Genomic DNA, 61,457 nt, shown 5'->3' on the forward strand with positions numbered 1-61,457 from the left:
CTTCTCAGCCGCCCCCCGCGCTCTCCCGGCCCCGGGGAGTTGTTCAGGTACGGGCCCTGTTGCCGAACGAGGGGCCGCCCTCCGCCTGGAACTGCAGCTCGGGTCTGGCTCCTGGGCAGCTCCTGCCCGTTCTGTGTGTGCACCCGCCGGCAGCCGGTCCCCGTGCCCTCCCGTAGGTGGTAGCAGCAGCTGAGCTTCTTCACCGTCCTCACTTTGCTGTGGAAAAGGTCTCTTGTAAGAGATAGTGGTTCCTGGGAAGCTCTCTGGTGTGGAAAAAGCACTCTTGAAAAACCAAACCCAAAAACCAGCAGAGCCAAAGAAGTGCCACGGAACAGCAGTTTGCACCTGGCACAGGCACCTGTGAGCAGCGAGGTGCCTGTGAAGGGCACGTGTGGCATGGGGCAGCTCTGTCAGGACTTCTCCTTGTGCATTTTGCAAAGTTTTCTGCTTATATACGAAGTGGGATAAAGTAACAGTGTTTCATTCTCCTGATAACTTTTAAGAAGTAGTTGAGGTAGTTGGTGCTTTGTTACTGTGAAGTTGTTGGATGCGTACACACTGGTCCCTGTAATCCAGATGTTAGGCCTCCTCATGGCTAAGTGCTGCCAGAACACTTGCTGCTGTAAGGAGAACCTGAGGTGCCATCCAAAAAACTCAAGTGCAGATCCAAAAAGTGACCCAGTATTCCCACTTGCATAACCACCAAAGTTGTGTGGTTGCTCTAGAACAGAGCTGTGAACTTCTACACATGGATAGGGAGGGTATTACCAGAGGAACCCTGATGGTGTGCCTTTGCTGTCTCAAGTGCTGGTGTTCGTAACGCAAAGGCCCGCTTTGTTCCTGGAATGGTGCAAATGTACTTTCCTGTTCTCTTCCTACAGCTGTAGGTTATTCATGTGCCAGGAGAGAGTACAGGGAATGTGTTCTCCCAGGGCGAGGTCTCTTTACTTGTGGGATATTATTCACCCCGCTCTCAAGGCTACAAATAATAGTGGAAAGGGGCAGAACGGGAAATCTACGACACAGATCAGTACAAGTAGGTCGTTCAGTTATATCCCTGCTATGCTGTATAATTTTTCTGAGATAACTCTTTTAATAAGTTTATTTAGTCTGGGTTTGAATCACTTGTTTTGCTGTTTTTTCCACACTGGAGCCTACTTTGTCATTCCGCTCCTGTGATGGATTGAAAACTTTCCAGCCAGTGTTACCTTCTGGCTAGTTGATGCCCTGTGCTTGCACAAACATCAACACTGGCTTTCACTTACAGAACTTCTTTTCCTTGCTTGGTGTTTGCCCTCTTGATGTATTTTTTGGGCAGCAGTTTTGTCATTTCACAATTGATCTTTGTCAGCTAAGGACAACTGGTTCTTTTAGTAGTGTTTTGTATGATAGGCTGACCAGTCTTCTGATCATTGTAGGGATGGGTGCTGCTCTTCCACTTTGAATTTGCATTGATTGGGGTCCAAAATGAATTAAGCATTCCAGATGGAGTCTCACTGCTGCCTTAGGTGATGCCAGAGAAAAAGTCCAACATTCATCCTGTATGTCTTAATATTAGTCTCCACACAACTGCACTGCAGTTATGCTGACATTTATTAACACACTTACCACCCACCTTCCTCTCAGCCGGCTTTGAAGATCAGTCCCACCCAGTCAAAGCAAAAACTGTTGCTGATACATAGCAGGTGCATCTCATCTACTACTATGGTCCCACAAACAGGTTTTTCTATATCTTTTTGTTCATCTCTGAGGACTTCTGTATCTTAATTGGAAAAATTTCGTGAGAACATTCTGACTTATTGTGTCATTAAAATATTAAAAGGCATGGATCCCAGGCTATATAGAGCCTACATTTGTAATAGTAAGCCTCAGCTTGATGCCTCACAGTTTTGCATGTTACTGTTTCTGTCCTTTGGCCAGTTCTGTACAGCTTTAGGATGTATGTACAAACTCCCATCTTCTGCATCATAAGTAATAATTTCTCATATGACACCATGTCCAGAAAACAGGCTTTAAAGAAAATGTCAGGTTTTGCTTTATTGATCTGTTTTTATGAAACATGCACTGCTGGGCTTTTTTCCTAGTCGTGTTTTCCTCCATATCTTTATTCTTTCACATATTTAAATATTCGGATGAATGCAGTTGTAATTTTTCAGATATCTTTTTCTGCCGTACATGGGCCTTGCATTTGTCATTTTTCAGCACTTGGTGCTATCCTTGTTTTCATAACGTAGGTTTTAGTTATGTATAGATCTGGCAAGAAAAATTATGTTTTTTCAGAACCTGGGCTGAATATGATTCAGCCTCCCTGTGGCTCCTTGGTCCAGGTCTTTTGCATATTGATAACTTCTGTTTCTATGATTTAATTCTTTGTCAGTTTGTTTTTTGCTCCCATAGTAAGTATTAAGATCAAGGCAAAATATTCATTTGTGTTTAGGCCATAAATTTGTCACTTTTTACATCTTGGCTGATTTGTACTCTGTCCACTTGTTTTCTCTTTGTTTGCTTTGTTTGTGAGTAAAGTTTTGTCCAAATTTCTGATTCCTTTTACTGTTCTTTTACAGTGCTCTGCGTATTTCTCTACCAGCTTTGAAACCTATCCACATGTATCGAAGTTGTATTCTCTTTATTTTCCTTTCCTTTTGGATATAGATGGGTTTTGTTTCCTTTGGCATAATCAAATTCCAAGATCTTTTCCCATCTGAGTCCACCAGCTCTTTGGTTTATCTCGCTGTTAGTTTTATTTATTTCTGAAATGGAAAACCTTAGTTAAAGACCTTATTTGGTTTATGCTGCCATTAATTGAAATTGAATAATTCATGATTGCGCAGACCGAGATTTCATTATTTGGTTGTTTTGAGGTTAAATTTGGTGCCTACTTTTGCTGCTGGCATTTAGATTGCTCGTGTAACAACAGAATGATATTCACATTATTCTTCATGTCATTGCTACATGGAGAATTCACAAATGTGGCACTGAATGTAGGTAAAGCTTTAAGCACTAAGATGAATTAATAGCATTGTGGATTACTGCCAGGTAAGGAGACTAAAATGGCATCTCTTCACATTGAGAAGATTATTTTTGCAACTCTTAAGTCCAAAATGCCATTCTGTCTGGAAACTTGCGCTCAGCAGAAGTTAATACTGCCCATGGCCCTTCATAGGGAATTCTTGTTTTGACAGTAATCAGCAATTAAAGGGATTTTTCAAGGCCTTGCCTTCTTCATTGGTTACATAAAGCAACTGCAGGTTTAGAACTGCCTGTAACAAACAAATGCAACGGGGGGTTGTGGATCAGTAGAATTCTGATCCTTTCCGTGAGATATGTTCAGTGATTTCTTTATAGCTATTTGTGATGTTCCAGCAGTGGGGCTGGTACAGGTTTTCCATCCTCCTGGGAAGTGCAGCAGAGGACTCCAGGGTAACACTGTTCTAGGCATTTATCATAGTCCTAGTTGGTTGCAAGATCAGTTAATTGCAGCGTTGATATCCCTCCTTAGCTTTCCCATAGATAATACTATTACAGTTTTTTAAATGGTCCCTCATCCTGCTTGAACAGTTTGCAGTCAGATACAAGCTTCAGTTTGTCTCCGAAGTGTTAATGCAGCTCCATGTGTAGCCTATTACAAAATAGATTTAATGAACAGGTATATATATGTCATTCATTTTTGGAGCTGGTTTAAAGTTATATGAACATATAGATTTGGTATTCCAGCACAGGCAGTGAATTGTGCAGTTTGTTTCAAGAGTTGTAGAAGCACAAGTTGCTACGTGTGCTGTCTTGGCCATCTTACTGATCTGTAAGAATTTCTTTTCATTTACAGGATAGTCAGAATGAATGGCACCTCCTGTTTGCGGTTTTGCCCTCTTACATCTTCAAACCTCTCACTTTTCATCTCAATAAATACGCAATTACTGATCGCCTTCTCTAATGTGAAAGGCATGAGACCCCAGCTAGTAATGACTGTAAATTCTACAAAAATGTCGAGATGGAAAGCGAGAACTAAGCGAATATGACTTGCAGTATGTAGTTGTGGGATCTTGCCTTGTATGAATGAAATCTGTCTCTTTTACTCACTCCTATTCACATTTGCAACTGCTTGAGTGTCACACCAGCTGTTTAATGCCTGGCAGTCTCTTTCAGTTGGGATATCTGTTATTCTGGCACTTTTCTTAGAGATGTGAAGCCCTCATTTAGATGGAGAAGAGACCCTGAGGTTTTTTCCTCCTCAGATATTTAAGAGTAGCACTATTTTTTAAACATATACTGTATCTGTAATAATCTATCACACAATAGTTTCTTTCACCTGAGGCTGTTTTACTTCTGTTTATATAGTTTTCTTTTAAATAGAGCTAAAATTTCTCAAGTAAAACATTCATTTGGGAGTTGGAGACTGTAACAAAAGCACTTATTTTAATTCCTGTCACTATCCTCCTTTGTCTTTCTACCTGGCAATTGAAAGTCTGCGCACTTTCTCCAGCAGCCTTATGTTGGAAGAGACTACCTCGTGTTTATTATACCGTGATAAAAAATGAACAGCAGAACTGAAGTGAAAGGTGACAATTCTCTTGCTGGATAATAGAATAAAACTGTATGACTTGGAGAAAATAACAGTTTTGCAATGAGTTATGTACACGCTTGCAGTGAAAAGACACTGTGATGTTCATCAGAGGTTTAAAAACATACCGACTTCTTCTTACGTAAAGAAGAGATGTCCAGAGAAAGTTGAAAAATTAGTGGCTGTATCTGGCAGCCTAATGAGGAGCCTTCCCTGCTTTGAATACCTTCCAAGGTGGCCAAACTTCTCAAATAATACCTTGTGTGGCATGTGTCTGACAGTAGCAGAGCAACAGTTGCTTTTTCTCATTTACGTATTAGAAGGCAAAGTTAATATAATATTTGCAGATAAACTTGCCTTTTTTTGTGGCTGGACAGAGTATGGATATCTAAGCACGTACATTTACCAGCTTCGTTCTGTCTGTAGCTAGGCTAAAATGTGGATGGATTTTTGTGTCTTGGCATCATGCAGACTTCGTTCTTCATGACTCTTCATGTGGAGCCTGATGTGACCCTTGATGATCAACTTTTATATAGTCAGTGCATGATTGAGCTGTATTAACCTGGGGTTGGGATACCAGGTTTCAGTTCTGGTGGAAGACAATGGTGTATGTTTCCTTACAGTAAGAAGAATTTGGTCCTGCTTATTTTAAAATGATGACTATTTTTCCTGGTCAGTCTGTACAAACAGAATTGCTTTAGGAAAGAAATTTTTTTAGTCTAGTGTCTTATAATCCGACTCTCAGAAATCAACCATTTCAGCCTTGACCATTTAATTTTATCTTGAAAACAGCTGTTATTTCTATTACTAAAGTTCAGTCTGTTTAATGAATGTGTTACTTTTACAGATAACGTGCCCTGGAGTGCTGCTGAAAGACAAAGAGGAACTTTATCTCAGTGTCTCTTTACTTGGACAGTACAAAAAAACTCAGTGCCTCCCTGCAGCATTTCCACTCTTCTTTCAAGAAAAACTAGTGTTTGAAAAGGTAAGATAATGTCAAGAGCTAATTCAAGCCAAATAAAACCCATCCCAAACTCCACAAAAACTCGCCGCAAAACCCCTGAGCACAAGTAATCACACTGAGGATGGCAGAGTATTATGACTCCTGCTTCTCTTCAGCACAAAGGAGTTGTGTGCCTGTATTACTCACACGGTGACTCAAGAATTTTGCCTACTAAAGAGTATAATGTATGATGAGACTTTCTGAGTGTTTGTTCGTTCTTCTGTGAACTGTCCTTTTTCAGTGTCTGTTTTCCCAACTTTGAAAGAACTGAGTGGTGTTCTAAAAATGATGGCACGGTGAAGAACAAAGACTACAATATAGGAGAGTCAAGTTAATTTAGTAGAAAGAATAGCAGCTCAAGCCTTTTTGGTGACATCTTTCTCTCTTTGAGCTAGTTTTCTCATGGTTTATCATCAGAATTCCCAGGTTGGTACTCTGGCCTTATAATTTATAGTTGTTTATCACGTATTGTGAGTCCCTACTAGCTTCATTATTAGTACCACAGGGATAATGAAACACAATATCTTGCAGATATGATCTGCCTTTTTGACTACCTATGAATAATAATACTTTGCCCTTTCTAGTTCTTTTTCTTTAAGCATCCCCCAGCACTTTGAAAACCAGACTGAGTAAACATCAGTGATGCTCTGGAGATGTGGATAAGATACAAACACTGGTAATTTCACCAGCTGCTGAAGAGTGAAAAACACCATAGTTGCTGAAAGGGAAACATACCACAAACTACTTCAGAGAAACATACTGAATACTGTTTTCAGTATTCAGTGATTTAGACACCAGGATCTATCTGCTTCCAAAAGAGGTGAACAAGGAAGCTGAGAATAATATTTGTCTTCCTACAAATAACTGTTGATTAAATTTAGATATTTGTGAAGCACCAGTGCTTGGTGTTTAGTAGCTTGAACAACAAAGTGATCTGCACCACTCTGCTGAGACTTTTGTACAGGATTAAGGAGAAGTCTATTACCTGTTGAATATCCAGTGCAACAATCTCCCCTCATTCCTTACCGTGTATTCACATGGGCTTCAGGTGAAAAAAAACCCAAACCCTGAACAAGTGCTCTGTACATGCAAAGTCACTTCCATGAAAATGAAACTTAAAGCATTACTAATACATTAAAGAGTATATCCTTCATCTGTCAGAATTTTAGTACATTCAGCAATTTGTATTTCTCTCTTGAAATTTTCTCAGACAATACTTAGCTCTGTGTGTTCAGTTCTTCACAGTACTTCCTAATTTAAATATGGAGAGGTAGCCCTGAGTGGCTAGAAAGCATATGACAAGAGCTACTAGCTTTCAATTAATTTGATCGTGTGCCAAATGATGATTGATTTCAGTTTCCTTTCTTTTTCTGGTGTGGATAGGACTCTTGGCAACCATCTTGGCAAGGAATAACATTGACTTTTATTTTTTTGCTTCCTTCTCTTTCCCCAGAGGTCCATTTGATGAATTCGGTTGTGTCATTATTACTGTTTATTATATAATTTTCTTTTCCAGGCCTTTGCTGATATAGTTGATCCTGGAGACCTTGTGGAGTTACTGGAACGTAGGTTCTGCTTTTTATGTATACTATGTTGTATGCATTAATGTCATGCATGTATGGGCTCTGAAGACTTTCTGGAGGTTTAAAGTATGTGATATTTTTTCTGTTAGGAGCCTGTTCTCTGAGAAGCTAGGGAGTAAATAAGTAGGACCCTAGCACTAATGGGTTTTCAGAACAGAAGATTTCCTGTCAGTGCAGCAGAAGTTTCTTTGCTGTCTATGGTTACTAGTAACTTACCCAAACCACTGTTATCCTACAAAATACCTCTGGAATTGTATGCTGCGTGCTTTTGAGCAGGAAAAGAGTAAAAAGTCATAATTAATGGAAAATCCAGCTGGTTATCCAGCTAGGTAATAGATTCTTTCATCTGATCATTTATTTGATTAATTTTTGATTAATATAAGCATAAAACTTTGCTTTTTGTAGAATTATTCCTTTAACATTTTAAGAAAATCATACATCTTGCCACATGTGCAGCATAATGAATTGTAGTGAGAATACATTGACCGTGAGCTCAAACTCCAGCAATATACTCCCTCATACTGGGAGTTATCTGGAAAAGTGGCAAAGCTTACATCATCTTCTTTAAAAGAAAGACAGGCTTGGCAGCAGATAGAGCGTAGCAAGTTCTAAGTCAGATTTAGAGTTTTCATTTGTACTCTGCTGATGCCATTGTCTTCATCTGTGGTATTTATGCAAGTGGTTCTTAATTTTCTCTTACTGTTGGTGTAGTGGAAATAGTACAGCTATGTACAGTGCTATGAAGTTTAAATCAGTGAGCTGTTTTTCTTGGGTTTTGACTGGGAATTGCTTTCCATTTTATTATTTGTTTAACTCATGAAGAAACTTTTTTCCTTTCTAGTTGACACAGCAGTACTTGAACTAATACAGCTTGTTCCTCCAGGTATTGTATCAGTCTCTTCATAAATTATGCAGTTTAAGAGGTGAATTTCCATGAGGACATTGCCCATTACAGCACGATCACTTTTTCCAACACACAAACAACGTAGAAAGCTCTTCAACAAATAGTTGTCTGAACATAAAATGTTAATAGATTAAGAAGATCTCATTCTTGAAAGAGAATGATAACTGAATATTGAAATGTACAATATTCAGGCTTAGGAAAGTGATAATATTTTAAAAATGGAAAATAAACTGAAATCATCTAGTGCACACTTACTAACTGCATCACAAATCGCTTGCAAAATGTCTGTCTGTGAAATTTCAGAGTGCATAATCTTGTTCTCAGAATGACACTTTTTTTTCCTTCCATTTTAATGGTGACCATTGGGAAAACTCTTATCCTCACCATAAGTATTATAGGTCTCCTGGGATATGTGGAGATAATAAATAGCAATTTGTCATACTTCTGTTATTGGTTTGTGTGATTATAAAAACCTATTTTAATGAAATTCAAGTGTTCCCATGAATAATGTAAATCTGCATTTTATTGGAAATAAAGTCAAGTTTTAAAGAGGACTCATTTGGAAACTGTGGTATTAAAAGCATTCTCTGTCACTTGTCCTTAGGACTTTCAAGGAAACCATTACTTCTCTCAGGTGTCTCACTAGACTTTGCTTGAAGAAATGTACTGACTGTGGATTTTAGTTGTGGGACGTTAAAGATGTACATAATGAACTTAATTTCAGTGGTCAGAGATAGATGTGATACAGCCCAACATGTGCAGACAAGATGACTGCAATAGCACAATTATTTTTTTTATAATGTGTATTCAAGGTTTTCCCCTAAAGATATTTTTTTTAAGTGGCAAAGCAGCAGAGTGAGAAAATCTTAGGATAATGATTTTGATTTTGCTTGTGTTTCTTTCTTCTTACTGTGCCTGCTGTTACTACTACTATTACTATTCTGTAGTATGGAGTAATAAGGTTTTTCATAAGGGATTGGCTGCCATTAAAAAAATACTGGTTTCTTCTAAGGCATGGAAGGGAAAGAAAGAGGAAAACTACTGAAGAATTGCCTAGGGAAAAGTTCTTATATGTCTATTATAGACCAGTTAACACAATCTCCTTTAATTTTTTTACAGTAACAGTGAAACATTCTTTCAGAGGAGATTCTACACAGTTCTGCTGCTCATTTAACTTGACGAGGTTATTTCCTAGTGTTATAGGAGCTTTAGAGACATGCTGTTAACCTGTAAAGAACAGAATTTATCTTAGTTTCAGTATGGCCTTGTGTGTGGTGTCTATACTATATGGCTTTGTCTGTTGTCCAATTAAAGTATGTATTTTCTTTTTAGTAGGAAAAATTCTAGCTACATATGAAGAAAATACAAGAGATTTCCTGTTCCCTGACCCTAAGCTTACCCGTGGGCACCATGGTTTAGATCGTGAGATTTTAATGAAGAGGTCCTCTTCTTTTACAGTGAGTGAATATCTGTGGATTGTGTTTATGATACAGTGGCTTTCACTGAAGAAACTCCTTGAACTAGTTCAAACGAAAAAGCGGTAACTTCTGACAGATTTTGCCATTTCAGTGTTGAATGTACAAATGCACCTTTGAACTTTGGTGAAGGTATAATCTTTTTTCAAAATGCTTCAAGAAATTATTTAAGGTGAAAAAGTTAATTTCCCCTTGGTCTGCAGTGTGGCACCATGATACGTCTTCCATTCAGTTTATTCTGTGGTGCAGTTGGTAGTTGAAGGGATGCAGGAGAGAGGGAGATATCATGTCAACTGCCCAATTCTCAACAGAAACCATGTAACTCTCCTCCGTCTCTCTTTGTAGCATTTTGATTCAGACTGTTTTTGATAGTGTTTAGGACAATGACAGTACGAATGTATAGTGCTTTACCATCTGACCTGCGGGTCTCCCTGAGGTGTGAGATCACCACTAAAAACAAATAAGGTGTTGGAATTTAGGTCAGTGCTGCATGATTGTGTTTCAGTTCCAAAGCCTGTTTCTTAAGGTCTGTTCAGGCCATTCACACTCATTTAGTAACCTGCCTTTTATACAGTTTCAAAGAAGCTGTGATAAACGACGGCTAATTGGCAGAATGAGTGCAATGAATTAATGTTAATTTTCTGGAGATAAGGGCTGAAGTACATAGCAAATGAAAATGAATTCATCTCACACTGGCCTTTCATAGAGTTTCACTGCTGAATCTTAGGTGTCAGTGCTCTAACTCGAGCAGGCATTTTGAAGATGGTGAGGATGATGTGGAAGATGTGTTTTGGGATTTGTTCTATTTGTCTTATTTTGGTTGGGTTTTATTGGTAGATTGGCAGGACATTTGGGTTGGGAAGGTGGAGGTGGGGACTTGCAGTTCCCCTGTCGTGAGTAGATTAAAAACACATGATAGGAAGAAAATGCTGATTCAAGGTCATTGGCATCTCTTAGCTGACAAAATCTTTCCCCTGCAAGGGCAGCCTGGAAGTTGCCCAGTCACTTGCAATTAGAAGTGCTAATTTGGTGTCTAAAGCTGTGTTACATTGGAATGAATTAAAGCTGTGATTTTTTTGTGGTAAAAAATGCATGGCCCCTGCAAAAATAGCTATTATTTTTTGGCCCCAGCATCTCTTTGCCATTGTTTATCCTATGTGTGTTAGTGGTGGCTCAAGAAAGGGGGTCGGACTGTGTTGCTTTTGTATTACTTACCGAATGGGTACTTTTCTGCTGTTGAGAAAGGATAGGGAGATAGTAATAGATGAGGTGATACTAGCAGAATGATTTCAGATTTTTTGCAAATGCAATATAAGGAATCCTTGTAGAAGCAGAGCAACTGGAGATGTTTGAGAGTTTTTGTCGGACTGAGATTTTTAATACAAAAATTACATACTTTCTAATAAAGAGATGATGCCATAATCTGTGAGCTGAGAGAAGATGTGATCAGTCAGTTGTCCACGTAAGTGAATGATGACACTGTAGTGGCTTTAAAAAGTTGACTGTTGTCAGACAGAAATATACTTCCATGTCCTTGGGAGCAGTGCAAATGAAATCCATCTCTGCGCTGGAACAAGGACTGCAGAAGCATCCGTTGCTCTGATCCATCTCAATTGCACATAGGATGATATTAAAAAAGGACTTTGCCATACTGACCCATTTTTTTGACTAATAAAGAAACTATGTTTGGCATTGGAGGGAGGCTCCAGAAAAGAACTTGTGGTTCTTCTCCTTGCTTGCCCAATGGCGTAGCTGTGAGACGTTTTTTACCTCCAGTAGAAATGCAGTTTCAATGACTCCATCTTCTAGTGTTCCCTGAGCTTTACTGGCACGTAGCTCCTGCTAACTCTGTCAGCACCAAGCCCTGAATGTGAATGCTAAGCAAAAGGGAAAGTGTTAAATAAGGTCCTGAGAACCCTCACATTACTCCTATGCTAGTCAAGCCACGTTTTTCCCACGTGAAAAGTTATTTATGGCTAGCTGAGATGTTGAGTATTTTCTGCTGACAGCTGTGCTTTAGTGGCACTGTGATTCCCAATAAATTTGTCTTTTATTAAAAAAATAAAGGTAGCAACAGCAAGGTTACGGTTGTGGAGTTCAGATAGGCAGTGACAAGCAATGTCTGATTAACACTGCTAATCTGCCAGTTGGAAGGAATCCCAAGTTGAGAGGATCAGAACTCCTCCAGAAATCTGGCACTTGGCTGATAATGTCTCCGGCTAAATGTCTTACGAGGTTTACGAACAAAATACGCGTGCAAGACGTGCCTTGAGTTATCTCTTCTGGTCCAGTGTTGCCCAGCTGAGGCTTTTGCTGGCTCTTCTGTATTTCTCCGCAACCCTTGCCTTTCAGAATATATTTAAGCCTTGACTGGTGGTGACTTCTTACAGACATCCTTATCTCCATTCCCCACCCTTGTGCAGTATTTGCCATGTTACTTAAAACAGTTTCTTTCTAGTTATGCTGTCTTTTGTTAACATACCAATACAAGATCTTCTGTTACATTCATATATACTTTTTAAAGCTACAGACTTGTACTCATATTCCTTAGTCAAAAGCACATATTGGACTTGTTTTCTAACTTGTATTCTTCTAACTACTTTTACAGTTTTTCTGTGATCTAATTAATATTATATCCATATCGCTTCTGTTTAATGACTGGTAGAGAAAGACTGACAAGCCTGCTCAGGGCTGCAGACACCACTAAGTCGGAGACAGAAGAATAGCCCCCAAAAACCTTCTGGCTGGATTTTCTTTTAGGTGTGTTTGGGGTTATATAGGTGTCCTTATGTAATACTGTATTGAATATCCTTTAGCAGTCCCTCGTTTGGGAACTGCAGAAAACATCAGACTCATCTGATTGCTTTTGGGCTGAGTTACTTTTGGCATATCCGTGCCTATATATGTGAGTGCCATCCTGTATTCCCTCTCCAGAAACCATTTCCCTGAAGAAACCATGATTTTATGTTATTTTTCAACTATGAGCATTTAACAATTCTGTAATCATTCTTGTCTCTGTAATAGCAGTAGGTGCTCTGTTGTTGCTTTTTATAGAAGACTTACTAATTCTGATGTGTGTTTTTAAATTGTTGCTAGCACTTGACAATTCATTAGTAATAAAAATGAGTTGATTAAAGACAGTCAGCTTTAAAATCTCTTTTATATGCCATAACTTGACTTGATTGAATCCTGGACTCTGTTAATTGCTGTGACTGAGCTTTCCTGGCACTTTTGTCATTTCATTTCCATAATCTAAGCGGGGGCCAAATCGTATTCCCTTATGGGAAATCAGTGTGTGTTTAGGCAGGTGGCAGAGAATAGTTTGGTTCAGCGGTAGACGTCGCTCATGAAGTTACTGCTAATTCTTAAGAAGGTGGGGAAGAGTTGGAAACATACCAGCTCCTTTTTGTTTTTCAGTGATTTTTTGTGATTTGTGCACAAATGGCCATGTGCACAGATGTGTCAGTCCATGAAAGTGTCATAGAATCATGGAATGTTCAGGGTTGGAAGGGACCTCTAGAGATCATCTAGTCCAACCACCCTGTCACAGCAGGATCCCCAAGGGCAGCCACACAGGAACACATCCAGGTGGGTTTTGAAAGTCTCCAGAGAAGGAGACTCCACAACCTCTCTGGGCAGCCTGTGCCAGGGCTCTGTCACCCTCACAGTAAAGAACTTTCTCCTCATGTTGAGGTGGAACTTCCTGTGTTCTAGCTTAAACCCATTATTCCTTGTTGTGTTGCTGGGCACCACTGAGAAGAGATTGTCCCCTTCCTCTTGACACCTACCCCTCGAATATTTGTATACGTTAATAAGATCCCCTCTCAGCCATCTCCGTTCAAGGTTAAACAGCCCCAGATCTCTCAGTCTCTCTTCATAGAAGAGATGTTCATGTCCCTTAGTCAAAGGTTCAAGTCTTTTAGTGGAAGGTTCTAGGGACACTTGATTTGCTCTTTACTTCTGCAGAGCTGTTGAAGATGCTCATACACGATTCCCTCTTGTTTATAGCCTATATGGCCTTTAGTTCTTTTATGCCTTTTTTTAATTTTGATGTTTTGGGACATAACGCTTGTGTGTGTCATAATCTCTGCCGTTTACACCAGTAAATTTTGTATACGTTGGCCAGTTCTAGCGAGACGTAACAGGAAATAGAGCTCTCAGAGGTACTATGTTTCTAGACATGGCTTCAGTAAAAGAAGAGTTGAACAGAAATTGTTAACCATGTAAAGATGAAGAGATCTGCTGGCCCTCAGTACACATGTGCTGGTTGACCAGGAGGCCCAGCTGTACCCCACTGATTCCAAACTGGGGCTACCCCTCGCCAGCCACATGTGTTAAGAGGGAACTGAGAGGAAGTAGAACATAGTTCTTGAACATGGGAGACAGTTGACAGATATCAGAATTTGCTCTAATGGTTAGAGGACAGAGGGAGTTCTTAATCATACTGTTAAAAATAATAGTTACTTGCAATGCAATTAACTAATTTTCAAAATGTTTTTACAAACAAATTTGCACAATTGAAACTATGTGTAGCTAAGTTTCCAAAGTTACTTTTAATGAAACTTCTTGAACATGACTGGAATTTTTATTGGTGATATACAGCATGGCATGAAAAATCTTTAAAAGTGCTTTTGACAAAGAAATGTATTGAAATAAAAGTCAGACCTTAATTGTTGTACGAAAGCAATATAATCGTCTGTAATTGGATTGTCAGAAATGCAAATGTTAGCATCTTGACATTTACCATTGCTGTTCTGTCTTTTCTAATTATCTTTATTAAAGGCTGAAATTAACAAAGGAAATGGCTGAAAATTAGGAATGGTTTGTTACATTAGGTGACATTTACTTCTTTGATACCCTTTATCTTGAGTTGGAGCTTGATGTTCAATTATTGTCTCTCTTCTAGGGAATTGCACCAAAATTGAGATTTTCTACAAGCTCCCTTATTACGGAAAGTCTGTTAAGCTCAGGAAGGAGTCACATACAGGTTAGAATAATTTAATTGTTTGCAATTTAATCTCTCGATTTAATATTGATAGCCTTGCTTCCATTTTTTGCATCTGCTTCTCACTTCAATCTTTTCTCATTCTTTTGTTGTGGTTAAAGCAGTTGTCATGGGTGCTTGACAACTTGATTAAATTTTTAATCAAGTATAAGTAAAGAGTGGGTTTGGTGCATGACAGTAAATGCTGAGAGTTCCTGGAATCTGAAACAATTATCAGCTGCTCTGTTCTAGGATCAGCTGAAGTGTCAATCCCTGGTGCATTTGTAGGTGGGAAGATGCCTTCTCACTATTTCTTTCTGATGCTTGAAATTAAGGACAGTGAAAGCTAGGTGAAGTCAGAGAAGGTACATTATAAAAACCAAACTAATTAATTTAATTGTTTTCCATAACAATATCTGTAACAGTAATGGAACTTAAGATTTTTGTTGAAAAGACTGTCACCAGTATGGAAATCCTGCTTCTGCAACAAGCAAAGTTAAAGGTGAATTAGCTGAAGAGACTCGGCGGGAAAAAAAGCGCTCTCTGATGTGATTGTTCATTTGGCAGCACTCCCCTCTGGTCCCACAGACTGGACTTTTGGTTGAGTTTCCTGGCACAAGTGGTCACAAAAAGTTTCTCTTATGTCCTCCTTATTGAAAAATGGTGCAGCCTCATTAAAATGAAATGGCTGTCAGGAAGACTTGCGTACAAAGAGAGTTGGGTAACTTTGACCTGTTTGTGGCATTGCTACTTAGTTCACTGAGGAGCTTCTTCCAAATTTAGCAAATGAAATGTATTGAGACGCTTAGATAAAGAATAAAAAAAAAATCAGTGAAAATGGTCATTGCCAGGAAGCTAACTTTTGTCTTCAAGAGAGGCAGTTTGATTTCAGATTTAAAACGTCCTTAAAAATATTTAATATGTTATAAATGGCATATCAAATTTGCATGTGTTGCCACGAAGCCCTAGTTTCATGACTGGTGAAAGCCAGAAGCAGCAACTTCTGGTGAAGTTGAAATTAATCTTTAAGAATTATTAGATCTGGTTTTCTTTGGGCCAGTTCCTTACTCTGGCTCACTCCCAGCTGCACAAGCTCCAGTACAGGTGTGAGAAAGGTGGTGGCATGCATAACGGGCTGCGTGATGCCAGGCTCAAATAATATTGAAGCAAAACAAACACACAACCTCAGGATCATTCATCGCTGGCTGTAGAGGAAAAGGCTTAAAGGCAAGCTGAGCATCTTATTTTGGGTTTCTTTTGCACTGGGGTAGTGCATGCAATATTCAGATTTAAGTATAATGCCATCTTCCTCAAGCTTGAAAAAGTATTTCCAATAGGAAAACAAGCCTTGCTATGCCGTTACTTTTTATTTTCCATAACCTGTGAATTTGGGCCAAATTTGGCCAAGAAGACTGATGAACCATACTGTGGTATTCAAAGGTAAAACATTTGCTGACTAAGTAGCCTGGTAAGAGTTGTGTAATCTAGAGTGCCTTGACCTATAAAGCTTGTGGAATAATTGAATGCTCATTTAATGTCAGGATTTACAAAGGAACAACAATATATTTCAAATAAAGCTTATGCTGGAAGCAGTTTTCTACAACTTGAAATCAGTCACTGAAGAAGTTAATAGTTACGTGGAGGGAGTGTCAGTCCTGACTTCTGGGTGGGTTTTGCTGGTAATAAAACCAAAAACTACAACAGCCCCAGCCTATGTTGTGGGAAGATGACGCTGGTTGTTCCTTCACTTTTCTTTTTTTCTGCTGTATATAGGCATTTTAAGATCCATATGAGACTTTATGGCAATATTTGATAATGGTGGAAGTTTTATAAATTTTAACTACAACATCCATGTTTGGGATGTCAAGTACCAGTTGTACAAATAAAGACCTGCTTTGTCTCTTCATTTGCAACATTATTCACATGACTTGAGAGGCTCTTTGGAGGATGGTCTTTAAAGTTTTGGCGTTTTTTGAGAGGTGGTGTGTGTTTTACTTTTCTTTTAAACTAAACATAGCTTCTTGATCATCACTCTTTAAAGAAGCAGTAAATTCACTATGATATAAATTTCAGAGAATGTAATTACACCTCGTGAAGCTTTAGGCAACTCTAGATGAATATAATTTCTATTAAATAGACTTGTGTTTGAATTTATGTATTTCATTTAAAAGGGTAAGAATTTTAAAAGGTTATTAGAAGTTTTAATAGATGAAAAATTATTCAAATCTGTGTACATCCAATCCAGATAAAATTTGTGTTACAGGAACTTGTGACAAAATTAATTTTTTACAGTCCCCGGACACTAGCTGTGTGAGAAAGCTAATTGGCTAAGAATCACTTAACATCTAACGTGTGTTTTAACCTCTTGTTTTCAGACAAAATGGTAAACGTGGTTTTTTTTAATTGCTTTTTGATTATAGTTCTCTGAGGGGAACTTCAGCTGACATGGTGCCTATTTCTGTTAAAAATATTAATTCCTTGTGTTGCATTATGTTCAGTGATCTTTGTGCTACATGCTGTCAAACCAGATAATTTCTTTTTTTTATTTCAGGGTGATTTGAATGGGGCACATCACTCTACCCCAAATGGGAAATTGCCAACTAAGTTACCAAAGAGAAATACTCTCTCACCTGAGAAAAGCAGGCACAACTTAGCGACAAAGAACTATGAGCAGCCTACGATAGCTTCTAAATCACGTTCTCCGTCTCCGTACACAAAAAGACGAATGTGTGAGCTCTCAGAAGAAGCCAGGCAACGACTGGCCCATTTAAACCTTGGTCCTCATGAATTCAGAAGAGAAACCGATAAACCTCCGTTTGTAGTTAGACGGGTTTGTATTCTCTCCAAAGTGCTTCCAGATTAAGCTCAGATCAAATATTGTTCTTTCACTAACTACTGCTACAAAAATTCATTCAACTCTTAGTTTAGATGAATAATTTTTTCTCTGCTTAGCAGTCTGTCACACAGTGATTTAAATGTAAAATTAACTAAAATAAAATTTCTTTTATCCACGTTAGTAACAGACAAAGATCAAATTCTTTCATGAATATCTTGGTTAAATTCTCTGAGGTCCCATTTCTTTTCTTCCAGCGCACTAGACAGGATAATAGGTGTATAAATTCAGCTTGGAAGTAATTGATATTAGTATTAAAAATTCCCAAATAAGACTTTAAAGAAAGAGTGTCTAATCACATTACAAACACTTCCTCTCTTTCAACTTTTTTTATACTGGCATCCTGTGATCTTTGACACACTTCCTTTGTTCAGATCTACATCTCTAACACTCTTAACTTAGAGTTCATAACCAACTTGACTTCTAGCACCCACAGAAAGATGTTTTGCAAACCATGTGTCAAGAATTGCTCTGAAATTTCTTATTTAAAGAAACTGTGTTTAAATGCTTTAATATGTAGGGGCTAGATTTCCTAGCCTCCTGGAGGATCCATATTCTCTTTTTTTTTTCCGCTCTTGATTTTTCTTACGATTTTGAATGTGTATGATCAGAAATTGGACTCTTCTGATTCTGTGCTGTGACATTATGGTTTGTCTACAATTCTGGACCCTTGTCACAGCCATTGGGATAATTTAGTGTTTAATTAGTTTTCTTCTCACTTTATTTAATTTTTATCTATTTACGTACAAATAAATTAATAATATCTTGTCAAATTTTAGAAATCTTTTCCAAGTTTTATTCTAAGTACAGGTACCTTTTAGAAATTCAGATTAGCCTTAATAAACCATTAATCATTCATCAGCCTACTGTTTATCTCTCTCTCAGATATTTTTCTTTTAACTCTTTAATCAATTCTTCTCTTTTGTGATCTGTAGGTGAAGTTCACAGTTTATACCATCTTCAAACACCAATCATTGATTTTGATTGCTTGGTTATGTTTTTACAGAAAAGGAAAAAGCTTTTCTCTTAACATACCATATCCTGTTGTGGTCTTTCTAGATATAGAATGCTCCTTTTAGGGCATCTTTACTGCTGAGGACTCTTTTGGCCTGGAGATTTTGTGTTACATGAAGATAAAACTTAGATTGTGTTAAATGTAACTTTTTTAATTAGAAGAGATTCGTATCTCGCTCAGTGAGATCTGAGCTGTTTGGAATAAATATGAGATACCAAGAATCATTTAAAAAGGCTGCAGACATTACAGATGAAGGAGAAAATTTGTGCATTTTTTTCTTTGAACAATGGGATTTTCAGAGTTTTCTAGACCTTTCTACCACTGCTTTTGGTTTTGCACAGGAGTGTGAATAATACACATAATTTTAGCAAAGCGTTGTGAAAATGGTTTTAAACAGTATTGAATGAAGAAGTATTTCAGAAAGGACTAGGAGTGATCATATGAAGGAAAACAGAAAAAAGTCGGAACTGATACATCTGATACTGAGCATTTTAAAATTATTTGCTACTCAGGTTGAACAGCCGAGTCCTGCTATTAAACTTCATACCTGGTGTCCTATGCGAGAAAGCGCAGCAGAAGCCTGGACCAAGGTAAACCACGGTCAGTATTTTCTGCTTTGTATCTCGTTAATACTTTTGTTTTCTGCAGCAGTTTAGTGAGGTCATTTTGGTTTGTGGAGTTTTATTTTTATTTATTATAAAGAAGTCAGTGTATAATGGAGAAAAAAAGCAGTTTTTTCTTCCTAGGAATAGGAAGAATACAGAATAAGCTGCAAAAGGTGGTTTTGAATAGTTCTTTACCTTGTGCAACTTGGAACACAGTTGTACATGATATGAAAGTAGAAGTAGAAAATACCAAAGCCCAGGCGAGTGCTGTGTTTCACTCCACTCGTTTTGATGAGTTGGATTGTGAAGCAAATCTGCACCAGTCTGTGGGTGTCTTGATCAGGCTTGGAGTATTGATCATTTTGAAGTTCAAGGGCTCTGTTGCTTCAAAAATGAATACTGTTTTTTTTCCAGCAGTACTTGTGAGTAGTGGTTCACTGACTTCCTGTTATTAATGAGCATCCAGAATGTGTTCCAGTGTCTGCTTTGGCATTCATTGGTATTAGTAAGTGGGGGTTTAATAAAAGGTGTGGGACCAGAAATTCAAGCAAGTAGCCTAAAACTTTGTTTTATTGCACATGTCTGGCAATATGACAATTTTAATGAGTTTCATCAGTATTCGTCTGTGTGCTCTGCCTCATTTTTACTGCACCTCCTCACTAATTGTAAATTGTTACATTGCAAATTATTATGAACTTGTTACTTTACATTTGTTCTTTGTGGTAGCACTGGATGCAGGATTTTAAAGGTTTCACATACCCTTTGGGGTTGTACTAACCAATCTGTAGTAGCTGGGTGATGTAACAGACCTCTTACCATCCGATACCATACTTACAAAATGAGTTGGTGATTTCGCGCCAGTGGTTGGGAGACAGAGATCCACTTCACTGCTGATATCCAGAGGATGGACTGGTCGCCTGCCTGTGTCTTGAGGCTTAACTGTAACTTCTAAAAACACTCAGATTCCTACAAGTAGGAACCTCCATACTGGCTTAGTCCTTTTTTGCTTTTTTACAGGTAGCTAACAGGGGTTTCTCTACCTTGTTGTACAGCACAGAAGTCCTTCTGCGGGCTTGGCTCACAGCGTGAGGGTTGTTCAGTACAGGCTGACACAATCAATTAAGAAGGCCAGACATAGTTTAATGTGAGTCCCTCAGGGATGAGGCGTATGTTGGTGGAACATCCTAGCCTGGTATGCACCTCATAGTTTCCCCATGCCTGTTTCCATGGGCTTCATACTTACGCGTGTGGGTCAGTGGTGAAGGAAGGAATGAAGAGGTGGTAGGAGAAGGGAGGGGTGGTCATAGAGAAGCTTGTTCAGAGAAGATTAGTAAGCTAGTGTAATGTACATTAAAATTTTTGGCAATGGTGGAGCTCGATTTTATGTTGATTTAGGCATTTAATAGCTTAACAAAATGTGCCATTTCTGTCTGTGCAGAAGACAGTGTGTACGCTGATTGATTATTTTAGACATTATGTTCCATTAAATGTGAAGTCATTATTTCAGGTAAAGAAAGTGATTTCCTGAAGCATCTGAGGAGACTGCTTAGAATTTCACAGTGGTAGTAATAATAATAAGTTGCTTTAGTACTGTTTGGGAGGAGAGGTAAGCTATTTTGTTAAAGATTTCATAAAGTTTAGGATATTTGAATTTTCTTTTGATTTTTTTTCTGGGATGCTCCCTTTTTCTTCCTCCAGATCCTTCTCTTCTTGGCAGCTACCGACCCAAGAAAACTGAAGTGAGTACTCTGAAGTGCTATTGTTTACACATTGTTTTTTGGTAAGCTCTGAGTGAAAAGGATTGTCTTGCATATGTGTTTTTGAAACTTTACCCACTGTAGTATCAAAAGCAAGAAAAGAGACATTTTAAATCTGATCTAACCCAGTTTAGGACTGCCAGCAGAATATTTACAAGTAGAAATGTGAGACTTAACACTCTGTAAGATTTGCATGCCTGTAGGTACAGAAGTTGCTTCTCCTTGACATTAAGGCTTGTGACAAGGCTGTAGAAGAGCCTTGAAAGTCAGTTTGCATTTGCCTTCCCAGTCATTGTAAGAGCACACTTCGTTCTGGAACGTATGGAAAGACAGCACTGGTACAAGTGGCAAGCCACTGCTCTGTTATCTAACATCCTTTTTCAGATTTTAGCTGCCCTGCGTGTTAAATGTATCTGAAGATTAACATCAAGGTTCCATTGGTTTTTGGTGGATTTTATTCTTTCCATCTTCATTTATTTGGTTCTGCCTGTGTTCCTGTAGAAATTATGGGTTCAGGGATGTAATTATGTGTGCCCCCTTAGATTTTCTAGTAAGTGGAAAAACTGATGATAACAGGGAGAGGGAAAGAAGGAGAATTACAAGGATAAACTTCAATATATGTTATGTGCACTTTTGTCAGATTCTAAACATTTATTACCAAGGATAGCAGTTTTGTTTACCATGTGAATCTACTATGTTGTGCCACTTCTGGATTGTTCCGTGGCTGTAAATGCAAAACGGTAAAGGAAAGAGAGAATTTCTACTAAATATGTTTTTGTGGGTTTATTTTATTTTTTAATGATGGCTATTTCAAGGTCATGTCATCTCCTGGTTCCCTCTGCACCTCCACCCCCAATGGGAAAGTAGACATTAGGAGCAGTCATTGGAGAGTGCAGATGGCTGAGCTACAGGCTAGTTCATGATGTTCTTGATGCCACCAGTCACTTGTGATTCCCACAAAGTCAGGGCTTAAGAAAATGTATCTTTTTCTTGCCAGAAATAGAAGACAGCTTTGTTTAAGAGCAGTTGGTTCCCAAAGCTGAGGAAAAAAACCTGCAACCTGGAAAGAGCTAATGAGTAACCTCATTATTTGTGGTTGGTTTTGCTGTGGGTTTTGGGCTTTTTTCCCTCAGCTTTGGGAGACAGCTCCTGTAAAAGTCCCCATGCCAGGTAAAAAGGAGTAAACCCCAGAGACTTTTTAGCTCTGTGTTGCAGGTCAAGAGGAACTGCGGAGGGAGTAAATAGTATAGTGAGGAGTGAATAGGAGATGGGCCTGAGTTTTCCCTTGAGGAACAGCAATCTTGGGGAGGAGGGGGAAGAACCCTAAAAGCACCAGACTGAGAAGTCTATGGTTTGTGTTGTTTAGACTCTCAGGAATCATTCTGAATCTCTGAGATTCCTGGGAAGGGTAAGCCTTTAAACTGTGCAGTCAGAAAACGTGATAAAAGAACTGTTCCAGTAGATTTTGCCATAAGATTGGGCGTTAGATACCAACAGAGTCCTCTGACACTTAGGCCGGGGCTCTTTCACTAAAATGAGGGTCCTTGTTATTTCCCAAGCAGACATATATTCCTGCATCTATGTGCAACCTTTAACCTTTTTGGTTTGAAAAATAAAAACATGAAAACTGTACATCTTGATTTTCATAATAAATTTTAGCAAGGTTTGGTGGGTTTTTTGCAGGCAAAACCTACTCATGGAAAAGACTTTGACAGTTCTTATGTTTGCAATAAGGATATGATCTCAGATCCACCCAACAGACAGTCCCATTCCGCTGGTTCATTAGAGCGTTCAGCACCTCCAGCCTTTCAGAAGCATTCTCTAAGTTCTGTGCTAAATCGATCTTCTCTAAGAGAAAGGTAATGACTCGGTTCTGTTTGTGAAATTCTGGAATTACTAACACAAGCAGGCGATAACAGTACTTACATGACTATAGTTTGCTTGTTTTGGAGGTGTGCAGGATGAAAAAGCTGAGAACTATGTTGCTGTTTGACTCTTCCTCAGGTGCTGTATTTAACATCACATCTCTGCTTAGTGAATGCAATCCTACTAACACCAGTAATGAATCTTTGACATCTCTGTTGCTAACCTTCTTTGAAACAGTGAAGGCCCAGATTTCAGACTGCTAATATCCATCTAAAACAAAATACTTGAATAAATAAGTGATCGCTGTTTCAGAGGTGATTACAATCTCGGGAACGTAAATACAGATATTTGTCAAGTAAGCTTTCTAGGAGGTGCTTGGAAACTTTTTTTCCTTCTGATTTCTAACTAGTGTTAGTAAGCATGTACTTGGGGCTATTCTGTAGTCAGATGTGACTAGCGTGTAGAAAACAATTGGGTTAGCTTTAATCTAATCAGTGTATTATTTTTCAATCTTTCTGCTTTATGACACCGTAAGATTTTGTCTTTTGGGCCTGCGCAACAACTGTGTGTCTATTTCTTAGTAGTCTCTACTGACCCCAGTGGGGTTGGTATGGAGACAGTTTCTAATATCCCTTAGTTCAGTGGATTTCAATCCCTGGGTTAATGTTTTGGGCAAGCTTTAGAGTCTCAGTGTCTCATGAGGGTGGGATGGAAGAAATGTCATAAACCAACAGGTTATTTTCATGCTTAAGTCCTTCAGTCCTTCAAGAAGAGTATCCCCTACCTCCTGCTGAGAGAATGTGTACTTGGTTCACAATGCTTCCATATTAAGTTACTGGATGGCTTTCTGGGAGCAGAAAAACTGCCTAAAAAGGTGGGCTTGAATAAGCAAATACGTAAAATAAGCCGGAGAACCTGAGGGTCAAACTGGTGTACTGTCCGAAATGTTGAAGTGTTTACTGAGGCCCAAATTGGAAGTGTGCTTTGGTGGCTGGTTTACACTCATTCCAGGCTGCTTCACTGGTGTTACCATTGGCACCTTGGTTAGTAAGGGCTCACAGGATGTGTTTTATAGCCTACACACAGCCTAATGCTTTTTTTCAAAATAATAAAATTGTCTCCGTTTTTCTTTTTTAAAAAACAGTGACAGGTGGCAGGTGAGATTTGAATTTTTAATACTCATGAAGTTTGTGTTTTAACATCTTCCTCTGCTTGAAAACTTGCTTGTTTGTTGTTCTGTGTAACAGTATTTCTTTAGAGCTGTTACACAGAGATCAGGATGTATCTGGGGTTTGCTGGAAGTTTCCCTGTCATCTTGTCTACCTCCCCACTCTCTTACAATGTTTGTGCATTAGTTACCCATGTTGTAATTGTGACTTCTTTTTCATCCTTTTTTTTCAGATGGAATCCTTTTGGGGAGGGAGAAGTATATTTTAAAATGCATTAAAGTTAAAGCTGACAGGGTCCCCTATATTGATGGCAGGAAGATCTTGTATGTTGTGAGCTGCTGTTACGTGCATAGTAATTTAGTCATCTGCCAGTTAATCTTGAACTTGTCTGCACATTCTTACTTTTTCTCTTTATGAGCCCCTCTCCAGATGTGATTTGTGATCCTGTGAAATTATGTTTTTTCTTCTTGGTAGAACGAATGTTCTCAGCTCTTTAGAGATGGATCATCTCTCACAGTTAAAGATGTAAGCATTTTTTTTTGTCATCAGAAAATTCAAAATGAGAAGGTAAAGGGCATAGTATAAAAAATTTGATCTCTATTTCCTGCTGCTGAGATAACAATGGATTTAGCTGACTGTATGCTGAAAGTTGGAATGACAAACATGGAGCAGAGGTCAGTGTTTGGAAATGCATGTGGACGCTGCTGTTCAGATCATAGAAATACAGAGAAAATCAGTACCACTGAAAGTATATCAGCATTAGTGTACTTGCAAGAATAGTCTTATCTCACAGTATTTGGTGTTTATTTCCTCAATTTTATTTTGAATTACAAAGACAAAGAGTGTTTCATATCCAGGCTATTTTTTTTAATGCTAGTCAACTCGTAGTCAATATGAAACTTGACTCCCTGCCTCAACGTTTAGTTCCCCTTTTTTCCCTTTTTTTTTTTAAAAAAAAGTGTAAAGCGAATGTCTGCCTTCTTGGGAGTATTTCCCAGAGCCCTGCTGTGTAGTTGTTAAGCCACTGCAATAATCTTCAGTGATACAGAAATTGGGGTCTTGCATAAGGTCCTCTGAGCCCTTTTGTGTCCTTTGCAGCAGTTGCCAGTCCCTTTCTGTGAGCCTGCCAGAGAGACCGCAGATCAATCCCTTCCCCTTTTCCACTGAGTTTGAGCCAGAAGCAGAACTGTAAATAGATTTACTGTTGAACAAGGCACTGAAGTTTTGAATATTTATTTTTCATACTTTATTTTTTACGTTTTTTATTATTTAGGTGACTTAAGGGAAGCATTTGCTGCTGCTGCAAGCTGACACTCGGCAGAGTGATGTAGCTGTACAACTCCACTTCCCATTTTTGATCCAAGCTCCTCTGCAGACCCGTGGTACATACACACTCTTTAGTTGCAGCCCATGATGTGTGGCCAGCAGTGTGGCAACGCAGTCGACTTTCCCCTCCGTGGTCTGGCTGTTTGTGCGTAGAGAAGTGTCCTGTTGTGCATAGAAGGGTATCCTGTATGCTTTAAAAAAAAACTACATTCTCTCAGTGCTGCTGCCGGAGAGCAAAATTCAAGTCCAGTCCTTGCTTTCATGATGTTTATACATTCTCATGCCCTTCTAGAAGACGATGTTTTTCTTGGGGACTTAGAAGCTAAGCCTTCCTTGCAGCACTGAAACCTGCAGCAAAGTACCTTTTGTGAAGAAAACGAGAAATAGTGAGACAGATTCTGTAAGGTAATGACAGAAGTCCTCTGAAAGGAGCTATATGCTGGCACAAGAGAAATCCTTTTCTCAAGAGACTACAACAATCATAGTAGTATTTGACCATTGCTGTTGTGTTTAGAGGCAAAGCTACTTCTCATGCATTTGGGATCAAAGGATTTTTTTCCTTATTCTGGAACTGGCAGGCTTTTGCATTGACTTCCAGAGTGAAGTGCAGCTCAATGTATTTTATTTTTTTTAGTATTCTCCTAGTGATACTGCTGATCTTACCTACTATGAAATTTAACAAAAACCTCAGTTCTCTTTGACGTAAGACAGAGGGTAACTGGATCAGATGCCCTTCTGTAATATTCTTCTATAGTTTTACTACCATCTTTTTCTTATACTGTCTTTTTCCAAGTACTAAGGAAATACCATCATGAAGTTAGGTATTATGAAGAGCAGATATAATGATAGATACTAATAATTAGATATTAAAGAAATACTATATCCTCCATGAAGTCCTTGAAAATTCCAGGTATCAGAAACTTTGGCTTCAGTGACCTTGAAATGCATCACAGCAGGATCTTGGGTACCAGTTTGTTGCTTAGCAAAACCCACACACAGGCGGGTTTTAGAGTGATATTTTAGAGTGGCTTGCATCCTAAGACAGGATTTACTTCTGTGAATGTGCATTTAATTTTTGAGAACTTTCTACTACAAAATAGAACACTGAAAAATTTAGCAGACTTCCTAGAGAAGAAAAAAACTTGCTTTAGGGAGAGGCTGCAACTAGGTTTCCTGTCTATTTCTAGCCATTTAAAAGTCATTATTTCTAATTTTTTGGAATTTAGTTTGGTAATAAGGTTGTTATGGAATCATTTTGGTTTATCAGTCTCACCTCTTGGGGGAATTTACTTATTTTGCGTTCTTTATGCTAACTTCCGGAATCGGCACTTGCTCAGTTATTTCATACGATATTCTGCGAAAGTGAGCAGTGCCTAAGCCTTGTTTCCTACTTCTGACCAACATCTGTACTGTTTGTCATCTTCTTCAGTTGATCTTGCTGCAGTGGTAAGTAAATATGAAATTGATTCCTGTCAGAGCTGTTTTGTATAAAAATTAATAAATTCAGAGAAGATAGACGGTGATAGAAAAGCTTCCAAAGAGAATAAGGAGATTCGGCCCATCTATTACATACTCATAATTTAGTACCAGAATGACTTCAGCCTTTTGAGGGCACCTGCTCAGCAAATGTATTGGCCTGCCTGGAAATCCTGGAAGCTGTCAGCCACTCAAGTTTCACTTTTGCCATGAGGATGATGTATCTTACCACAGTTTTAAAGGGTAGATAAGAAATTTAGGAGGGAAAAGAAGGCATTTACTAGTTTAAAAACTCAGGACTTGAATGTATCTCTAGTGCTTCAATGTCTAACAGCTGTAAACAGGGCTTTTGAAAGCAAGAGAAACTATACAGAAAGAATGAGAAATTTCTACTTTTTTTTTCATTTCTTACTGAAGAGGGAGAGCAAATGGTTCCACAGCTAAGCTGTCAGCTTCTGTTTCCAAATATTTAGGCTTCTGTGCTTCCAAATATTCTGGCTTCTTGTCTGTGTGTAATTGTTTCTGCTTCATGGTAGTATCCTGGCACTGTGAAAGCAGCTTCCTTCCTCTGCTTCAGATACTGTGAGAATGTAAGGATTTTTGTGTCGGTATATTTTCATTACAATTCAGGAACCAGTGTATACCAATATAGTCCCTAAAACACTTTTGCTCTGCATCTACACTAAGGTTCACAGCTATCAGCCATTTTAAGAAAATGGCATACCTTACTACGTGGACCAGTAAAACTTCTTTACTTGTGTCCTTTACTAAGCGTCACCCAGCCTTTCTACTGTGCCTCCACAGAGACCAAGTTCATCATACTGACACCACTTCATGTCCTCTTAAATGAGAATAAAGCGAGTTCTGCTTTATAGAACTTACCGTGAATGCTGCATAAATGTCTTCTTGGATATAGAATCATAGAATGGCCTAAGCTGGATTTTTTTTCTATTTCAGATTTAAATATACTTGTTGGGTTTTTTAAGAATCCTGTTCCACATATAAGTCCTTGCAGATTGTGGGGGTTTTCAGGCTATACTTAGCTTTAAGAGTTCTTTCTTCCTCTTCACCCCAACTATGGTAGCGTTTTCTCCAATTGTGAATCTGGTACTACAGGACTTCATTGATTTCTGTCCTCTGGTAGTTTGTCCTTGTGTGTGGTTTTACTCAGCATGAAGTCTGTGTCTTTGAAGCTGATGAATTCTTCATGGAGGCCACGTGGACCGAGTTGTTCCCAAAGCTAGGAGGTGTGATGGTGGGGGAAGGAGTCACGATAGGCATTGCAAATATTCTGCAGTAGGCTTTTCCTTTAATTCTACTGATATGAAATATATTAGTATCTCCTGCTGACATGTGATATTAACATTTTTACTGTGTGCAAGTGGATGATTGGATTGTCTGACATTTGAAAATTCCTATTTATTACAGCTCTCAAGTTCACAAGCTGCTATTTGACTAGAGTACATAGGTGGATGTATCCTGTTTGTATTTCTAATGGAGTATTTCATCCTAATGGATAAAATTATACATGAAAATAATCTTTAGCACAAGATCTAGACTGTCTGCTTGGCTTTTTGTTGTTGTTGTTATCAAGGTAGATGATGTCTGTATGACCTTAAGAAAATCCTTATCTCATAAAAGAAAATAAATGCCTTTAGTCACATTACAAGGGAAAATGGTTCTGTTTCCCTGATCGGACTCGACACAACATCTTTGAAATTAATCTTGAGAAGTTCTTTGATTGATCTGGCTTTTTCTAGGTCACTGAGCTATATTTCCAAAGTGTTTATACAATCTATTGGAATCAATAAACAATTTAAACCAATGTAACTGCAGAATGTTTGCAAGTCCCAGGGAAAATTGAAAGTATGACAAAGAATACAGCTGTAGAAGTTTATTTCGTTTATCAGGACAAACAGTCATTGGAATGAAATGACTTTTCTTTCAACATAGCAATATGGTAGTGACACCTTAATCTCATAAATAAGTAGCTACTCATTTTAAAAACTCGTTATTGGTGATTTTGGGCAAATGGAATCCCTTTATTTATACTCTACAAAGCTGTGCTGTAAAGCCTGTTCTATAAAGCATTTCCAATAGGAGAGTTAGAATACCATAAAAAGGTTTCACTTCAGATTATGGTGGTTATGTTTCAGGCAAGATTTTATTTTATTTTGAATTTTAGTCGGTGTAAGTATTAACGTTATGACTTTAAATGTAGATTTGACTCTATAGTTATTACTAAAACTAGACAGTTACAATACTAGAAAAACTAATTTAAAAGAAGCTGATACTATTTCAAATCACACTTAAGGTTTTGATATTTTGGGGGGGGCGTTTGTTTGGGGTTTTTTTGGTAAATTATGTGGGGTATGTGTGAGTGGTTAACGTTTCTTATACCACAGCGCACACTAGTGGATAGATCAATAAAATCAACTGAAGAAAGAAATTTAATAGTTCTTGAATTAGGTACTTAAATCTTCTTCTTGCAGACATAGCCACGTATTTTCTAAATGAATACAATAGCAAGCTGGGTTTTCTTTTTCTTTCCTGAAAGTAAATACATTTATCTCCAAGGATATTTGTAAATTTAAGATTAATAACAATGATCTGAAATCTTACATAGGAATTTCATAAAATTTATTTCCCAAAGGCAATCTATTCCAACTTAACTTCTCAGTGCCAGCAACCTGGATGCTGGAAGAAGAGCAGCCACTGTATAAATAAGAGAAAATGCCTCGACTTCATGGATCTGTCTTTTCTTTGTCAGGTGGGAAATGACTCACTCCTGCTGCGTCTAGGATGCGGATTTTTAAACATGCGTTTTGGAGGTTCTTTAATATTAGTAAATGTTTGTAAATGCTAATGGGAAGTCATAAGATGATAGTATCACTCCAGCCCTTTTCCTTTACCTCTTTCTTTTTTCAAAACACTGCTAGTAACAGGGCAATGCAGTACATCAAACTCTGCTTGGCTCTGTTAGGGAAACGAATGTTACCGCCTGCTTAAGGGACTTAGACTTTTATTTCTTTAAAGGCAATGCTTTCCTCTCCTAACAGAATTCACAAACCCTTTTACTTTCTTTTAGAAAAAAATATGTGCGATCCTTTAGTGCAACAGATCGTCAAATTCTAGTATGCAAAAATAATTGAGCAGTATGGATTTACCATAGGTGCTATTGGGTTTGAAACTAATTGGAAATGTTCAGGATGCTAATGTGAGTGTTATAGCCAGCTTTGTGAAAGTTCTTGCCTGCGGTGATCCAAAGATAAACAATGTTAAAAGTCATTAGAAATATGGAAAGTACATCCCTCTATAGATTATATGATTCATCTTTCCAATATTGTGTCATTTCTTGGCACATTTCCTGAAGAAAAATAGAAACATTCAGAAATAGACAATTTGATTTAAGGAAACTCATAAATGGGGCTGAAAGTATCAGGGCTGTTTAGAACAGAAAGTGATATTTTGGAAAGGTAAGCAATAAGGAGTGAGTCCAAGTTGATTAGATACAAGAAAATTGAAGAAAGTTACTCAAAAGCAGAGGAGTGCTCACTTTCCACTTATATTTCTGTCTCTTTCTCTGGTAATAGAAGGAATTATCGAAAAGATTGCAAAGAACTCCCTGCCCTGCCTGTGACCTTCAAGGCAGCCTGGCACTTCCCATTTTCGGGATCCTGCTTCCATTAATTTTAGTGTTGCCAAGTTACTTGTTTTAGGTGGAAGCTTTCTACGTGTACCTGATTTGTTCTTTTGGAAGGAGCTGTATAATTCTTTAGCTGTATTGAAATTTCTGGAGATTTGATGAAGGCAAACTAAGCCAGGCATGACCAGATCGGGGATTTCGGAGTGATAGACAGGATAACGCAGGGAATAAGATAAATTGGAAAGAAGAGGGCAGAGGACTTGCAGTCCTAGTCCCACAAACCTATCCAGAGCCCACTGTAGAATCTCAGGGTTCAGAATAATGGTATTTCTCCACTACATCAAATTTGTGAAGCCAGCTATCAAAGCATGTCGCTGTTTCTTGTGCTCCTAATCCGCCCAGCGTATGGCAGCTCAGCACTGCTTCTGGCTGGTGTTCCGTCAGCTCCCATCGCAGTGGGATGACCAGTGCTCCTGTTAGAACGATACCACATTGTGAGGTTTTATTTTCTTGGTGCAAAGTTAGGTTCTCAGAGGTTAGGAGACATTGAAATGAAGATACACAATCTTGATTTGGTGCCCTGTTTCTATCCAATGGGGTGAGCTTGCGCATGTAAATATTTCCTAACTGTTCTCCAATAATTCTGTCCTTATGTTGATTCTTTTTTTTTTTAATAATACATTTTTGAGTGTACTAACGTGGTTGGTGTGTAAGAGATCCTTTTCTTAAAATCTTAGTTGCCTACCTTCACAGTCTGAGAATAACTATTAATATGAAATTTCTGCCAGTTTCTGAACTTGCTGAGAAGTATGAGTTTCAGGGTGTTGAGTGTTTGGGGCTTTTTGTACTGAAGTGGAGAAAATATGCTGCACAACATAAAAGGGTAAAACCTGAAAGTAACTGTTAGGTTTTATGTCACTCACACAAGGAAGCTACTTGGGTTTTAATGTGAAAAAAACCAACTTAAAAATGCAGTTCCATCTTGTGAAATAAAGATTGTGACTTTGCAGTTCTGTAACTCCATAGGCTTTCCAATCTGTGTGCACTGGAGTTATCTTCTTTTTGATGTATTCCATTGAAAAGAATTTCATGTGTGTGATACTTCCTTTAAAAGAAGAAAATGAAACCTGATCACTAGGAATAGAATAACTATATAGCTTTTCTATTCGGTAGGGACAATACAAACATTACAAAAATATTACTCAAGTTACAAAATGATCAACATTTTCTGTGTTTCATATCTTCTGTTGCTGTTGTGGATGCATGCTGTTTATGCACTGCTTTGAAATGTTTCTTTTCTTGTACCCCAGAGGAGAAAAAGAATCAAGTATAAACAATGTATATGTTCCAAACAGAAAGAAGTAATGCATGCTTCTTAATTTTAAAAAAGTAATAATCTGAGTCAAAGGCATGTTTGAGCTTTTCAACAAGAAAATACTTCTTCTGTTTGTTTTTCCTCTTGCAGATTTAGCTGTGGTTGGCCTTCACCAGCAAACGGAGAGGAGATCCATGAAAGAGTGAAAAATATTTTAAGGACACACAGTGCTAGACAGCGCCTAATATTTGTAAGTGTGACTGCAAACTAAGTCCTTTTTTTTCTCCAAGATGGCTGAGAAAGGAGTGTGTGTACAGTTTGGAATTTATTATAATGTTGTCCTGTGAAGCAGTCTTGATTGTAGAAATACAGGTTTGGTATACGAGCTGAACAGTTCCACACTGATTTCCAGTAACCTCATTAAGCATGGCTTTTATGGACAACATGCATAGGTAACCCTCTTGCAGGTTACTGGGGACAATGCAGTTAGTTTTTTTCAATATATTGTTCCTCACTTCCAATTTAAGCAAAAATTATGTTACAGCTCCATCAAACATCAGATGTTAACATGTTGTGCAGCTGCACATCAGCAGCTGCTTGTGTCCAGCTGTTTGTAAAGCTAATAGTATTCTTAAGATATCTGCTTTTTTTCCTTAATTACCTGGCTTTCAATGAACAGAGCTCTTTATCTAATGAAATCATGCACAGTATCAGAATATTTTGTCCTTGAGTCTAATGGCATTTTGAAGTGTGTTTTTAGACAGATAAAATTACTATTGGAATTTTGAGACAGTCAATTTTGGCTCAAGATCTCCTTGGCCAAAGTGTCGTACAAACTGAATAATAAGGTTGTTCGTCTGCAGAGAACTTAGGGTCTTAAATGTAATGTGAGGTAAAAGAAAGGTAAAATAAAAAGATGTAGGCATTAGAGGGAAGTAAGATTAAGATTAGGAGCTCTGATGAAATTATTATTTTTGTCTGACAATCTAGCACACGAATGTTACTATTCAGGGAGACACGAGTCTGCCAAAGTGCAGAAAGGTGCCTTTGCTTCAGCTTCTCCTTTTAGAAGAAGGAGGGTTGACAGAAATCTGCTTTTGAATGTTGCTGCAATTTTAAGTTACTGCTGTCCCGAGCTGTTGACCTTTCCCCTCTGAGGTAGCTTATTGTGTCAGTGGGAAGCGTGATAAAGAGTGAGAGCACCGTGGCCTCACACCTCACACCTCAGCACAGCAGCACAGGCTGGCATGGGAGTAGCGCTGGCTGGGATGGAGTGACTCCACCCAGCACACTGATCCCATGGCAGAGGGCTGGGGCAGAAGTGGAAGTTTTTGTCTCCATCTACTGCTGCACAATGTGCTGAAGAGCATCTGTCTCAGCTCTGCAGTCTTGATTTGTTAAGTTATTTATTGATTTGTTTGTTTGTTTACTTCCACAAATTTAGCCATCCTGGGCAGCTCCTCGTGTTGCCTGCATGCTTTCTTAATCTGGTTCTCATTTCAATCTTCATTTTTAGTTTAGTTGTTGTCCTTTTTTAAAAAAAACTCTGAAAACCTTTTTGTTGTGCATGCTAAGACTTTGGTCTAATTCATGCTGTACTTCCTTGGCTTTGTATACAAATGTTACAATCTTGTGAGCTGCTGCTTATGAAGTAGAAGACCCTCATCGTAATTTTCTGTGTCTCAGCCACTCCAAAATATGTACAAATCATGTAAAATCCTTCTCTGATGTTTCAGTAAACTTAAGATAACAAATTGGATTTCTGATGGTCCAGCATGTACATGTAGAATCATAGAATGGCCTAAGCTGGAAGGGACCTTAGAGATCATTTTAATCCAGCCTCCCTGCTGCCAGGGACGCCACCTCTCGACTAGATCGGGCAACACATGGGGATGTAATGAAAGCTTGCACAGCCTGAGCTGTCTCCAGTGGTCCCTGACCACTTTGCTTGAACAGCAGACCATGACTTGGCTATAAGAGATTTACTGGTTTGTTAGGAGAGCTGGATATCTGGTTACACGGTCTCTCCATACAGTCATAAAGACTATTGGATATAATAACAAGTAAAGGTGAATTGGATCATTTTCTTCTGGTTTACTTATTTTACTTACATGATTTCAAACGTTTTACCCTAGAATGACTTACACATGTGCTGATGTTCATGTATTACTGCAATATTGCACAAACGCGCACAAATTTACAAGCGTGGGGTTATATTCTTGAAGCTTTCAGTTGACTTCCTGTCAGCACACCTTGTCACTTCCGGTATTGTACTCTTGCTGGATGCTCACAGAAATTAATAAATAGAGATTAGGATTTGCTGTCTCCTGTTGGAAAACCTCATGGTCTTGCTTTAAAAAAATCCAAATTACCAGGGCATTGGGTAACATTTTTGAGTCTTTAATTACCAACCTGGTCAAAACAATGTTGGGAAAGGACCCTTTATTCTTCATTTTCTTCCACTGAGCAAAAAGAGTGGGACGATACTCCAGAGAAGTCTCACGATGTTTGATAATTGTGTACAGCTAACTTGTGAAAGCTGTGCTAACAACTGCTGACCTCCTTAAAAGAAAAAGAAAAAAATTACATCTCCTTGCAGCAAGTACTGTAAAATACACCAGGATTGGTTGTGCTTTCCCAGATGGCCCAAAATCTAGGCTGCGTTAGGACACAGTGGGTGGATGAGGTAACTGGGTCATCCTGAAAGCGAGAAAAAAGGACGTGCGCTGGCAATGCAGTGAGTGGATCTTGGCTCCGGTCTGGATCTTCTTCCAGACATCAAAAGCTTAAAAAGTATCTCTTATTTCGTTTTATTTCAAAGAGCCTGGTGCTAAATAACCATTCCCAGAAGCACCCAGCTGTGTTTTCCAAAAATTTTGTTTGCATAGTGCTCTGTAAAAATAGTGTGACTGGAGGTCTGCTACGGATTCCTTAGGGTGTCCACTGTAGCTTTCTGCTATGACATTCTGACAATATCGTAATGCTTCCATCTTGATTTTTGCTTTCCAGAACATAATTTGCCCCTGGCTAATACTGCAGAATTTTATTTACCACCATACCCCATTTCCTCCTCAGTGCTTTGTAGTCTGTGACTGCTGATGGAACAGAATTTTACTGTTTACAAACACACTTATTACCTTGTATTTCACCACAATGAATTGTGTTAGGTTTTTCTTCATCCATACACCTGCTGTTCAGCTTGCTCTGCATCTTACTGCCATCTACCACAATATTTATTGTCTTTTCTCCCAGTTTTGTGTGATTATTTTTAATGCACAGTCTTTTTTTTTTCCCCAGTTGTTTCTTCTATAGCATGAAAGATGATTTTTTTTTTGTTACTAATTTTCACAGCAATTGGCTTATGCTGAAAGCATCACTTAGTATCACCTCTTAAGTAGTGGCTTTGCTCTTCAGAGCAGAGTGAACATGGTTTGTGGTGGAATTTCTACTATCTTGTCTCTGGTGAGCAACTGGCTCCCTTCACATGAGGTTGTTTTGTTTCTTGCTTACTAAGAGGCCAAGTACAGGTTAATTAATGTCTAGATAGCATTTGGAAGGTAAGACTGCCTTCTAGCAACTTCTGGGCGTGCCACTGAAGGGTCATTAAGTGTGTCATAGTATTTGTTAACATTGGGTAGATGTTCTCAGCCCTGGGTATGTAAGTATTCAGATGCGTAGAATGCTTTTGTCTGGTAAATGCATTATATGAAAAAGAGTAGCTTGTCATAAAAGCTAATAAATACCAAGTTTTAGGTTGTTTTTCCTGTTTTCTGCAAGAAACAAAAGTCAGTGAGCAGTAGTTTTCATAGTGTTTTACCAACATGTTTAATGGGGATTGTTCAAGCTTGTGCTGTCTGCCTAGTTCGCTAGATCTACACAGTCTGGGAATTTTTTCCAGTTTATTACCTAAAAATTATTAGCTGAATTGTACTGAATTTAATTAAAAATGTTCATAAATGGCATTTGGCTCATTACACTTTGCCCCTTTCTCCCCCAAGAAATGTAAGCACTTTAATAGTCTTCTACTAAATGGAAGGAAAGTATTTTTCTAATGAGATCATTGTAATCAGAAAGCAAGGTAATGAGAATTTGATTTCTGTTTCTTTTAGGATGAGAGTAACTCATCAAAAGGAGACCTGACCAAGACAAGGGAATCTTTGCATAAATCACCCTTATCCATGAGTGAACTGCACGCCAGGTATGGAGTTTTTCTCTGGCCAAGACAGAACACTTATACAACTGATATTGCACTTGAAATTTAGCTAAAAAATTCTCTTCCTAAAAAATTCTCTTCCTATTCTGAGCTCTGTGATCTATCACACTGGGAAGTGGCTTCTGTAGGAATTAGTCCTACCAAGCTCTTTCACTTAAAAGCAAAATACAGTTAGCTATAATTTTGCCTTTCATGCTGCTTGATACTCTGTCAGTAGTCTTCATAAAACACTGACTGTGAAACTGGACTTGGTCATAAAAATGACCCTTAGGCAGTAGTTTTTGGATTTTATCAACCAGAGAGAAAATGTCACTTTAGAAATAACCAGTTGGTTATTTTTTCTTAAAACTGTGAGAGTACAAAAATAAATTGAAGTTTATTTAGTAATACGATTTGAAGCTGTTTTGTTGTTTTGTTGGGTATTTTTCCATAACACGTATCTTTGAAGAAGAGAAGCATCCTCAAAAAGCACAGCAGATATATATATATTATATCTTAGTGATTCAGCATGTTGTATTTCAGAAGACATCTTGAAAACCTGTGGTTTTGAAAGCCTAATTTATGTAGGTTAGTTGCTCTGTGTATTCCTCACATAGATGGCTAGGGTTTCATTTGAATATTTTAAGTAAAAGACACCAATTGAATTTATTTTGACAACTTCTGTAGTAGAAGTGAGCAGAATTGATGTACTCTATGCATGCACACAGTGTTTATCCAAAGTTTTAGTGACATACTGGAGGAAAGATACTAAGCAATGTAAAATATTTTGGGAGTTACATGGCTTTTCTGTTTTTCTTTCCATTAAGAGAGAAGTTCTGGAACTGTGGTGCTAAATTTGAGAGGTCTTGACATTAGGAAAAAGAGATTTTATTTTAATAATTAAATGTGATGTGGTATTTTGTAGCAAAGGCCTCTGGAATCACCACTGTATAGCACTGTAAGGAGGGTGATTCAGGATGGGTATTGTAGTTGACTTCTAATTGCAGTTGGTAAGCTCTAAAGTATTTGTTTGTGGTTTGTTGCCTTATAAAAATTGCCGTAATTTTTAGTTAGCTGTGTGCAAGGGATCTGGTTTGTCAGATTTTCACATGTACATGAAGTTGCTACTGCAGTTGTTAGTATTTCTATGCCTGTGCTTACCCCTGTATTGTGCACGTTGCCTTTTTGATCCCTTATCCTTTGTCCTGACAGCCGCTGCAATTAAATTGTGTGGGATGTGTTTGTGAGAGAGAAAGTGCAAGTTTTTGTTTTGAGGCAGCTTAGGGACTTTGAGGTTGATGCTGAAACTGCAGACCATGAAAAAAAAGAAAAAAACAAGCCCTAATACTACCGAATCGTGAAGCGATGAGACGTGAAATGTGGCTCTCAAGTTGGGAAAGGACTGCTCTGTGGGTTTAGAGGCCGGCAGCGCTGCTCCCGTTCGCTGAAGGGCGAGACATAAAAGGACTCGAGGACAGTCTGATTGCTGAGTGTTTGCCACAGCACTCATAAACAGCATACAAGGACAGAGACAGAGTTCATGGAAGGACGTGGTACCGTCGACCAAATGTTGGCAGTAAAGTAGAGGGATGATTGAAAACCACTGGGAGTAAGGAAAAGGTCCGTGTTTTGTGAAATATTTAGTATGTGATTCACTCAGAAAAGAACTTCTGGGACTCTTAAAGGAGATGTATGAGGGAACAAAAGCATATGACAGGTATTTCAGAGCAGGGAGTTGCGTGCAGAAATCCTGCTGTTAATATGATTTGTGAGTGTAATTCCCAGATTGCTTAGCTCATATTGTCAGCTGGTTTCCAGTTGGGACAAGAGAGGGACTCTTCCCTAGCTTGGCTCTATCTTTGTCCATACCAGTGCCTCACCTGCAAGGACTGGCTAAGGGAAATACGTATACACACAATGCCACCTCCCCTCAAAAAAAAAAAAAAGAGGGTAAATGAGGCTTTTATCTTTTTTTAAGTCTTTGTCAGTACTGGAATAAGGAACTTGTGAAAGTTGCTATTGTTTTTTGAGTCTTTCCCTTACTGCAGTTAAAGTGGTTGGATTTTGAGTGTCTCCATGTAGATAAAGCTTTCAGTAGAAGAAAAGACAAGCGCAAGGCTGACTGCGGGAAATGGATTCCAAGGAAAAGAGTGTCAGACCTGTTTGTTCTATAGTTACAAGTGCCACTCGTAGTGCCGTGCTTATTTGCCAGCCTGAAAATTCTCCATCAGAAGTGAGGTAACAGGAGCTGCAGAAAGGACGAGGTAAAACTGCAGTTGCTGATGGGTCCCCAGGGCGTGGATTTGTCTGCGTTTAACACCAGCTTGTGTACCTTTTCTATTGATTTTGCTGTTTGGGAGGTTGGTTTCTTTGTGTCCAAACTGTGAAGCACACTTCACCCTCTCCAGGATGATAAACAGGTTTAAATTTGCTTCGTACTGTTTGCTTCGTGCTGTTGACTGACTTTACGTGGCTCCAATATTAAAAAGGGAGGAAGGCCACTTCCACACTTTTTAAAAAAAGCTCCAGCATTTAAAGATCATCTTGTTATTTTATGTGGTATAGGTTGGCATCATCCCAATATTTGAATGTAAGAAATTTAAAAGCACAAGCTGTTCCTTCTTTTGTTTTCCATGGGACAGTGGAAACGTAGAAATTTGAATTTAGAAAACTGATCCCATGTTTTTCTCCCTCACCATTTTTCCTTCTTAAAGTGAAAACCTTGTGTTTTGATGCAGCTAGCTAGAAGTGTGTTTGTGGGTCCTTTGACGTAAGGTTTCTTTTGTCACGGGTGTTCACTGTTATGAACTTGAGGATGAAGTTTTTAAGTACTGATTTGACCATAGTAGATTAATAAGTGATACATATATAAGAAAATATAAAGCCTCCCTGTGAAATGTAATCCATTTCTTAAGTGAAGATAGTCACTGTAAGCTTCACATTTCCAGTTTCATTTCTCAGACTGAGAGCATTCACAGAAGGCTGAAGATAACTAAGTCCTAATTTTTAAGTGTCTAAATCTCTGAGCAGATATGAAAAATATCACCTCAGTAGTCGTTTTTTGCTTACTTTTTTTGAGCTACTTGTTTGATGCTTTATATCAGGAAATTGGCTCATTTTCATTATATGACGCAAACCTTTTTTTTTAAAGTTTCAAGAGAAGGCAAGTAGTCATAAAGTTTAGATATACATACTTCAGAATTGTCAGTGTCGTAATGATTTTCAGAGAATAAATTTCACTTCCTAGATCTAGGAGATAATTTCTTAAAGCAACTGAAATTTGAGACTGTACTTGTGTTAAGTATTAAAACAGTGACATGGAAGATGGGGTGGGGAAAGAACACTCGATTGCCTCTGTGTCATAATGTGTGTGGTGGAATACTTAATCCAAGATGCTTCCGATAGAGCTCTTTACAGCTGCAACCACAGTAATTTAATATGCCTCTGATAGATGGTCTTCATATTGAAATAGCTGCTTGTGGTTACATTTTAACCTTCAAAGGACACAAATCCTATTGCGCTGCTTCTGTATAGGCTCAGTGCCTAGTCACACTGCCTGTCACAATACAGCAAAATTACTGCGTGCTCTTTGAAAATTATTTCCCTTTCTATTTGGGAGGCATTATCAAGTGTACTCAGGTAAGTGGGGGAGAATTTGTGTGAGTGAAAAACGTGGGGCTCACGTTTCTTAGAAGAAGCTGCAGTGCATATTTTGTTTAGATTTGTGAAAGGTAGTCTTCGTTTAGCAGCTCTTTGTTTCTATTTTTGCTTGTTTTGTGCCTCTGATTCCTCTTCCTGATCTTGATTCGATCATTATTTCTTATCTTCTTTCTGTTGACAGTACACCAGTGCAGCAGAACACTGCCCTTCGCTTGGATAATGGTGAATATCGGTCTAGTCGTGCTCCTGTATACAAAGGGAAGCCTCGCAGAGCGATCTTTGAAGAGAGTCTCGAGAAAATATACAGAAACATGTACCAGAAAGCTTCTGGCACTGTTTCAGACCAAAAAATGCACTCCTGATAGCAATTCACCTAGAAATGCACAGCCCGCAGTGTTCATAAGTGTAATGAAACCTATTTTTAGGTAACAAATATTTATACTCTACTTTTAAGGTTTAGTTACACTTGGGCAGGGGTTTGTACAAATGAGATTTTGTCTTGAGTTGCCAAAAGGAAACTGTTAACATTCCCTTGCTCGGACACCCCCCCCCCCAAGAAACACTGACAGCAACTAAGCCCCTCCATGGTTAAGCAAGGTGGTTTCATTCCTTTAAGACTACGAAGAGGTAGTCATTTGATGACTAATAGGTCTGCTGAACGTTCCTGTCTGACATCAACTCAGGTTTCAGCTGCAGCCAATTCTTATTAAAAAATTAAAGCTATTTAGTAACATAACCAGAATTGGCTGAAGAAGCAATATGCCCTAGTGTTCAGGGAGGGGGTCTAGAGGAAGGTGGGTGTGTGAGTGTTGATTTATAAGCATCCCAGCTGGGGCAAAGTGAATTGTTTTCTAGAAAATTGCCTTTGGATTGTTTATTTTTGAGAAGGGCAGAAACTCTGATACTGACCTATAGACGTGCTTTCAAAGTGTTTCGAGCACCTTTAGTCACAAATTTTCTAACACTGTCAAATTTTAAAAGAAACCCACCCAGCCTAGCAGCCTTTGTATCAGAAGAAAGGTCATCTTCACACACCCTGTGCATCTGAAAGTTTCCAGGTTCTCTTGAATGCAGCCATGACATTTGCCAATACACTTGTAATTTTTCAAAAATATGAGTAAGAAAGGAGCGTGGAGGGGGAAATCTGGAGCTAGTCAGCACGCCGCTCGTGTACCCTGTACAGGCCTTCTGAAGTTCCTGCTTCACAATCCCACCTAATTTGGAGCCTGTCCTTCCTAGTCTGCTGGGATCCTGTTGGCAGAAATCACATCGTTTTTGCTAAAGGCCACCAAATGTTCATCAGCAGTTCGATGCTTTCCCTGGGGATCGAACCTTTTCAGCCTTGCATTGAACAGATCCCACATTAGCAGACCGGGGCAAATTGCCCATCTATTGAAAAGTGGAATGTTTTAAAAGGGCAAGAGTGTCCATCTCCTGCTTCCTTTCAGACTGGGGGAAAAAGCAAATGCCTCCGCTGGCTCCTTCCCTGACTGCACGAACAGATTCAGTTACACCGATGCCATTTTACCTGTTATGGTTGGATAAAGGATAAAACTAGCAGTACAGATGGCAGAACATATGACTGTAACCTGCCAGCATGCATAGATAAACAAAAACTTGGTCGACTCTGCCTTCCGTCCTTTAATGCTGAGACAACGTAATTGATTTGAGAAAGCAGTTGGTGAGCAATTATGCTAGTGGGGAAGCACGTTGAAAGGCTGTGTGCTTCTGTTTCACGAAAGGAGACTCTCAGAGGAAGTGTCTTTGCATATAGACATTTCCATTCCGTGTAACCGTTGAACCAGTTGAAGCGGATTAACACTGATAACTTCCTGTCCCTGGTGCCATTTTAGCACAGCAGTACTTTCAAAGGGCATTAGTTGCACAGTCTTATGCTGTGGGTAAGTGTTGAGGCCCTCTATGAAGTAGTAGTACACTTTTTGCAGAAGTGAAAACCCAAGCTGTGCTGTGCTGGCCACAGACTCGTTCAGGAAATTAGGTATATTCAGACAGATCCTAAATGGGCAGGGCACACTCTGAGAGATACTTTCCAAGCTTTTGATTTAAAATTAGTCTACTGAAATCTGAAGGTTGCTGCCGTCTCCTGTACGTGTTTGAGCGGTAAGATTTAGTGTTCTCGTGGTACCCCACAGTTGTCATTCAGTATTCTCTGAGGTTTCATTCCCCAATGTCATAGCTTGGTAAAAGTTACAGTCTTCAGAAAACTGGCTGCTGCCCTTTGGCCAAATCTGGTTATGTGGCATAGAATTACTGTCTGATTTGTATTTATTTTTACCTTCTCAGCAACTCAGCAGATTTTAGTCTTTGTTCAATGTGTAAGAAGGCCTGAATGTTGATGCTTTGGGGTTTCTTTGGTATGGATGGGTAAGGACGTAAGGCAGGGGATGAGGAAGTTTGGAGGCCACTGTGAAAAAAACAAGATCATGTTTATGAGGTGTCCAAAGGAATGGCTGGGATTTATCTGTTTAATTCCCCTAGCTGAGGAAAGGAATCATATGGTAATACTGCAGCCTTCAGTTTTTCATCAAAGGTAAAACTGCATGGGAGGAAAAAAAAGTGTCATATATAGAATTTTGACCAGTATGAGTATTCTTGCTGTAGCCTCCATATATAACAAAAACAACAAATAAAGCAGATAGACTGAGTGCCTTCAGTCCTGCTCCAGCTATGAGGGGAGATGGTGTGTGTAACGTCTTTCTGAATCAGCTGCTGCAGGATACGTGTCTCTCTCTTGGGTCAGAGTCATTCCACAGCTTACAGGCTGTGACACAGAAGAGTGTTCCCTTCCAAGCACTGTGCTGGAAATCTGGTTTGGTTAATGGGAAGCTTTTCTCTGAAATGTGACTCAAGACCCAAATTACTCCAGTCTGCCTGGAAAATCTGCAAGCCACTTAATTTTCAGAAGCATTTGGCCCCTTCCTCGTTTGCTCAGCTAACCCACCTATTAATATGCATACAGCTCAAGTGCACGGAGCGCTGCTGCTCCTTTGCTGCTGCAGTATGTGATAAGTATAGGTTCAGGCAGTGAACCAACACAGTAATAAACTGTAATTGTTTAGTGCACCTTGCCTTCTAATACAATTTAAATCCCTTCTATCAAATGCAAATTTTTAGGTTCCTGAGTGGAGCTTTAAATAGCATTTTCTGTGCTCAATCCTTATCTTTTACTATCCACAAAGTGGTCTGTCAGTGACAGTGGGATCGCATAATTCGACCCCCGTCACTTTACCTCCTAAAGGAAAGCTGTCTACTCAAATCTAGAAATAATGAGCTAGATTAAGAGTGAATTAGTGTTTTTCTGTAGAGACTGTCTCTTTCTCTTGCCCTTCCCAAGTTACTATAACCCATGAGTATTCTAACCAACTGCTATTCAGCATCCAGTGCTGCTTGCTGTATGCAATCAGAGCAATATTTTAATCACTTCCTACTTGCTTGCTTCCCTCTTTCTTACAATTAACTTGGTATAGTTTAAGGATCTTGAGGTGGCTTTAGACAAACTATCTGCCTTTGTTCAGTAAAAATGCAAATACTTTACGGAGTAGTACTTGCTTTGCAAATCACTCAGTCATTGACCTGTTGTGGAGTAAAGGCAAAAAATGTCAACTCTTCAATGATTTGCCTTATCTAAGTTTTCAGCTAGAAGGAGGGAGGCTGAAGTTGGTGCATGGAAATGGGTAGGAGCAGCTATGTAAGACAGACGGTCAGCAGTGTTCACGCTCCAAAACTGAGCAGCTTGGAAGGAGATACTGAGGGATGTTCTTTAGATGATGCATCACGTGTTTGAATTTTGCTATTACTTCAGAGCTGCCAAAGTGGTGAAGGGGAAAAAATCTACCTATAGGTGTTAGGGGTCTCTTCTGCGGGAAAATAACAGAACATTTAGCTCTGCTCAGTATTTACTCTTTTCCAAACTCCTTCTCATTGTTACCTCATCTGTAAAATGGGGAGTTTGTGCTCTGTTGAAGCTTAATTAAATGACTGTGAAGTGCTTTGGGATCCTGAGGTGAATGTTACAGAAACTATTTTGTGGAAGCCTGGCTGAAAAGTCCCGTCTCATCTCCAGGTTACTAAAAAGGCTTTATTTTAATTTTCCCAGGTTTATTATGTTTTAATCAGGCAAATATTAAGCAAGTCTTAATTGTATCAGGATAGAAATCTATTAAATCTAAGAGATGGCTGAAAAAGATAATGAACTGTGTTACTACCTGTGCTTTTAGGAGCCGATCTGTGCAGTTGGTATCCTACTCAGCTTTTTTGCCTGCATATTCCAGGTTCATCATACTTATACTGATTGCTCTCATCTTATCTTTTTTATTGTAATACAAATTATTTTTTTTGTCATCCTAATGTCTTAATGTCATCTGCTATGTGTACTAATCAGCACTATTAACATCTGGCACATCATTTGTTCTCCTCTCCCCACGAGGAAGGGCTGCAGTGGTGTTTGGAGTTTGACAGTGGAAAGTCTGCGTGGTGTGCCATAGGTTTGTCAAGGAAAGCAAGTTGGAAGGAATCTCTGCCTTTTCAGACCATGTGCAAGGAATAGCTTATTATAAATTTCTGCTCTTCCTAAATTTTAACCTTGAAAGTGCTTTCTGAAACACTGAACTATGCAACAAAATTCTTCGCCCTGTAGAAGTCATAGAATCATAGAATGACCTAGACTGGAAGCGACCTTAGAGATCATCTAGTCCAACCTCCCTATCATGGGCAGGGACGCCACCTCTCGACTAGACCAGGCAACACATGGGGACCGAGCGGGAATTGAACCCACGACCTCGGTGTCGGTCATTGTTGTCAGCACTGCGCTCAAACCACTGAGCTAACCGGCCCCCCCGACTTAACTGTATTAAATCTTGTAACGTGGAATGTCTGGGTCATGGGAAAGCCTGCCTCGATGTTAATTACAGCAGTGGTTATGGAGTAATCATTATCAGTAGGCTGAGAGTATTTCAAGAATTTTGTTTAGTAGTCAAGGAATTTGGGGAAACTTCCAAATAAATGAAACCTAACTTCTTGGTTCCAGTGAAAACAATTGAAACTGAGAAAGCAGCACTTCTGTAGAAGGTCTTAATGAGAAATGATGTCTGGTTTAGGTGATGATCTCTGGTAGAAACAGGGAACAGGTCTTTGCCCAGCTCCTTTCAATTTCAACAAACAAACTGGTGTTGTGGGAAGTGATCAAGAACACCCAATATTCCTGTTTCTGTTACGCTTTTAAGAACAAGCCCCATTGATTGCATTGGTTTCTCCATGGAATTCAAAACATCATCAGCCAAAGCCGCTAGAAGATGAGGCTTTAGCTCCTGTTGTTATCAATGTTGGCTTGGCAAAACCCTGCAGTTTGTTCCCTGTTTGTCTTCAGTGAGAAATTCTCTCAAGTGCAGTGATAATTTGTCTGGATGGCAACATAAGGGAACTGTAATTTTTCTCTTTACTTGATCAATGTGGAGATTGTGCTTTTTCTTTGTATGTATTTCCATTCAATTCTGAGTGATTGCTTCTGACCCAGCAGAGAGCTCTCTGCGGTCTGAGAAGTGATCTGAGCCACCTCCTTCCCTCTTCAGGGAAAGGAGTTTGCAGTTGCAAAACAACATCCCTCTTGGTACATGAGAATTTACTGATCCTGAGGACATAGCACAAGAATCTTGTTCTGTGGTCAGGCGTTTGTGTAACCCTGTCGAGCTGACGCAGGGGTGGACTTTGAGAGTGGTTTGACACGTGCCATGAATTACGCATTTGTTGTATCATGAATTATCAGTGTATAAAATACCCTGTGAAACTTAAAAGAAACAAAACCACCATTTACATTGCTGAACAGTGGTGAATTCTAATGCTGATATTTGTATTGTTACACTGACTTGAATTTTTGAATGTTTCGCTAATTGTGTGGTTACAAAGACTATATTTGTACAAACTTTTTCATTCAGTACTCCAGTAGTAAACATTCGCTAGGAGGTTGCTTTCCCCACCTGCCTTGTTTTCACCACAGTCATCTAGTGTTTACATACATTTTAGCCTCTGTGCTGTTTTTGAAGGCTTTATTTGTCTCATTTACGTTTTTGGTTTGGATAATACTTAAATATGAAATCCATCTGGGAAACATATTGTATATTCACGTTGAGGGGTAAAACCAGTTTTTAATTAAAATTTTATACAGCGCTTGTATTTCACTTTGTCCTGTTTTATTATGAAACACTTCAATCTTCTTCCTAAAACACATATGTCTTGTGCGTTTCAAGATGTTCCTTGTTGCTCATGCAGAACCGGTTTCTGCGCTCTGTCAGCAGAGTGCCATATGTTCCGGGGTTCATTTAGCTTCTCTGGCGTTTCTGTAGGCAGCATATTGGATGTAATGCAGCTAAGCTCTGCTCCATTCTTTTCTTTGTAAACTTGTCAAGAGATGAAAAAAGCAAGGAGAAGAAAACATTGAATAATACTCGAGTGATTTGAATTATCAATAAGTTATGGTAACTTGGCCAATCAAAATTGAGGTTTCTCATGTACTTGAAGATTTTCTTTAATTGCAGCTTATGTCTAGCCTGTGAAGTGATGCATCCCTCAGCGCTACCCAGTGTTAGGCCCATGCGACTGCTGAAGATTGAGATATAACTCAAGCCATTTGGAAATGACAAGCGTTAAGTGCTCTTAATTTTGCATTGATCTGATATTTAGAGGAAAAAAAAAAAAAGGCGAGTAATAGAAGATTGGCATGTGAAGGGGTTGTACTCCTCAGTTGTCTTCTGGCTTTGTTGGAAGTAACTCTCCTCTGTTTATATGATTGGCCCTGAAAAGAGGAATCTCAAGACTGGTGGTTCCCTGTGTTTAAAAAAAAAAAAAAAAAGTAATTTTTCTTACCAACCCATTCCTGTTTCTTCCCTGCTCCCCATAATCTTGACCATGAACTGGTAGGCACCATGAGATTTTAACATACCGCTAGTAAGGAGCATCACAGCCCTGGCTCCTTACTGATGGTCGTTGTATGTTGTCAGATACTGATCTTACCTGCTGAAAACTCTTCAGAAGCGTCTCGGTGACTGTGACAGAGGACCAAAGTATTTCTGATTCTGTAACTAGAGCTTAAAACCAGAAAACAACAAAAAAAGAAGAGGGAGGGAGTGGGGAAGAAGGAATAAGAAACTAGCAAAGAAGGAATTCAGATTAAACTGTTTCCCCTTTGCTGAGGTATGAGGCCGGAGGGAAAGCGTTTGAGTGGCTGCTTGATGCGAGCGCCTGGAGGAGCAGGGAGAGAAACTTCTGCAGTTCTGACCTAAGGTCAGTCAGAAATAACCAGCTGGAGTGACACGAGTGTAAACCTGCTTGAAGTGACAGGCAGCTCAGCTCCTGGGACTCTATTTACATATGTTTAAAACAAACAAAAAAAGCTGCCTTTATTCCCCAGGAAAATCTATATACTTGGCATTCAGCTTGTGTATAAGCTGGAACTTTTTTTATGGAAGATGTAGAAACAAAGCAACTGACATTTCTGCTTTGATGTGAGGCTGAAGGTAAGATTTGATTTTGAAATAGGAAAGTAAACTGAAACTACCTCCAATTTAAAGGGGGCGGTTTTTAATGACCTTAAAAGTTTTGAGAAGTTTTTTTTTTTCCCCTCCCTTTAGGGACCAGAAGAAATTATAACAGTAATCTTACTTATAGCTCTAAGTCTACAGAGACAGTGGCTGTAGGTTAATGAAAAATTGACACTGCTACTTGCCTGTGCTTCCAGCAGAATTTTTTTTTTTCAAACTGATGTGAACTATTGCACTGCGTGAGCTGGTTATGAGTCTCACATATTAAATTGAATGCTTCTTTTGGGGAAGCTGTAGGACACAGCTGTACGTTTTGAGCAACATTCCTGTTTCGAACAAATGCAGCAAAATTTAGGGGTTTCTTAAAATGTTTACTCTGGTCCTTCCCCCCTCATCCCCCTCAGAAGTAAAGCTTGCCGTGTTAGTCTAAACCAGAAGGTGGGTAGAGGAATTGTCCCTGACGATCCCCATCCCACTGCTGGATCTGGAGCACTGTCAGCCCAACTCGGGGTTGGTCTGGGAGAGAAAGCGCACCCCAGGGTGGTACCCGACTGCTTCAGGTGTGGTCGCTTCTGTGTTTGGTGCACCCGTGTGCACGGCTGTGTGCCCACGCACAGAGGCCGAGGGGAACACGTTGTTCAAGTGCCTTCTCCAGGAGCATTCATGGGAAATCTTATATTCTTCTTCCTGGGAATCATGCACAGAAATGGCGTGGGCTCGGCAGTCCAGGCTGACTTTGGTTTGTACTCTGACAACTTAATATCTGTTTGTTGTCCTTGGCGTGGTGGTGCCATCTGGTCTTGCTTGGACAGCTGATCTGTAATATTGCGCTGCATGATATTTCAATTTTTCCTTATGAAATCTTGGACTGTGCTTGAATGGCACGCCAGTACACCGATTCCTTGATGCCAGCCCTTCACCAGATGGCACATGGTTAAATAACATCCCCCTGTGTACTGTGCTGGAGATGGATACACAGAGGTGTTGAAAATTGCATTTGAGACAAGGAGAGGGAGAGCATGAAGGCAGCCTTGGGCAGTATGTGGATCTCCAGTCAGGAATTAAAGAGCCACAGACTTCCCTGCTCCCTTTGAAAGACTTTAAACCTGTAACAGATTTTGAACACAGTGCCCAGTGCTTGGGTTGAGGAGCTGTTCTGAGGCAGAAGCATTCTCCATCTCTCCTGTAGGAGTTTCAAGATGGATTGGGTCACAGAGAAGCAGAAAAAATGCATGACCGAGGGTCAGGCACTTGGGAAAAGGCAGCGCTGTGTGCAGTGGAGCTTGGGGCAGCAATGAGCAACACCAACAAAGGCTCCTCCTTGAGCATTTCTCCTTCAGAGAAAGTTGTATAAAAAAATCTCAAATTATTGTGACACCACCACTTCACCTATGCTAAAAATACCACTTTGGTCCATTGCTCTTTGTGTTGCCTTCACAACACGCTGTGCATCACTCTTAGTGCTCAAGGCAAACAAACTGAAAACTATTCATATCTGGCTTTGGCGAATCACTGGAGTTGGATGACACCTCCCCCATTATGCCGGCATACCTGTTTTTCCATGGTTATAAAGCCCCGTTTCTCTGCATGCGCTGTATGATTTTTATTTATGTAGTGTAAGTTCGTAGCAGACACTGCTTAATGTAACAGAAGCTCAATGAAATCCAGCAGTTGAAAGCTGGAGCAAGATGCAGTCACAACTAAAGTGCAGCGCTTTTTTGGTTGGATTTTTAAAATGTAATTAGTATTTAGCTTTTAGAGCACCTTAGCCAGAAACCTGTTTCTTCCTAGCTTGCAGTCTTCCCAGGATTGACAATTATGCTAAAAGAAACCTTGCAAAGCTGGCAGTTGGATAAAGAAATGGGCAAAGATATTCTGCTATATGCATTGTGGTTATTGCTTATTCAAAGATCATAAATTTTATCAGTAAATGCTAGGTCAAAGTGGAAAATTAGACCTCTTAGAAGCTTAGAGTCTGGTCATACTTCAGTACATATGGCCTGGACGTGTGCAGCCTGAGCCCTTGCCACTTACACAGAGTGCCTCCAGAGTAACTGGACATAGAGCTCTGGCTTAGAGGGCTTCTCTTACTAACTCATTACCTTTTAATCTGTAGGCAAGCCAAATCCTGCTTTGGGGTATATTCAGGTTTTTCTCATTTGGTATGAATTTTTCAAGACCTACACTACACTGATGACTTTTCTTTTTAATTAAAAAAAAAAAATCAAGAAGACTTCCTTATGCAGCAATAAAATATATGGTTAAATACCAGCCAATTTAGCGAGCGTGCTTTTGCTGCTCCACAGAGATGCACAAATGTGCACTTAGAAATTCTCTTGCTGTTATGTCAGCATTTTGAAATGGCTATATCTTGAGGTTAGCAGGGTTAGTTTCTTTTGTCTGGTGTTTAAAACACTGCTCCCAACCTGGTACTGGGGAAAGATAAGATTAATTCAGTGAAGGTAAGAAGTTGACTTTATTATCAGTTGGAGAAATGCTTCTTGACTACGTAATTCAAAATTGTTTTAAACAACTTTCTCCTCTCCCCCTGGCAAGGAAAAGGAGTAATTTGCTGGTGTTGGAAGCACGAGGCACTGAGAAATGGGTAAGTGAGCTGCAGTACTGGGGAGGGAAACACCTTCAAGGCATAAGGGAGGAGATGGGGGGAGCGGGATTCCTATTGCCAGAGATGTGGCAGCCCAGAGCCGGGCACGTGGAGAAAGTCCTGTGGAGATGCCGTGGTGAGTACCTGCACGAGAACAGGGCCCAGGACAGAAGTTCATGGGTGTAAATGGAGCAATGCAAAAGCAAAGCTGGTACCAAGTTTTTGCGTTACTGCTTGCAGTAAAAGTAGGAGGGATGTTCTGATATTTTTTGACTCTGAGGGAAGGGAAAGTAGGAGGAAGAGAGTGCAGACGAAAGGAAACTGAATAATGTAAGTTTGCTAGATTTATTTCTTTTCCTTGTAAGGATCAAAAATGCAGCAGGGCGCTGGGATTCTGTCAGCCCATGCGAGCCCTCCTCTTCTCCACAAGATTCATCTGGTGAAGTTTCCCCCTATGGGAATGCAGGGAGGGCAGTGCATCCCCTGCAGGGATGAGAGCTTGTGATCCCAGGAGGGATCCACTTCAGCCCAGAACCAGTGACTTCCAGCGAGGATTCACCCGGGCAGGTGCCCGTCTGCGCGCTCCAAGGCACCTGTGGGTGCTGCTTCCTCCTTGTCTCTGGAAATGAGAGCAAGGAGACAGAGGAAACATGTTGCCCTGTTCATGAACTTACCCTCCGCCCTGCTAAAAATGCATGTGGTTTCATTCCTTTTTAATAAAGTGTGCCCACCATAGCATTTATTCTTTTAAATAACATTTTTAAATATTTTCCGGTAAATTAAAGTGATGACATGTTTGTAGGGTTCATTGTTAATTTCATTTCCTCTGGCTCAGCCAGCCAGATAAAATGCAATGTTATTAATCTTTGTTTAAAAGAAGATCCTTTGCCAAACAGTAATAAATGATCTTGATAGATTTGTCAGGAAAATGAATGATAATCATTTGCAGATAGACACAAGCCTAGTGTGGAAGATTAATAAGAAAATATGTATTGGCATCATTAATAACATCTGCTGCCAATGGACTTGTGTATTGGTTACAGCTCTGAAAGCGAAATGTTCTTCTTAGGATATTGCAATTCATCACGTGCTGTGAGGAGCGAGGCTGTGTAGAGCTCCTGGGGCGATGACAAGCTGCTCCCCAGGAAAGGCTCACGAGGAGCCCAACACCGAGGCCACGCTGCAGCTGCTGTTGGCTGAGCCTGTCATCCCCGAAACCCCGATTCCTCCTGGCTTTGACTTCCTACATGCATTTCCCCACATTCTGCTAAAAACTTCTGGACCCCGTGAGTTTGCTCAATCCTTGCCTGGCTGGCTGGATTTGCAGGTAATTCTTGTTCCCTCGGGACCTCTCCCACAGCGTCATGCCATGGGCTGAGCTGCGCTGCGGAGATGCTGTTCCCAGTGCAGAGCAGCTGCAGCCCCTGGGGTTTGACATACGCTTTCACTCAGGGTCTGTGCTCGTCCCACCTCATGTTTCTCTAAAGAGGTTCCCTCAGAGCCTGCCGCAGGCATTTAAGCTCTTGTATGTCTTCAGCCAACACAGCTTTAGAAAGTACCCTCGCTTTGCTGGATGCACGATGCGTGAGGAGATACAGCTCTTTGCAGGCGCTGCATGTGACTGTCATGGGCTTTGGTTTTCCAGCCTTGATCATCTCTGTTAGGAAAAGAGCATTTTGTTTTGGGCTTATAATCACTCCACCTGCAAAGCCTCTTTTGGGGTTTCCCTCTCCAAACCCCCAGAGTGTATCTGGGATGGTGCAAAGAGCTGCACGCTCACAGCAACGCTCTCTGCTGCCACATCACCCCTGTAAAGGCAGGGAGCCGAGACTCATCCCATCCCGTCCCCATCTTTATCCATGTCCCTGCAGCTCCTCGGGACACAGCGGTGAGGCTGCTCGGGAGGTGCTGGGTCAGGTGGGGTCCTGCTTGCTGCAGCGAGGTCAGTCGGGGCTGGAGGGACTTCACGTGTTCAAGTGCAACCCATGGGTGGGGAGATGGAGCATCAACTGGAAATTGTCAAGGAGGGGCTGGGAGGTGCAGAGGGGAAGAGCTGCATGTGGATGTAGGCAGAGGGACTGGGTGGAGGAGACGAGGAGGAAGGAGGAGAAGGATTGAAATGAGGAATAACATGAAAACTCCCCTCCCACCCCTGTTCTTCAACCAGGAAGAAAAATATAATCTCCTTTTGGTTTGCCTTTATTTTTTTTTCAGCTAAGTACAGTGTTTTCTTAGAAAAATACAACAAAAGGTCAAGATGTTTTGAGATGACTTTGGTTTATTTCAATAGAATAGTTCAGACTCCTCCTTTATAATCATGCTTTTTTGTTTTGTTCAAAGCAGAGTAGTAAGTCAAATAAATTTACCAGTGAAATGTGCTTCTCCTGTGGGGTGCAGAGCTGCTGCATCTGGCAGTGCAGGCGTCTCCATTCCTCTCTGGGGCAAGCTCACGGGTGAGGTCACATCTCACAAAGAGCATTACTTTGTTTAAGTGACACAGACACCATCATTTTAAAGGAAACATCATCTTCCAGGGTCCATGAGGTAAGATAGAGAAGAAAAGAGGTCAGTGTCCTATATTCAAAGATCAAAACTATTTGTGTTGTTAAAAAAAGAAAAAAAATAAAAAGGCTTAATAAATTTCACTTCTCTGCAAAACTGAAATTTTCTTTGGGGAAAAGAATAATCTCAAACATTTAAAAAACTGTGCCAGTATTCCTCATCCTGCTCCACGTTGCTTTCCCCATGGCATTAGCAGATGTGTGGTCCAAAAAAAGCCAATAAAGCCATTGAGCTAAGTGCTGCTGAGGGGCTCTGTGGCTCAGGCGCACTCAGCACCTCCCTGCTCTAGGCAAGGAGGCGAGCGCCCTGGTATTTCTAAATGCATTAGAAATGTGTCTGTTATTATTAGATGTTTACCAGCTCTTAATTACAGCTGGTAACTTGATTTCCTCTAAATGCTTTGAGGCATCCTCTGATCTGGGCACCACCTGCTCAAAAACTGAAGAGGAAAGGCAAGGCAAGCTCTGGTTCGTATGGCTCTTCCACAGAGGTGGATGGGCAACTGATGGGGAGATTTCCCTTAGGCAAAAGAAATCTCCTTTTTCCGCTTAGAAAAAGCAAATGCTTGCATTGATTTCCATGAGCACAGACCTCCATCCTGCACAGTGTCCTCTAAACTGCCCAAACTGAGGGTGGGCAGGGAGAACCATAACCTGAGTGGGCACAGAGCCTTGTTCCTTCTCTCCTTGCTGGATCATGGCTCATTTTCTTAATATTTATGGTGGTGTGCTTCACCGCATGCCCTCACCTCCCCACACAGCTCCTGCTTGGATGTGCCCCTTGAATGCTGGAGTGGAGGGGCACATCTCCATGGGTATTTTTAGCCTTCTCTAGGTGAGCATCCTAACCACCAGACACAGATATTTACAGCGGACACTGCCATCTTTTCCTCTGGAGGTGGTTTAAAAGGTTATGGTACTTGGTCGTACCAAGATGGGCCAGAGAATCCCGGACTTGCTTGAGAAAGCAAAGTTCAGCCTTGGACCTGGCCAAGGGAGGGATTTTATTTCTTCCCTACCACAGCCAGGTCAAGGGAGATGCTTGTGCATCAGTGCAGGATATATTACCACAATAACCCAAAGTCAGAATTGGCTTTGTTACTAAGGCACCTTTATTGCTGGTAATGCTGTTAAGGGACATGAGTGGCCCAATGGGTAAACAGAGTCAGGCTGTTGTAAGCCTGACTGTCAGGCAGCAGAGTGGGCTGGGGCGGGGGGTCGGGGAGAGTAGGGAAGTCCCTGACCCCACTGCTGATGCCATCAGGGGCGGCTGGGGTCCAACACAGGTCCTGGAGTTGCTGTGGGAGCCAAGGTTGTCCGTCCTGAGCTAATCCAGTGGTCCCACACTAACCCCATCTGAACTGACCAAATTCCAGGTAGTGTTTCTGTCTCCTTCCCCTCACCAGTGTAAACCAGAAGTCCTTCAGAATTCCTTCCACTAAGGGCATCGGTGCAAAGTCAGCCCCGAGCTGGTGCATGAGGGGAGCAAGGACTTGGCCACGCTACAGCTGGGCTTTCCAAAGCCTCTGCTCTTTGCTGGGCTCTGCTTTGCACCTTTAAAATTGACCCCAGGTCTCCTAACCCACAAGCTGTCCCACGCATCCCCTGCATCCTGGGTGTGATCACTGTTGAGTCTTTATCTTATGGAGTAACTGACCCCCACAGTCATTTCCAGCGAGCAGTGCCTCCGGCTAAGGGCTGCGCCAAGGCGTGCTGGCACCTCTGGGGACCACCACCAGGGTCCCTGTGACCCGATGCTTCCGGCCTAGACATGAAGATGAGGACCCCTGAGAGAAACCAAGGCCACATGCTGCCTGGACCACACCTCAGCCGAAATATGCCCACAGAAAGACATTAACGGTCAGCAGGAGAACAGCGTTAACATTGCAGACAGTCTTCCAGAGGGGCCTTTCCTCGATGCTGGTGAGTCTCTGCTCCAGGGCAGCTCTCTCCTCCTGGGACAGGGTGGGCGTGGGGCCAGGGGACAGACCACAGAACCACAAGTACAGCATTTTCCAGCAGGGAGGCTTGGCTGCTGCAAGAAATGGATCAAAAAATGGGTGTTATCTTCTAGCTGAGACTCTTCCCTCCCTCCTATCACTAGTTTTGAGGTACATTGACCAGTCTGGAGTGGGGCTTGAGATGCACCTTGGACGGGAGATGCAAGATGACAATTGGGAGATAGGAAGGAAAAAGAGAAAGCTCTGCCTTGACCATGTGCAGCCCAGCCTGATTACTGTTGGTTGATTGCAACACCAGTTGTTCATTAGTTAATTAACAGACCTACCTCCTCGACCCAGCTTCCATCCATTTTCACAGATTCCTGACAGCATGATGGTCCATTTAGAGATATCCTGGCTCATTTACTGCACTGCCAGGTGAAGTATGTGTTTTAATTGTCAGCCCTATGCCGTGTGTATTTCACTGGCTCTTCCTTCCAAATATAAACTTTTTTTTTTTGAAATGTAGAATGTCATGAGGCCTTGCAAAAGGTGTTACCTGGGAAAAAAAAAACTCATTAAACTGTCAGCTGCTGTGTTTCACATTTCCTTTCCCATCACTACTAATTACCAAAATAACAAGACATTTGTTTATAAAAATCTGAGCTAAGTGAACTAGGAATTGATAAGAAATAATAAATAATGCTGAATAGCTGCATTCAACTTAAACCTAAATTTATTCAGGAAAAAAAATTTAGAGATTTCTTTCACTGTTCACTTCTGTTTAGCTTTGCTGTAATTGGTACCACTGTCCTTTGGGCTGACCAACAAAAGGAAGGAGTGAAGACATCTTGTATATGTGCCTTCCTTCTGAGATTTCTGCTCTGTAACCTTGGGAGATTAAGCTCAAAACCAGAAAGCCGCTTTTTTTTTTTTAATGGATTTGCAGAATAAACCTGTGTCCACTCTGAAAAGAAATTGTCTATGTAGCATCTCCTGCTACTGATTTGTCTCCTGACAACTCTTTAAGTTCATTTGACTCTTTGCCTTCCTTCTTTTTAAATATCCTCGTAGGACACACAGCTATTTAAGTCGGTTGTGCCTGAGTTTTAACCATGACTTATATACTAAGGGAAGAGGGAAAATACTATCAACATAATGTAAATGAGAAAACTGAGGCTTGTAGATTTATCCTAGGACATCCACAAAGTGCACATGTCTGCTCCCGGTGTCCCTTTAGACCATGATGCTGTTTTGATACAGCACGACATCATCCCAGGGTGAGGCCAGCAAAGCCCATGCAGGGGCAAGGAGGAGACATCTCCAGCCCCTACATAAGGGATTTATCTCCTAGCAATGGCCTGGACAGGGAGAGATGCCACTTTTGTGTGCTGAAAGTCAAAATTACAGAGCTTGCCATGAATTTCATAGCACAGGCGGTAGACGCCACGTTGGTTAGGCCTGCAGTAATGCTATGGATCTCCTCAAGAGCATCCTGGTAAGCCAGGCAAATAGATGCAAAGTCATGCCCCAAAGCCCCAGTGGCAGTGGGGTGAGGAGCCCTGTCCCAGTAGCACAGATCTCCACCCTCCCAAGGGGTGTTCGTAAGCAGCCTTTGACTCCCATCTAAGGAGTCCAGCACGCCTTCAAGTGTCCAGGCCTGAGGTGCTAAAATAACACTAAAGTTAATGAATGGTTAATGAATGGTGGGGTTTCCTTTTTCTTCAGGCATGGCAGCTCTTCTAAACCATTCAGAGGACTGCAGCTTGAAGGTAAAAGCTAGAAGTTAGGTTGGGAGGAAAACAAGAACAGCAACACTTGCATCTATCACATCATTGTAACTGTTAGACCAGTAAATACAAGCCCCCAACTCCAGTGAATGCAACAGATGGCCTCTCATGAGCTCTTAGAAGGACTTGCATGAGATTTTTGGCTGTGCATTCACATGCATATGAGCATGTTTGTTCACAGACAGCCACCCTACCTGCATCCTCCTTATCTCCTGAATCTGCACCTTCAGCCAAGTCTCTCTCTCTGTTGACTGGATTGATCTGTGCTGCTCCACTCTTGTAATTTTTCAGGTCAATGGCAGGTGCTTTTCTGTGCCTTGTCCACCATGTCAAGCAAGCGAGCTGCGAAGTGGGACAGAGAAAAAAGAGGTTATTGCCTGTCAGCCCCAAACTGGCAGTCAGTCATCTTCCTTAGGGGGCACAGATCCAAGACAGTGCTGAGAGACCTGTTTTGGAGCAATGGGTGGTCCCTCACTTTCTCTCACCTCCCTTCTGTACAGGTGGCCACACCCTGGAAAAGGAGCTGGTACCATTCAGCTGGAGCTGAAAAGCTAAGAAAAAGTATGCATTAATATATGGAGTTTTTCCTTCTATTTTTTTTTAATTAACCTGTTCTATCCCTGTCTCTATTCTGAGTAGCCTTTTAGTAGACATTGAAGAAGCAGCTTCCTATTTGCTAGGGTCACTTGATGGACATGAAATAATGATCTGCATCTAGAATGGCAGCCCTCCAACAGGGGGGGGGAATATAGCAAATTAAAAAAAAAAAAAAAAGAAGCCAAGATAGCCCTCTCTGGATACAGTCAATTACAGCTAGCAATTGTACCTTCAACAGAGAAATCTAAGTGCAGTGTTGGCTTGCAGATATATGGCCATAGGGCACACTGCAGTTATACAGCCAGGGGAACACTGGTGTTTGAGCAGCTCCTTCTCTGGGACATGGCAAGGGACTGAAGGATCATAGAACAGAATCATAGACTAGTTTTACTTGGAAAAGACCTTTAAGATCATCAACTCCAGCCATCAAATCTTCTGTCTCATCTCAGTTGTCATTTTATAGGAAAAAAAAAAAACAACCCAGTGTGAATATTCAACCCTACAGTTGGGACAAGCTCACATCGAAGTGGCAACCCGCACTTCCAGATGAACTTATCTCAGGACTTTTAGTGAGAAAAGTAGTAGTATTGTGTCTCTGCTCTCCAACTATATGCTTAAGAAATGCAACCGTGTGGGCAGACAGAGCTGTGACAGCAAATATTAAATCACAATTTGCAGGGAGGACTATACCATACATTAAACCAACAGGTGTAGTTAGAAGTAGAAAAAAAAATGAGCTCTGGGCACACACTGTAAAATTTGCCTTTTCTCTTTTTTTTGTTTTTGTTTGTTTGTTGATGTGGGTTTTTTCTTTGTTTTTTTTAATTCCAGTTTTCTCTACTGGCCCAATCCAAGATAACATCTCTCTCTGCAGTCTTTCTGTGAAAGAACCATCAAAAGCCATGAAAGACAATCAGTCCAGGAGAGACTGCTGTGGTTGAAATCTGCTCTGCTTTACAAAAGCAGGAGCTCTGAAATTCTTATCTAGGACAAACCTGAAAGTCTTACAGGAGGCATTAATCTTGCAAACCTCACAGCAGTCCTTTTGCAGCTGTGGAGTGGGTTCACCATCCCAAGGGCTCAGGTCTTTGAATTTAAGCCAGGGCTGCTGCTTCTTTGGCTGACTGTGGCACACCAAGCAGCTTGGTGGCATTGGCACTCCCTAACCTCTGCGTGCTCTGGCCAAGCCAGGCAGCAAAGACCCACTCATCAATCCCACTCAGACGCAGCTGCCCAGGTCTCGGGTCTGGCTTCCCGCTCCAGCCCGTTGGCTGCCCTGCAGAGGAGCTACAGGATGGGACCAGGGTGGCAAAACTGCGGTGGTGACAACAGGTCAGGCAAGGTCACATATTATGCCTGACGAGCAGCTGCCTCCCTGCCTTGCCCGTATGGAAATGAACATCTCAAATGGGTCACTTACAAAGTAACGCGAGTTTAATTTTTGAGTTTCACACACATAGATCTAGGCAGGAGTTTCCAGCTGACACAAAATGTTGCATAATTTCCAGAAGATTTATAGCTTTATTTAAATCATTTTCAACCAAGATGAGCACTGGGCAGGGCTAATCTTTCTTGTCACTATGTGCTAAATTGCTTTGATTTGATGATCCTCATCTTTCTCAAGGATTCTTTTTTTTTTTTTTAATCACTTAAGAAATGTCACTGGAACATAGCAAAGTTTCACAGTACTAAAGGATTTCCAAACTTTTTTCCTTTTCCCTCCTCTTCTCATGTATCACTGAATGACTCTCTCTTCACATTGCAGCAAAATCCTTGCAGGCTGGAGTTCATCTGGGGCTCAGACTCTGTCAGACAGGAGTGATTCTGGTTAGCTCAGTGGTTTGAGCGCAGTGCTGGCAACAAGGACTAACACTGAGGTCGCGGGTTCGATTCCCGCTCGGTCCCCATGTGTTGCCTGGTCTAGTCCAGAGGTGGCGTCCCTGCCCAAAACAGGGAGTTTGGACTAGATGATCTCTAAGGTCCCTTCCAGCCTAGGCCATTCTGTGATTCCGAAGTGAAAGCAGCACGGCCACACAGAGATCCTCATTGCATTTCATCCCACTGACCCAGCCAGGAGCTGGTGCTCTGACCGTGGCTTTATGAAGCACCACGCCAACGCTCCAGCTTCTCAGTCCCCTGACGTGGTTTTTGGCTGGCTGAATTCCTTGAGGACCCCCCTTCTCCCCTTCTCCATCACCAGAAGGACATGTGCCAGGTCAGACTGGCAGCACTGTGTAGCCATCGAGGCCACCACAGGGCTGGCTATGCTCTCCTGGCACAGACTCATGAAGGGATGGGGATGGGGAAGGCAGGTGGTGGCACATGTTTTGCATGCCTGCAGAAAGCAAGCAAATACACAAATAAGGAGAACTGCTGATGGGGGGGAGCTGTGTTATCATGATTGGCTTGGACCTTGGAAAGGCTTCTTGAGGCTGCCGGGCCCAAGGGCAGGGAGCAGAGAGGTAGTCGCTTGGCAGGTTTGCTCCTCTCTGAGTGCCTGGTTTCCACAGGAGCAGAGCACAGGTTGCGCTCAGTGGCACTAAATGATGCTGTGGGAGCACCTCAGAGTGCGCGGTGTGGGTTCAGGCCAGCCAAAACAGGCTTGGTGCTCCTTCTAAGCTGTGCACCTAAAGGAAACACTGAAGCCAGACCTCAAGACTGGTGGGAAACATCCCTAGCCTCAGAATACATCAGGTGGAATTGCCAATCCATCAGCCTGACTAGGCGAGCCCTGACCCCTCTTGTAGCCCTCGTGCTTTGTGGGCTGTTCCTCTCCCTTTTCACCCTCACATTCTCCTTGGACAAGGGAGTTTGCAAGAACTCAGCAAAGCTTTTCTTTTGTTGTTTGTAAACTAGAATAAATCCTTCTGTTCCAAAATGCCATCTGGCACCTGACAGTTGTGTTTCAGCTACACAGTCTCAAATTTAATTGTAAGCTCTTTTGCAGGGTTTTCAAGGACAGCGTGACACAATATGGACTACCTACAATGAAGACATATGAACTCTGGAGCATACCAAACAAATTCTTTGCATACTTGTTTTCCAGCACAGCATCAATCACCACAGGGATGGGAGAGTGTCCAAAACAGCAGGAGAAAATGCTACAGCTTGCAGTTCTTGGATTGTAATTCATTTAAAGGCAAGCACATTAGCTCTACCACTCCAGCATCAGATACAAATCTCTTTTCTCCTTTTGCCTATTTACTATCTCAAAAGCACTGAGATTCGATATTTAAAGTTGTCCAGCATAGATCTTCAGCTAGTGTAAAGCAGCATAACTGTGCTCAACAGCTGTTCCTGGTCTTTGAAGGCAATGGAGCTATGCTGATTTACATCTGCTGAAGTATGATCTATCACGGTTTTTCCTTGGCTTTTTCTTTGGTGGCTTGTTTTTCTTTTTCTTTTTCTTGACAAAATAAATGGCATAATTCCTAGCTCTTATACAGCATCTTTCATCATTACTTCTCAAAGTGCTGCATAGATAAGGGCTAGCAAAATGAGCCCCATGCCATTTTTATGGGGGAAATATCTGAGTCTCATAAAGTGAATTGAATGGGACTGGGAAGCTCCAGAATTTCAAATATCCTCAACCAGGATACCCACCACCAGCCTCCCCCGCTCAGCTGCTATCATACAGGGTTTTCACCACTGTTTTGCCCATGTGTGTGCTAAAACCCATCAACCTGAGGTTGCTAATGGCCAGATACAAAGTTCAGGTGCTAATTTCTGCCCAGAGGGCTGGAATCTGACACGTCCATCCTGATTTCCACCTTCTGTCCTTCTTTCCCAGAAACTCTTCTGTCCTTGAGCCATCTTAGCACAGCCACAGACTAACTTGACATGAGGAGACAAGCCCTGCTTGCAGGACACATTTGCTTTCCTCCCTGGACCACTTCCAGACTGAATCCACCTTCTCTGAGCAGTGGCTCTTTGAAAAATATGTCAAATGAGGTCCCTTAAGTCCAGCACCTATAAACTCACCTATTTCTACTGAAAATCTCTTATAATCATAACCTCTCTTACCCTGATGCTATTCTAGTTAGATCCTCATCCTAAACTCCCCCTCTTAAAATGTGCTTTAAGTGTTTTTATATGTTCGAGGTCAGACTAAAAAGCCTGTAGGTGCTATGGACAGTTTCTTCATTTCCTGAACTGTTGACTATTCACTATTTGCCAGGGTTGTGTTAATGCATCTTATCTTGCTATGGCTGTGGGCAGGGAGCACTGCACATGTTTAGTTATCACAGGTCAGATGATGAGTGGGAACTCATTAAACCACAGTAATTAATTGCTGGCAACCATCTGTCCACCCCTGAGCAGTAGTGAACAACGTAAGCAGCAGAACTAATGGTGCCTCCTTGCCAGTATTTCTCTCTCCCGTGTGGATCCTCTGATAGCTAATAAAAGCTGAAACTTTATCTCAAAGCAGACACAAAGACAGTCTCTCTCTCTCTCTCTCTCCCCCTCTCTCTCTCTCCCCCTCTCCTCTATCTGAGCACCTGCTTTCATGTAATCTTCAGGAGCTGGATATCTTTGTCACCACCAACATTCAATCAAACATTGATGGAACTGGTTAATGCTTTACAAGTTACGAGCAAGCAACAGCTAGAAAGCACTATGAGGGCATCACCCACATTTCCTCATGTAGTTAGACAGTAAAAAAAGGGGTCTTTTAAATCTATCCAGTAGCATTTGTTTGGAGGTAGATGGCACTTTTATTATATCGACAGTTGCTTTAAAACTTGGGACTGGGAAGAGTTGCTCTAAGGTTTTATTATATAAAGCCTCCCACCTCTGCACCATTCCAATGTCTTAAGTAAAAGAAAGTTGTGCCTGACTCAAAGTTATTAAATGTAATTGAGATCACATTGGGACAAAATGCTATTTTCCTAAATGCCCATGTTGCAAAAGATATTAATCTTGTTTGCCAGGAAGATTGATGCTGGCTCTGCTGAAACAGGGTAGATACTACAATTAGATATAT

At 40.5% G+C, this 61,457-nt stretch overlaps 1 protein-coding gene across 1 annotated transcript; it reads left to right on the forward strand.

The window, feature by feature from the left end:
• Positions 1–5,384: 5,384 nt before the first annotated feature.
• On the forward strand, positions 5,385–39,789 carry SPATA6 (spermatogenesis associated 6). The gene is made up of 12 exons (XM_009867476.1): positions 5,385–5,543; positions 7,078–7,126; positions 7,986–8,027; positions 9,381–9,505; positions 14,430–14,510; positions 17,059–17,337; positions 18,928–19,015; positions 20,719–20,759; positions 22,461–22,636; positions 31,726–31,825; positions 35,685–35,773; positions 39,609–39,789. The coding sequence occupies exons 1-12, from the start codon at positions 5,385–5,387 to the stop codon at positions 39,787–39,789; spliced, it is 1,410 nt and encodes a 469-aa protein (XP_009865778.1).
• The last annotated feature ends 21,668 nt before the right edge of the window (positions 39,790–61,457 follow it).

This window comes from Apaloderma vittatum, unplaced genomic scaffold (assembly GCF_000703405.1).
Source record: "Apaloderma vittatum isolate BGI_N311 unplaced genomic scaffold, ASM70340v1 scaffold11584, whole genome shotgun sequence".
Classification (NCBI taxonomy): domain Eukaryota; kingdom Metazoa; phylum Chordata; class Aves; order Trogoniformes; family Trogonidae; genus Apaloderma; species Apaloderma vittatum.

Coding starts and splice junctions, on each gene's coding strand:
- SPATA6 (XM_009867476.1), top strand. CDS start 5,385: ATGAATGTGTTACTTTTACAGATAACGTGCCCTGGAGTGCTGCTGAAA. Junction 5,544..7,077: donor AAAAACTAGTGTTTGAAAAG/GTAAGATAATGT, acceptor TTTCTTTTCCAG/GCCTTTGCTGATATAGTTGA. Junction 35,774..39,608: donor ATGAGTGAACTGCACGCCAG/GTATGGAGTTTT, acceptor TTCTGTTGACAG/TACACCAGTGCAGCAGAACA.